Consider the following 60,948-nt stretch of genomic DNA (forward strand, 5'->3'; position numbering starts at 1 on the left):
GAAGCAGTAATTAAGTGAAGCTCTGAAAGTTGAGTAGGAGTTCCCAAGGTGAAGGTGGAGGGAGGGAAGGGGGGAGAGGAGAGGTTGTTCTAGGGCAAGGGAGCTGCAAAGTCTCAAAGGACTGAAGGTTTAGAGTAGAATTTGGGGAAGTCATTGGAGAAGTAGCCAGGACCAGATGAAAAGCTTTGTAAGCCCCTTTAGAGAATTTTGATTTTTTTTTTTAAAGAATTTTAATTTTTATCCTAAGGATAAAAAGAAGCTGTTGAAGGGTTTTTAACTGGAGAGTTTCATGATTAAATTTGTATCTTAAAAAGATGGCTTTTGCTGAAGTGGAGAGATGGGGTTGGACAAATAGCTGGGAGGTATTTCAGATGTCGCTTGACACACTGCTGAGATAAGATTCCAGGCAAAAAATGACCAAAGAGGGAATTTTGGGGTGATGGTTTGATTGGGAGGTTTCTACGGGGCGGGGGGGGGGAGCAGAGTGAAGGATGCCTCCCAGGCCCTGGCTTGGGCAGCTGGCAGATGGTGGCACTGTCACTGGGGGGCGGGGGGGGGGGTTGTAGGATTTGTGGGGAGGGGTTGGAGAGCTGTCACTTCCACACTCACTGAATTGAAGTGCCTGAGGGGCACCCAGGAGAGTTGTGTGGAAGGTGGTTGGACGTGTGGTTGGAGCCCAAGAAGCCTGTGGGCACCCGTGTGGCAGCTTCGGCCTGAGAGAGGAGCGCCAGTCAGTGAGAAGACAAGAGCAAGGACAGAGCCTGGGGACCACCGTCATGGTCAAAGGGAAAGAGGAGACAGCAAAAGAGCCTGAGAAGCTTCCCTCAAAGGAAGAAGAGCCAAGAGGGCTTGGTATCCCAGGTACGGAAGAAGGATGCTCCCAGGGGCCATGCTCCACGGCAAACTGGTTCGCAGGAATGGGAGAGATCTGAAACATGCTCCTTGGCTTGGGCAAGTAAGAGTCACGGAGGTTGCTTCCCTCCGGGAGTGAAGGTGTGTGAGTGAGGGTGCCTGGGGCAGGCACCAGGGTGTTGACTGGTCTAGGTCTGGGTGGAGCTGGGTCTGGGATTCCATGAAGGGCTAAGAGACCAACAGCCTAGGGAGGGCAGGTGTGCAGGGGGAGGGTAGGAAGGGTCTCCTTCCCCCTCCCTCCACCCCCACAGTTCCTTAGCACTTGTACCTCAGGCTGGGTGCCCTTCCCGGTTCTCTGTGGGAACCTGCGGTGGGCTCAGGGAAGGAGGGCAGGAGGGCGTCCTGGGATTATTGGTGGAGTGTGGAGAAGGGGTGAACTGAAGCAGAAGTGAGCTGGTCTGGGGCAGCCTTCTCTTCAGGCCTAAGGAGGAAGGAGCTCTATCCCCTCCTCCCCCTCTACAGGGGTGTGGGGCAGGGACCTGGGAGCTCAAGCCCAGCAAACAGGGGATCCAACAGAATCCTGCCCTGCAGGCCCTCTTGGGGTCCAGCCACTGCGGACCCCTCTCCACTTCTGAAGGTCTGTGGCTGGAGCTCGAGCCAGTCCCCAGAGAGAACAGGAAGGTGTCTCAAGGTGGTTGCTAGGAGGAAAAGCAGGGCACAGGGGAAGGGTTCCCCCACCCCCAAATCCTTCGGAATCCCACCCCACCCTCGGGCAGGGAGGGGTGGTCTTGGCACAGCTACCCAAGGTCGCAGCCCCCTGAACTCTGCCTTCTCCCATCTCCTTAGGCCCTGTTTGATATGCACATCAGATCCCGTGCCCTTTACAAAACTGTTATTTGTACAGAAGCCCGAGGGAGGGGGAGGGAGACCGCGTCCCCCCCACAGCCACTCCCACTTGCAGGGACCTGCCCCCAGTCGCGCTGGCTCACCAGCTCGGAGGCTGCAAGCCTGAGCGCTCCCCACTCGGCCTTGCTGGAAGTTTCTCCTCAGCTCTGCCGGAAACGCCTGCCTCAGAGCTTCCCCTCACCCCGACCAGCCTCTCCCCCTCAGCCCTTCCTCCCCGCTCCCCTAGCCCTGAGCTCAGCACTCCCCTGCGCCTCCCACTTCGCCTAGAGCTCTGCAGGCGGCTGGGCTGTGGCGCATTTGCCTCCAGTGTCCCCAGTCCTCTATCTCCAAGAGCAAAGCCAGAGCCTTGAACTGGTCTCCCAGGCCCTCCCATCCTGCCCACCCTGTCCCAAGAGTGCGGGACCGCTGGGCCGCTGGGCATGGGAAGTGGGGCCGTGAAAGGTAGCAGGCCAGGGACAAGGAGGGCAGTAGATGGCTTTGAAGGCCAGCTCGGGCTGCTACTTTCCAGCTTGGGTTGGGACCCTGACCTCAGTTTCCTGGCTGCGGATGGAGATGTACCCCACCTTGGGGGCTGTGGTGAGGCTGTAAGGGTCGAGGCCTGAGGTGCCCAGCACAGTGCCTGACACACAGTAGGTTCTTACCACAAGTCCCCTCCCCTCTCTTCACTGGGCTTGGGGAGGGGGCCTCTGAGGAAGACAGAAATTAGGCTGGATGGAGAGAGCTGTCTGGGAGCCAGTAAGGCATGCTGGGGGTGGGGTACAGATCTATTCTGTGTCAGCCCAGGGTGGAGAGGAGCGGAGAAAGTGCCAGAGCCCCAGCCCCTCCCAGGCTTCTGTTCTCTCTGCACTCCTTGGACTGGCCTTGGGGAGCCCTCTGGGAAAGGTGGTCCTCAAGACAAGGGGAGGGCTGGGGGGGGTGGGCCTGGTGTGGGGACACTGCCTCTGGGTCTTGAACGACCCCCTCCCCACTCCCCCAACTCATAATCCGATTTCTATTCCTACTCCCTCCTCTGGACCCGTCACCATGGCAACAGTTTTCTCAGTTGCACTTCATCAGTTTCTCAGCAAATCTTTTTTTTCTGCCCCCTCCTTCAGTCTCTCTTTTTCTCCTCCATCAGCCTGTATTTCTACATACTCATGGTGATCACTTTGCTCTTTATGGCAGCCCCCCACTCCTCTGTTCTTCTCTGGCTCTCCATTTGTCCCCACCCGCTTCTGTCCAGATCTCTCTTTCTACACCTCCCCTCCCATCTCTCCCTTTTCAAGCCCCTGATTGTAGCAACAAGCCAGAGTCCGTTGGCTAGACAGGCACTTGTGTCCTTCTGTTATCAGGGCCCAGGAACAGAGAGTCCTGGAGGGACAGGGTTTGGGTCCCAGTGGGTGCTGGGCTGAGGCCTGTGATGTCAAGGTGAACCTAAGTTCATGTTCATCTGTTCTGCTCTGACCAAGCGGCCTGGAGTGGTATGGAGGGAAAGCCCTCTTGGGCACTTTCTCTTCCAGTCCTAAGGCAAAATCAGGGTGGCTCTGGGGTGTCCTGGAGGGTATTAGGCTTGGGTGGCTTCCCACCTCATCCTCAGAGACCAGACCCAAGGCCTCTACAGCTACCCCCACCGGGGTGCTTCCCAAACACCTTACTGTCTCTCAGACTTCGGCTCCCCACAGTTCTACTCAGATCTGTCCACCTGCTCACCAGTCAGATCCGCTGGGACTTCTTACTGTCCCACCTACTTCTACCACTCTAAACATGAGCCTTCTTCCCTAACCCATCACCTCTCTGGGTGTTTCCTGGTTGCTGTCTCTTCTCTCTGTCATTCTCCACATCATCCAAGATGAATCAATTTCTCCTGAAATATCGTCCACCTCTGCTTCTAGCCCTCTACCATTTTGTAGATGTTGCCCTGGACCAAGCATCCAGCAAGTCAATCTGGGCCTCACTAGAGGCTCACTTCACACTTGGGCTTTTTCCTCAGGTCTCTCATAAATGTAGTCTCCCCTCAGAAATCAAGCCTGTCCTAAACACGACTTTCTTCTCTTCCCCTTCCTTCTCCTGCTGTTTCTTCTTAATTTACTGAAAGCCTATTAGATATGAGGTTTTTCATATATATCATCTCATTTAATTGCCACAATAATCTATAGAGTAGGTATTATCCTGTTCAACAGGAGAAGAAACTGACATCCTGAGTGATTAAATACTTTTTTTAAAAAAGATTTTATTTTATTTATTTGACAGAGATCACAAGCAGGCAGAGAGGCAGGCAGAGAGAGAGGAGGAAGCAGGCCCCCTGAGGAGCAGAGAGCCGGATGCGGGGCTCAATCCCAGGACCCTAGGATCATGACCTGAGCCAAAGGCAGAGGCTTTAACCCACTGAACCACCCAGGCACCCCTGGTTAAAGTAATTTGCTCAAAGTTCTGTAACTAGAAGGCAACAGAGCTAGGACTCAAAATTGGATCTGTAGAGTTCCAAAGTCAGTGTTTTGTTTTATTTTTTTGCTGTATCAGCCTGCTTCTAGAAGACTCTTGTACTCAAAAATCTTTTGAATTTTCTTATTCTTCCTTTAGGCTTTTGAGGTTCATGATGATATGATACTACCCCACCAATAAAACCAGGTGTCTTCTTGGCTCTCAATATGTATCAACCAGGAGAACATTTGTGTGTTTTAGGGTTTTGCCTTCATCTCTGTCTTGTTAATATTTTTATTATTATCTTATATGAAAATACAGTATCATGTTTCACACATATAAGCCTAGAGAGATAGTAAACACTTTAAAGAACAAGAAAAGGATCCCCAAGTCATCTCCACCCATAGAATGTCAGGCCAACTTAACAAGAGGAGATGATCTATGTAGAGTCAACGTAAGATCTCAGCAATGTATAATGGACCAGACATGGTTCAGAAGCCGTTCAGGTGGAGGGGAAAAAAAAAAGCAGCAGCAATTCAGGTAAAACAGAATCACAGAATCGAGGGGTTTAGTAAGTTCAGTCTAAGTCATCAGCATAATATGGTTGCCAAAGGTAAATTCAATTTTAGGCCATATTAATAGAGATATAGTATTTGGAATAAAGGAGAGGATTGATAGTCCTGCTTTACTCTGAGTTGCCAACGTTATCAGTCATCATGGCAGTGAGTGGCTGTTTAGTGAGCTGGGAACATTTAGGCTGGAGGGGAGGAGTCAGGACTCATTAAAGCTTAAATTGTGAAGGGGAGGAAGAATTAGACTCACATCATGTGACACATTGCTTACCAGGGGCGGTAATGGTAGGGCCTGAATGGGGATGGGGGCGGGGTGGGGTTGCAGCAAAAAGAACCTGAACCAGGTAGTGGGTCTTTGTTGAGGCCCCTTCCCACCAAGATCTGTGATTCCTCCTGCTTTTGTCCTTTTTGTACCCCTCACCAAACCTTCGTGCTCCCCTGGACCTGAGGTCAGTCTCCTCTTCCTCCACAGGGCTCCCTGAGAATGCCACCTGCACGGATTACATCAAGTCCACATCTTTTCATTATTTAGCATCTTTCACTGTGTTTAACTGTCACTACCTTATAAGCTCCTTGAGGGCAGTGAAGCATGATACTGTATTTTCATATAAGATAATAAAAATATTTAACAAGACGGAGATAAAGACAAAACCCTAAAACACACAAATGTTCTCCTGGTCGATACGCGTGATCAAAACTTACTCATCACTGACTGTTCTCAGCCTCCCTCATCTCCCTTCCCCTCACCCCCAAGATAATTTTATCCCTCACCTGTTGTGGGAAATCTTGTCTCGGCCTGCTCGGTTCCAGGGCTTTTGTGATGCAGAACTGGGAGACTAGCAGGTGAGAGACAGGAGGCAGGAGCCAGGCAGCTTTCTTGTGGGTTAGGGAGAATCTGGGTAATGGGTGAAGGAAAAGGAAAATAATGAAGCCTGACAGGCTAAGCCAGTCCATAGGATAAGAGGTTGAGAGCGGGCTAAGGGAGGCAGAGGAGCTGTGTGGACTACAGAGGATAGAACCTGGCGGAGAGTGAGTCAGCTGCCGCAAGCTGTAGCAGACAGAAGAGGGAAAGGGAATTTTAACAAGTGGAACCATAGGTTACGAATTGGATCATCAGGAGATATGAGTAAACTTTGGGATTCCTTTTTGAAATGATTTTTGGTGGTGGCAAATTATTTGGGTGGCGGGATCCTAGACTATATTCGGGTTTCATATTCTGCCTCTTTCCCGGGTTCCAGCATAGTGCCAGGGCGTGGGCAGCCCCATGACGCAGGACCCCAGTCCCAGCAGATGGAGTGGACATGGTCCCAAGGCCATGAGATTCTGCCAAGAAGACTGGAATGTTAGGCTTCTTCTCTTACCTCGGAGGTTTGTCTTGGAAAACCATCTCCTAATCTGGGGCTACAAGAAGTGCCAAATGCCCAGCAGTTAGAAGCAGTTATGGGTCTTGACAGACAGAGAACATGAGCCCCAGGCAAGTCCAGCGGCTTGCTCGAAGTCACAGAGCAGGTCTGAGGTCTGGCTGGGACTGGGACTACCCTGGGCCCAGGGATTTGTCCACAGTCCAGGGATGGCATTGTTCAACTGGGCCAGAGAGCCACCTGCCTATGAAGAGAGTCTTGATGAGAGAGAAAAGGGGGAGCCCCAGGAGCCTGGGGCAGCTGAGCCCCCCTCCCTGTGTTCAGAGCCCAAATAAGGAGGCCAAGCCTGCCTTCCCAGATCTCGTGGCCTCGCAGGAAAATGAGCCAGACACAGGAAGAAGTCCAATGGAAAGTTGGAAGCAGGCACTGCAGTGGTGTGGTGGGAAGGGTCTGGACTGGGAACCAGGAGGCCTGTGCACCACGGCCAGCCATCACCCACCAGCCACTGTCCTATCACCACACTGGGCCTCAGTTCCCTCACCTGTTAGGTCTATATTTTTAATTAATGAATTATTTTATTGGGGGGGGAGGGGCAGAGGGAGAGGAAGAGAGCATCTTAAGCAGAATCTGCACTGAGCAGGGAGCTGACACGGGGCTCCATCTCAGGACCCTGAGATCATGCCCTGAGCCCAAAACCAAGAGGGGGAGGCTTAACCGAATGAGTCACCCAGGTGGCCGGACCTGTGAATATTCTCTTAAAAACAAAAGCTCTCTAATGCAACGTATAAAAGCAAATTAATTCAGTAACTGAATGTTTCCTGTTGAGTGCTTCATGCTCGCCCCTCCCAGCACAATCTCAGAAAGGCTCTTGCCCCTCAGTTGGTGGCAGAAATTAAAATGTCCCCAGGACCCAGAACTGCCAGGCAAAGTGCACGGTAAAGGGTAGGTGACATGTGGCTCTCTCTGGGCTCCAGCTTCTGGTAGCCTCTCCACGACTTCTAAAAGCCACCCTCCTCTCCCCCTCCCCACGCCCACCAGAGCCCCCCGGAGTGTGTGTTTCTCGACCCACTAACCAAGCCTGCCTGTTTAATTGTTATCTTCCCGATAAAGAGCCCAGAAGATAAACTCATCCAGTCCTTTTGGTTTACATTTGAAAAAAATAAGGCCCGGAGACAGGGTGTGACTAGGCCAGGGTCACACGTGACTAGGCCAAGGTCACATACTCTTGACTCTCAGGTCTGTCCTCTTTCTTGTAGGTCTCAGGGAATTTCTTAGCAATGGATTATTGCTGTGGGTGGGGTGAGGGAGGTACCTGGCTGGCTCAGTCGGCAGAACACAGGACTCTTGATTTCGGGGTTGTGGGTTTGAGCCCCATGTTGGGTATAGAGATTACTTAAAAAATAAAATATTTTAAAAATAAAAAGAAAGAAAAGAAATCGGTTGTTTGGGAAGACAGCCTTAGAGATCCCTCCCTCCTCCCTCATAACATCTGGTGAGATTCCTTGCTGGGATCCTGGTCTATCTTTAGGCCTCCAGGGAGATGTACTGTCTGCCCAGACAGAACCTTAGGCGCACCTTAGGTGGCCATAAGTCTCAGCTCAGATGTTGCTCCCTGAGTTTGTAGGAAACTTTCCAGACTCCCAACTCCAGGATAAGGGTCTCTCTCAAGTGCTCCCCAAGGCTTCATGACACTGAATTGAGATCACTTATTCGCTTGTCTGTCCCCACCTAGACTGCAGGCTCTGAGGTCAAGGACCACATCTGTCTTATTCACCGACATATACCTACTGTCTGGTCAGTGCCCGGCGCATAGTAGGTCTTCAAAAATAGTTTTTGAATGAGTAAGTAGATGGGGTTGGTCAGAGAAGGATTCCAGGAGGAAAAGGCAAATATTGAGGCAGGTGTCACTGCCTGAATGGAGGACAGAATTGTCCTTGTTTGGGTGAACTGGCCAAAGAAGAAGGAAGTCTTAGATGATAACGGGAAATGGGGAGAGGGTGGGAAATAAGGCAACTGGAAGGAAAAACAAAGAAGGAAGGAAGGAAGTCTGCAAGCGCATGGCCTTCAGTAACCTGGGAGGGCTTCTGCGTGGAGGGGAGGAAGGGTCTCAGCTCTGAGGGGGAGAAAGGGAAGTGGTTGCAAGCACCTAAAATCCCTCAAGAGGGCAGCTCGGCTGGAGGAGAGGGAAGCTGGAGTGCAGCAGGCTAGCTGGTGGGAGCTTTGGATGTAGGTTTGAATTTGATGCTGGGGTCTGGAGGGAATAGGCATTCTGGGAAGGCTGGCGGCACAGAAAGAAACAGGTGAGGAGCAGCTTCCTTCGACTGACCCCCCTCTGTTAGGTTGAGACCCTGGGAGGACAGGGCCATGTCTTCTGTTACCCCTCTCCCCCACTTCTGGGTCCCTGGGCACCTGGGACCCACACGTAAGAGTCCCCTCAGGCAAAGATCTGGAAGTAGCTGAGGCAGCCTGCTGAGTGGGGGTGGCAGAGCAGGCGTTGTGGGAGCTCCCTCCTTCCACCAGTCTTCCCAGAGGATTCTCTTTACGTCCGGAAGTGCTCTTCCTTCGGGAGGAGGACTCCAGCTGTCTCCCAAGTCCTTCTTCACCCATACCCACCTGAACAGAGCTGGAGCCGTTAACTGCTAAGCCAGATCTAGCCACCAGGGGGCCCAAAACAGGCAGCCCTTAGGTCAGTGTCCCTCCACTCCCCCAACCCACCCCCCTACACCTGAAGGCCAGGATGGGCGGTGCCTCACCTGGCTCTCACACGGAGTCGGGTAGCCCCGTTAACCCCTTCCTGCCCAGCCTGGGTTACTTCCCTCAGGCGGAATCATTCAGAGTACTGGAAGGCGAATCGGATGGTGGAGGGGGTGCTGCCCGAGAAAGGGGCTGGGGTGAAGGCGGTATCAGCGTTTCCAGTTACTCGGGCGCTCGTCCTCGCCGGAGCTGGCGGAGGCTAGCATTCCCTGCCTCCGTTGGGGAGCTATCTCCGCGGAAAGGCGAAGGCAAAAGAGGCAAGGGTTGTGGTCACCTGCGCTGGGCCTCACAGGGGATACAGAGAATGCTGGGGCAGCCGCGGGAGCCAGACTTCCGGGTTCTCCGCCGCCTTCCGTCTGTCAGGGACCTTTGTAATGACTAGTGTTGGGGGGGAGGGTGGTCAGAGACTGGAGGGAGAGACACAGAGGGCTGGGGTTGGGGGAGTAAGGACAATTAAGATTTGGCAGCAGAATGGGCCAGATCACGCCGCTCTCAGGTGCCCGGTTTTGTGCGTATCCCCTCGAGTATCGGTCAGCCAGCCTTCCAGGGCTCTGATCAGCCCAAATCCCGAGACTGCATTCCGGGCCACAAGGTGTTAAATAGTGGTGGGAGTGGGGTCCGGAGTCCCTCCCTCCTTCCCTCCCTCCCAGCGTCACCACCTCGGAGGCCACCAGGCTGGCACACAAGGAGTTAAGTCTGCCCGCAATCTGCAAGACTGGAGCCGGGGAGGGGGAGGAGGGGGAGAGGAGGGGGGAGAGAGAAGAAGGGGGAAGCAGACTGCAGGGAGACAGCGCCAGGAACCCCCTCCCCAGGGACCTGGCCCCTGGGCCCCCAGCCCCAAAAGAGGCCCTGCCCTCCCCGGGGTCGCGCTCTCTTCCCCCGCCCAGCCTCCGCCCTCCAGCTTTGTGTCCCCAGGAGGGTGGGCTGCTGGATTTCCAGCCAAGCCTTGGCTGCCTGCTCAGTTTTTCCAAACCCTCCAGTCGGGGAAGGCGGGAGCCCTGTCAGGATAAGAGTCCCTCCCCCACTGCCCCTGCCGGCCCCCTCTCCCTGCCTCCTTTTTCCTGCCCCCGCACCTTTCCCAAACTTCTTTCCCTTTCCGATCCTGGCCCCTGCGCCCCCTATCCCCACCTCTATTGGCTCCCAAGTTCCAAGTTCAGGTTGGAGGGGCCAGGTGGGTCCCATATTCCTGGCGAGGCGCTGGTAGAGTCAAACTCCGCAGGCCGACACTGAGACCTGCTGGGCGCCCGCCCGACTGCCAGCTGGCGCCCGCCCCATCCCAAGACGTGGCCCCAGGTCCACCGGGGAAGGTGGCCCAGGGGTCTCCCGCCCCGGGACTGAGGTGGTGCTGGGGGCGCCGGCAGAGCTGGACAGCGGACTCTGGGCTGCTGGTGCCAGGCCTTGGGGCACGCTTCGAGGAGGGGGCAGAGTGTTCCGAGCGTTGGCACGGTTCTGTCCAGCAGGTCTATTACATAATAATCACCATCTATCAGGAAGCCAGGCAGCTGGAGTGAGTGGGGAAGCCAGGATGCCCGGATCCGCTCGTCCTCGAGGCCCAGGAAGGTGTCTCCACCAAGATGGGGGTGTGGGCGCAGCCCAGAAGTGAAACGATGTGGGGGTCGAGGGGCAAGTGAGGGGCCCTGGGCAGTCTGAAGGTGGCCCCGAAAACCCCGCCCCAGAACTCTGACTGACAGCGCTCTGAGCCAATGATTGAAGTCGCTGTAGGGCTCAAAGTTAACCCTTTCTTGGGTCCTTAGTTGCTTTAGGGGATTAGAGTCCCTTCCCAGGAACTGTTCCTTCAGTCCTGAATCCCTCCCACCTGCGAAGGGTTAGGTGAGGAGTCCCAGCTGGAGGATCCTTGCGTCCTAATCGCCTCACGAAGTAATCTCAGATAATCGGCAGCCCTAGCGCCGCGCCCCCTATCCCCTACCCCCGCCTCCAGTCCCAAAGTTAATTGTGTTACATGATGTGGTTGTGAGTGTACACTCCGATTCCAGAGCCAGGCCCGCTTGGCACCGGCACACCCACACTGCGCCACGAACAGGCACCCTCACACACCTATACCCATGCCGGCATTTCCACCGTCAGTCGCTGGCACACCTGTGACACTCCTCGCGACACAGTGACACACAGATGCATGGAAACACCCGGTGATTCCCCGAGTTGGCCAGTAGAGGGAGCCGCTCGATTCCAGCACTGGGCCGCCAGCCCCTCTTCTCCGCTCCTCGCTCACTCCAGGGTTCCACCCAGAACTCGTGGCTGCCCGGAGCTCAGCTCCGCATCCCAACCTGGATCCTACGCTGGGGGAATGAGTCACAGCCCCACCCAGGGGAGCGCGCTACATGGCTGCTCCACTGGACATGCCGCATACACTTGAACTTACTGTGTACCGCACACAGACCTTCTGAAACACAGCCATCACTCACTCCTGCAAACACTGTTTTCTGGATCTCCTGTGAACCGGGCATTGTGCCAAACAGATCATAACATGCCCATGTGGTTTGTCATGTATGTAATGAGAAACTGATCCACATAAATGGGGTGGACCCTTCCTCCTAACAAGCATTCTGTTGGAGAAATGGCCCCTTTCCCTTGTGGGTTATATTATATCCACTGGACCCTGGAAAGAGGAGAAGAAATTAAACCCTTCTTCCATGGGTCAGGAACTATCCTAGGCTCTAGGATCTTTCACACCAGAGCTCAGCTTTTCTGGGCTTCAGTTTTCCGTGGGAATACCTACCTCATGAGATTGTGATAATTCAACCCCTAACCCATCTTGGTGTTTGGTATAGCAGTTAGGAGGCATTTGAGGAAGTTTTGTTGAACAGATCAAAACATGATCTAAAGATAATGTGTATGAAGATGCTTTTTAAAACTGATGTTAGATACACAGGAGGGGGGAGTACTGTGATCTTTTTTTAGGGTTTGTCCCCCATCTCCACCTGTTCCTCCTCAGACTTTGCTCAGTGCCCAGCTGCTGGCACTTTCAACCCATCAAGTGAGTCCCCCGCCCCCATCCCCCCCAGCAAGTAAATGGAAGCACTACTATGAACCGAGTGCTTGAGTGCTGTGGGGAATACAGAGGCATAGGAAGCAGAGTTTGGGCTCTAAAGGATCTTTCGGGGCAATCAAATATATATATATATGGAACTATATATATATATATGGAACAAAACATATAAATAGGTTCTCTGTTGGGTGGTATAGATGTAATAGGTAGTCAGAAGGGAGGGTGGTCTATAAGGGTTAGGGCTCTCTGGGGACCCAGGAGGGGCAGGGGAAAGGGCAGTGGAACTGAATACCAGGAGCAAACAGGCTTGTTTGTTTTCTTCATTTCTGAAGCGGTCTTGTTACTTGTTGGTATTAATTTTGGGTGGGAGCAGTAGGATATAGGGAAAGCATCCTGGGATAAGGAGTCCCAAATTCTTCTCCTGGGCTTACCACTTTCTAGCTGTATAACCCTGAGGAGGTCCTTAACTACTGTAAGGCTCGGTTTCCCCATCAGTGTAATGGGGCCATAATCTCTTTCTCAAAGGTCTGTGGTAAACACTGAAATAACATTTGTGAAACACTTTTAAAAAGTGCTTTACAATTTCTTTTTCATTGCATCTACCTTCTTATAGGGTCTTGGATGTGTGTGTGTGTGTGTGTGTGTGTGTGCCCGCGCGCACAGCACTTTGAGGTTAGGAGTTCTTTGGAGAAGACAAAGATTTTACTTCCACATTTTCTTAGCATCCACTTTGTGCTAAGGACTGAGATGAAAAAAATTGTCTATGCCCTCAAGGACCTCATGGTCTACTAGGAAAGACAAATGAATAAAGAGATGCTCAGTTTATAATGAATGTGGGTGGGTACAGTGAAAAGGGACCCAGTAGTGTGTGTGTGTGTGTGTGTGTGTGTGTGTGTGTGTGTGTGTGTGTGTGTGTGTTGGGGGTTGAGGGGAGTCCAGGCAACTCCCACCCCTTCCAATCAGTGTAGACTGGAGGGTAGGTTTGTGAAACCTCTCTCCAGCCTGGGATGTTGTTGGCGCGTCTCTTCCCAAGTCCTCAGGAATGGGGAGAAGAGACGGGTAGAAGCCCCCTCCCCGCCCCTGGGCCAACCTGCCTCCCGCAGCCCGGCCGGGCGCCTTACCGAGTCAGACCACTGGGAGGCTGGGGGAGCCGGGTTGGGCGAGGAGGCGAGAGAGATGGGGGAGCTCTTATTTTGACAGGGGCCTCTCCGGGCTCTGGTATGAAGGCAGAAGGAGGCAGCCAGAGAGCCCCGATGCTTATTCAGGCTGGGGAGAGGAGCCGAGTGGAGGGGCGAGCGAGGCTCCGGCAGCGCAGGGGAACCCGGGGAGGCGGCGGCGCGCGGCGGAGCCAGTGGCCGGACATGCCCCGGACTCGGGGCCGCTGCACCACTGCCGCCGCCCGGAGCCAGCCGGCCGGACGCCCGCACGCCTGGGTCCCCCGGCGCCGCGCCGCCCGGGGGCTGCGACCCGGACCCTCGGCGTCCGACCAACAATAAGCGCCCAGACAGCCCCCTCCCCGCCCCGCGCCCGCCGTCCCCGCGGGCCTCGGGGAAAGTGAAAGGAGGAGGCGAAGGAAGGGAGGAAGGAAGGAAGGAAGCAAGGAAGGAAGGAAGGGAGGAGGAGCAGGAGCCGGAGCCGTGAGGTTCGGGGCCGAGACCCCAGCCCCGAGCCCCGGGCCGGGCGGGTGTGCACGCTCTCCCGCCGCTGTCCGGCGCCCACGACCATGCTCGGCGGTTGGGAGGCAGGAACCCAGGCGCCCAGCGACCCCCGGATACCCTCTCCCGGGCCGGGCTGGTATTGAGATCAAGGCGTCCAGGATCAAAAGATCACCGCCTGCCCGCCCCCCTCCGCACCTCCAACTGGCAAGCCGGAGGACCCCAATCCAGTCACCGACCCTGATCTGGTCATGGCGTCCAGCTCCGGCCTGGCGTGAGGACCCCCGACCCGCGCGAGGTGAGGGGTGGGCTGGGGCCGAGGGTGAAAGTCATGCCAGGCGGGCAGAGGCGCGAGGAGGGAGATCCAGTTTGAACTGGGGAGGGGGGACACAGTCTGATTGTCTGTTGCCCTCTGGCATGCACCCCCAGGCTGTCTAAGGGTTGGGGGACACCCCCAGGGTTAGTGGTGGCTACTCTTGGGCCCCCAGTCAGGTTGGCAGCCCCAGAGCTCAGGGGGGAGGGCTTAGGGACAGCCAGGGGACCCTGCCACCCTAGCGCAGAGAACAAGGCCGGCCTTGGGCCAGCTGGAGCAGCAACCCTGCCCTGGGGGCTTCTGGGAGATGTAGTCCCCCTCCCAGGCTCCCCAACCCCTTGGGTCTCAGCACCCCAGCACTCCTCCCCTGGCTGATGGGAGCCTCCAGAAGGAAGTGCATTAGGATTGGGGATTGCTGGGGTTACCCTCTGCCCCCAAGCACTGCCTAGGAGCAATAGGGGCTGTGACTCCTGGAGTCTCCCCTGCCAAGGATTCTCAGCAGTGTGGGCTTGGCTGGGGGGTGGGGCAGTCACACAGTTCCTTGGAGGTGTCCCTGCACTGCTTAAGGGGAGGCTCCCCCTGCCTTGGTCCTGGGAGTTCCTGGGGGAGGAATATGAGGAAGAGAAGTGAGACTTAAGGCTTCTTGCTTGTCTGGAGTATGCCCTACCCCTGGGCTGCTGGAATTTGGTTTCTGGAGACACTGAAGTCTACTCTCCCCTTCTCCCTCTGGGTTGCTGGGAAGGAGCGTGTCCCTCACAGTCTGGGAGTCTGGAGGGTGTCTCTCTGGAGCAGTGAAGCCAGGATCTGCTTCTGTCTGTCTGTCCAGCCTCCTTCCTTCCGGGTTTTTCTGACACCCCCGCCTCCCCCCTCCTTCAGTCTGTCTGCTGCTTGGGGTGTGTGTCTGTGTCTGGGGAGTGGTGGAGGGGGGCTCTGCTGCAGGGAGGAAGAGTGTTGCTTTGGGAGAGGTGAGCTGGGCATGTGACTGAGCCATGGGATAGGGGCTTGAGGCCCACTTGATCTTTGGGCTTGGTGTCCCGTTTTACCTAGGAAAGCTGTCTTCACACTGTGTCTGCGGGAACCCTACTGATGTCTCTGGGCAGCTCTCTGAGTGTGACCTCCAGACCTCCTCTTGTTCTGCCCACTCCTCAGCCTCTCTGGAGAGCAGACACTTTTGCTGGACCTGGCTTTTCTGCTGCTCCCAGCATGGGTCTTGCCTTCTCTGGTCAGGACCATGATTTTATGGCCCCAGGGGAAAGCATGATCAGGCCCTGTCTTTCGGGTGTCATCTGTGAGGCGACTGGTTTGAAGCCTCAGGATGCAGTGAGAATGGGTCAGGAAGGTGAGGGATAAGGGAGGTCTGGTAGAAAAGGAAGGTGTTGCCTCCCCAAGGTGATCAGGCTCCTTGGCCTTGGAGAACCAGGCCTGGAAGGCCAGGGTCCAGCCACCTCTCTCTAGAGGCTCCCTGCTTACCTGTGTTGCTCCTGATTAGGGGTGGGGCCTGGGGGAAGGGTTGATGTTTAAAAAGGGTGCTGGTTTGGGGGTAGAGTACCTATCATCTTCCATCCAGGGCAACTCTTGTGTTTGGGATAGCAGGGGCCCCATGGCTGGAGACAGGTCCTGGAGGTCCATGTGCGGGTTCGAGATGAGTCTCTAATTACCGGGCTTGAGGGTCAAGGTGGGACGACATTACAGAGTCCTGGAGAAGGTTTGGTGGTACAGAAACCTGGGACTAGCACAACAGTGGTAACTTGGGGCCTCGTGAACTTGCTTATTGACCCTGTGCATGGCGCCTGTGCCTCTGTCTGCGTAGTTCCTGGCCCCCAGCTTCTGGGTTCCTGGGTTAAGCAGAAGGCCTGGGCTGGAGACTCCGCTTCCCTGAACAAGCAGGACAGTAGCCTTCTGGGCAGAGGCCTAGTGGGTGGCAGTGTGGACTCAGCTGGAATGCCTGGCACCTGCTTTAGATTAAAGGAGATGCCTGCAAAGGGGGGATGCCTGCCTGTGGGGGAGTGGCTGGGATGGAGTTCCGTGTAGCCCAGGAGTGGGGTGGAGGAAGAAGAGGACCAGGGTTGCAGGTAGCAGCAGCTCTGGCAGGAGTGGAAGGAGCCGGAACTCACCCAGCTCTGCAGTCCCTCCTCCAGGGAGTATAAGACCGGAGCCGGGGGGCAACCCCACACTGCCTCTGGCGCCACAGGCTGAACTTCTGCCCCAGTGCCCAGGGGACGGGGCAGCTACTGGGAGCCAGAGTGTCTGAGTGTCCGTTCTTCCCGGGACTGGGAAAAGCTTGCAAGGAAGTGGGGGGACACTTCGGGGTTCTTGTTTACTCTTCCTGGGGCTCCTTGGTTGCTGGTGGTGAGGCACCCCAAGAGCCTGGGTACCCAGGGGTGTTGGGGAAATGACATCCCTTCCTTGTGCCAGGAGCCCTGGGCACTGCCCGGGTGCTGACCTGGGGGGAGGGGGCAGAGGGGGATGGCAGCGTGGGAAAGCGGGCAGCCGTGGGAGCCAAGCGGGTGCAGGCTGGGTGCCGCGGGCAGGGAGCCTCTGCCAGGCCCGCTCTCCCTGGGGTGGGGCTGGCTGTTCCAGGGACTGGCTCAACCTGTTGAGCGCCTGGCTGCTGTAGCTTGGCATGTGTGCCCCTGCCTGCCAGCCCTGGCAGCTGCCCACCGTAGCCACACTGGAGGGGCTGCCCCCAGGGATCTGGGGAAAGGCAGCTCAGAGTGGCCAAGGGGCCGGGATGGGTCTGGTAGAGGCTCATCCAGAGAGTGCTGTTTCCCCAGGTCCAGTCCTCTATCAGAGCTGGGCTGGGGCCAGTTGGAGGGCTGGGTAGCTGGAAGCCAGGAGCTGGGGGGCTAGGCGGAGAAGGCCCCCATTGCGCTCTCGCTCTCGAGGTGCTGCTTGTCCTTTGGATGGGCGGCCCTAAAGGCAGCCTGGAGTTACAGCCTGGAATTTCCTCTGCTGGGTGCCAGGGCCAGGCCTCCAGAGCCCCACCCCCAGCCTGGCCTGACCTCCCCTCCCCGGGAGAGAACTGCCTACTTTCCCTAGAGGCTGGGGGAGGGGCAGTAAGGGCATTCTGCTGCCCTGCGAGGGGAGGGGTGACTTCCTGGGTGTGGGGGTATGTTGCACTGCCTCAGTCTCCCCAAAAGCCCCCCTCCCCATGAAGAAGAGGGAAGCCCCTGGTTCCCCAGGAGCTGTCTCCCACCCTGCTCTGAGTATGGGGAGTCCTGGGTCCCACGGAGGATCTCTGAGCCCTGTGGGGCCCTTGCTGTCCCCCCACCCCCTCGAACCCCTTAGCTTTGGGCCCACCTTTGGGCTCTACTAGCTGGCAAAGGGGAGCCTGGTTGTTACTCTGTAGAGGAGAAGGTGTTGACCACCGCCCATAAATGGGGGAAGTGGGCACAGGCAGCTTCCCTCTTCCTCTCACTCCTGAGGCGAAGGGCAGCCTCCCCTGCCTTCTTACTTTTTCAGTCAGTGGCCAAAGCAGAGTCCTCTCCTTCTGTGCCTCCTTTCCACCCCAGGCCCTTCCTGCTGGTGCCTAGACCACCTGACCCTCCTAACCTTGGTGTCTCTTCTAGGCCCCCCCTCCCTGGGGGGCTGGGATTCCCTCTGCCCCACCCCCTCTCCAAAGGGCTGGTGGCCCTTCGCTGGCCTGTCTTCCCCTCCCCCCCACTCTCCACCCCCCAGCCTCAACTGGGAATGGCCCTGAATCCAGCATTTCCAGCATTTCGAAACCAAGATTGTTTTGAAATCCCTGAGTACTTCTCCACCCCCCTCGGGCTCCCCTCCTCCCCACTAGTCCAGAATTTAGTCCTCTAATCTGACCTCACGCTGTGCATTGCCAGGGTCTGTGTGTGTGTGTGTGTGTGTGTGAGTTCGAGTGCTAGCACTCAGCCACGTGCATACTACTGTGTGTGTGTGCACACAGGCGTGCACGGGCATGTGTGTGTGTGTGTGTGTGTGTGTGTGTGTGTATCCCAGTGTGGGTATATCTTCTGTCTGTCAGCAGGTCTGTGTGACTGGCCCCTGTCTTCTGTGATTCTGGCTCTCCTCATTCTCTGGGAGTCTGGCAGCCTCTGTGGGTCTCGAGGCATTCTTAGGGAGTTTGGGGTTATTTTTAGGAGATCGAGATCTTGGACGTGTATCTTTGGGAGTCGTGTCTGTGTCTCAGTTGCACGTCCCAGGGAGTGTCTCTGAGGAGTGTGTGTGTGTGCCTGGGGTTGTGTCTCTTTGATGAGTTTATGTGTCTGTATACATGTGTGTGTGTTCTGCTTCTGTGCCTGCTTCTCTCCTCCTGCCTTTGAACATGTCTGGTGTGTGTAGTCACAGGTCTCCCCGCAGCAACCTGGGACATGGAGTCCTCTGTCCCTTGATAGGGAGATTTCCTGGAGTGGGGCCAAGGCTTCTGGCAGGGCCAGGGTCCTTGGAGAGAAAGTGGTGGCATGGGGAGACTTTGGGATAAACTGCTCCCCTCTCCCTGACTGGGCTCTCTTCCTCTGTCCCTCACAGACACCCAGCACCTTTGGGGTCCCAACACCCTCTTCTTGACCTCGTGATACAGTGGTGGGTGATCATAGGGAGGCTAGTGCCCCAAAGGAAGGGCTAGGAGAGGGAGGTAAGCCTCCATCCCAGTCACTTGCTTCACTGGGGTTGAGGAAGGGGCCGGCCACCTCAGACCTGGGAGCTTGGTGGCTAATTTAAGATTCAGGAAAGTTGACTTCTCTAGCTAGGGAGAGACAGCAAAACAAGACAAGACACTCATATTTCCAGTCTTTACAGAAGACAGAGGAGGCTGGAATCCTAAGGGGGTGATATTCCACCCCAGAAATACAAGGCATTTGGGGTATTTGGGGTGGGGCCAGCTGCCATTGTAGCCTGGGAAGTCCTTCATGTTTAAGTTCATTCTGCAATTAGACAGTGTTCTACAGTGGGGGAGGAGGCCAGGGGGGGAGCTTTTTTTTTTTTTCTTTTTCTTTTTGCCAAAGCAAGGGTGGTGATAACAGAGTTATGTTAGCATGGGATTCGGGCCCTGGAACCCTTGATAATCTCCTATGACTCAGTATCCCATCCTGGGGTCTCAGGCTCTAACTGAATGCTTTCCTCTAGAAGCACTTAGGTCAGATCAGTGAGGAAGAAGAGGGCCCAGGCAGGGGCTGTTTGTAGGAGTCCAGGGCCTGTGCAGACAGCAGCAGGATGTAGGCAGAGGATAAGCTGTCCCTTCCCCCCACCCCTGTGGCCTCTGGTCCCAGGACACAGTGGGAGGAAGGGAGGCCTAGAGGCACAGGTTGGTACAGTGCTCAGTGACCCAGCAAGGGGAGGGCTTTGGCAAGGAATTTTCAGTTTGTTTCTCAATCTCTGTCTCTGAGACACGCACACACACGTCACTGCAGACACCTTCAGGAGATGAGCCTAGAAAAGTCACCTAGGGGGCGGTAGGGCAGGGCACTACCAGATGGGGCTGTGTGGAACCAGCTTCATTCTGGCGGAAGAGGCCCCGCACCTGCCCTCTTGAACTGGAAGTTGGGCCCAGCTGGAGGTCTCCTACCCAGCTCCCCCTTCCTGGGCCTGGGAGCAACACAGGCTGGACAGGGTTAAGTCTGGTTGGCAGGGACACCCCCCCTGCCCCCAGTGCAGAGAGAGAGAGAGAGAGGGAGGGGTGGTTCGCAGCTTGCTCTAGTTGGCGTCTCTCCCAGAATTCTTCGGAAAAGAACTCCCCTTTGACCCCCAGTACAAACTGAGCCCAGCCACCAGCCTCCCTCCCGCCTGCCTGTGGGAGCTTCACCCAGCCCCCCTCCTACGGAACTGCTAAGCCAGATCCTCTCACCCTAGGCCCTCCCAACCAGGCCGGTGGGGACTTTGCGTCTTCTGGGGACAAGGGGTGTAGCCAAAGGGACCACACATGGACAGGGGAGAGGCCCCATTCTTATCTCCGACATAGGATAATCCTGGGGCTGGCTGGCACTGAAAGCCAGGGTCCTCTGGTCTCCCCATCCATCCCTCCCCCAGGACCTCAGGCCAGGTCATGGGAGTCATTGGCCCCGCCTCTGTCAAAGGCATCTTCCAGTGCCTTCTCCTTTCCTGCTTCCAGGATAGGGAGGGGGAGCAGTGTGGTGCAGCAGCTGGGTCAGGCCTGGCTCCCAGCCAATCCACAGAAGTCCTGGAGTGGGGGGGGGTGTGGGGGTGTGGTGGTGTCCAAGTAGCTCAGAGACTTCCTGGAGCTGCAGGCTGTGTGTGTGTGTGTGTGTGTGTGTGTGTGTGTGAACTCGTTTCTGTGGTGTACATGTTGGGGGAGGGGCTGGGGTTATGGGAGGAGCAGGGGCCTAGATTGCTGGCTTGGGGCTTCTAGCTGTGAGTGACCCTCTCTCCACAGGGAGCCCCCTTCCCAGACCACACCCTTGAGCCTGAGCCCGGCACACACGTTACTCCTGAGGTGAGAGCTCCGTGTGCTTGTGTGTGCCCTCTGCAGCCTCCTTGCTGCTCTCTTGTCTGCTGGTCTCCTGCTTGGCTTTTTGTCTTGGGCGCCCTCCTCCTGGCTTTCTGCCCCCACTTCTCCTTTCATTCTCCTGCCCCCAGAGGAGGGGAGCTAGCAGCCTGACAACCTGGAACCTGGGGGGTGGGGGTGGGGCAGGGAGGGGTAAAGCCCCACCCCTGTGAAAGTCCCAGGTCGTCTCTGAGCTGGAATCTTTCCAGGCCGGGAGGTGGGGAGCTCCTGCCCAGTCACCCCTGGAGGGCAAGGTAGGGTTTCCTGGTCATCCCAAGTGCTTGCCCCGCTCTGTCCTGGCTTTGGCCTCCCCCTGCTGAGTCAAAGCCAGGGTGGCTATCAGCCACCGAAATGTGGTTTCTGCCCTGGCCTCCAGACACACACACACACAAACACACACATACACATACACGCGTACACGCACACACGGAGGCTCTCTCCCTACTGCTAACCCCCTCTCCTTCCCTCCCTCCCTCCCCTCCTTCCTTACTTAGCAACAACTCCCTGAATTCACAACAAACACGCCTGTAGGCTCCTGGGCTGACTAGGGAAGGCTGCAGAAGGCGGAGGTCTGGGAGGAGGCTTGTCTCTCAGACTGTCCTCCGGAGGGAGGGGCTTCTGATCCCCCCACTCTCCTTCCCGGGGCCCCGCTGGAGGCCACTGCCTCTCAGGGACCAGGAGGAAGTCATCCTGTTTCCAACTCAGGCAATGAAAAAAGTGGGGAGCAGTGACAGGTGTGGCTGAGCAGGTGTGGGGGCAGGGCTTGGACTCTACCCGTCACTAGTGAGTCCCACTTGACTTTTGACCCCCACCTGGGGAGTGAGAGGGGCAGCAGACTCCTCTCCAGCCCACCGGTCTCTCTCAGCAGGGGCCCTGTGTTGTCATGGTAACTTGCCTGGCTCCCTTCCGACTATTAGGGACCAGGATGGTTGAGGAGGACATAGCGGACTGGGGGTGGGTGGGACTGGGGGCCCCCCCCGGAGAACTTTGCTCTCAGGGCACCTGTGCCAAGGGGGTGGGGAGGGGTGCCCTCTCTCTGATCTCTTCCCTGGGCAGGAACTGTGGCCTCTAGCCAGGACCTGGGGCACATCGGGTGTGGAGGGAGTGTGTGTGGAATGGTGAGGGGCGCCCATTCTCTCGTTAGAGCACTGATACAGGGTGAACTGGTCTCGCAAAATGGTTAAGAACCCCGTTGCGGGCATGTCTGTGTTCAAATCCCTATTCTTCTCATTCTGGACCGTGTAACTTAGGCAAGTCACCTAACTTCCTTGTGCCTTAAAGTGGGGGATCATAAAAGTACTTTGCTGTAGAGCTGTTGTGAGGATTAAATTAGATCGTGTGTATGTGTAGCGTTCAGGACAGCCTGATGCGACGGCATAAAATGCCCAGTATGAGGTAGTGAGCCTCCTCTTTGCTCCTCGACATTGCTTTCTGCAGGAACTCCTAACCCCACCCCTGGGGGGCTTTGGGGGGAAGAACGGGTTGGCTGGGTTGGCCGTTGGCAGTGGAGGACTGGGGAGTGGGGATGGGGGAAGACAACTACTTTGGACTCCGAGATTCTAAGACCCTTCCAGACTCACTTTGTCACTGCCTCAGTCTCCCCACTGTTGAAGCCAGCTCACATCTTGGGTGCAGGTTCACCAAATGGCGGTAGACCCAGAGAGAGGCCTGGGGGACTTAGGACACGTCCCTCCCTATCTGCCAGTGCTTCTCAGGCTGAGCTCTCCCTCCCCCAGGCTGCTGGCTCAGATCAACTTTAGCACCCCTCCCACCCTTCCATCCCTGCTGCTCTGTTCTTTCACCAGGCTGAACGCAACATTCTGTCCTTAAATGGCTTAACTGGCTGCCTCCTCTCCTTCCTGGCCTCAGGGGTCAGGGACCTTCCTTGGGGAGAACAGTGGCAGTGTGGAGCTGTGACATGCGTGGCAGCTGTTAGGGCTGCCCCAGGGTCCCCCGGATTCCCTGTACCCTCTGCCTGGGCATTTTCCCCGAGTGTGGCAGAGCAGTGCCCAGGCCTGTGATATGTATAGAAGCCCAGATGGGCATGCCTGGCACCTGCCACGCACAGACGGGCAGGGAGGAGGCATCCTGAAGCTCAGAGCGGGGCTGGGGTCACATCAGCATCCACAGGGGCCAGAGGACTCTTTTCGTGGGCTGCGTGGTAAGTGTGGGCAGCGCTGGAAAGAGTTCTGCTTCAGCCCTGTGTGCCCTGGGGTAGGGCGAGTGCCAAGGAACACGGGGTGAGCAGGGCTTCTGAGGGGAGTGGCATGGAGCCGAGGCTTGGGAACCTCCGGAGGAGGACCCCAGGAGTGGACAGCAGATAGGTGGTTTGGCTCTTCCGGGGGAGTGAGTATCCAGATCTCAGGGGAAAGTGGATTGTAAGATGTGGCAGAAGTGCCTGCGATCCCAGGGCGCCTGGGTCTGAGACCTGGGCTTGGCTGCCAGGAACCTTCTCTGGCCTGGTACCGAGGTGGGTGGGCTGGAGCCCCTTGGCTCTACGCATCCTTCTGGAACCCTTAGCCCTTCTTCTGGAGCCAGAGAGGACACTTCCCTTCTGTGGGCCTGAAAGTGAGGGCTCTGGGTTGGCCTGGGCCGTGCTGCACTGCTGGGCTGGCCATGCCGCCTATGCCCGGCCCCTGGGGCCTGTTCCTTGGGCAGGCTGGGGCTATTTTTGGGATCGGGCTGGGGCTCTAGGGCTGGTTTCAGATGTTCCAATGTGAACAGGAGAAAATGGGAACAGATGGCTGGAGGGTCCTGCTGGGAGCAGGTTATTTTTAGGGCCTTATTAACCCTTTGGGGGCTTGTGGAGCCACCCTGAGAGGGGCAGCCCTCTCTAGTAGAGAAGAGGACAGGTCTTTTCCCTGGACCCCTGCTTTCCAGAACTTCCTGCACCAGTTGCTCCTCTGGCCCTCTCAGACCCTTCGCTCTTTAAAGACGTGCGTGCATGACAAGAAAGTGGGCTCCAGCTTCCTCCACCCCAAGTCCTGCAGGAGATGACCAAGTAGTCAGGGAGAGGGCTGCCTGGCGGGGGGCAGCTGGGCCACCGTTGACGGGAGATCCCCTCTCACTTGCCTCCTGAGGTTTTGAGACACACACCTGAAGCTAAGAGAGTGGATAACTGCTTTCTGGGTTCACACTCTGGTTTCGAGTGTATGTCGGTGAAGTTAGTGATGCCCAGGGAAGAGCTAGCTGAGGGAGCGGGCCTCTTCCAGGAGAGCAGAAGAGCCTCATCTTTGTACCTGGTCCCCCTTATGTGATGTCCGTGGGCCCCATTCCCTTGGATGCTCCAAGGGCAAATGCCTACCTCTATTTACCAAATGCCCACATATCTGGGGGCTATGAGAGGGTAAAGAAGGGGAGGGACATCGTGGCCAGAGGTGGTTTCTTGAGGGCCGAGTATGTCATAGGCATTCTGTGAGATGGCTTCACTAAGAAAGCCATCTCACCCTATACATGGACCCTCACTTTGAAGATGATGATACAGGTCAGAGGGACAAGTCCTCTAGCTCAGATGGGGCAGGATGTGATTGGCACCTTGTCTCCCTGACTGTGAACCCGGCCCTCATTGCACTCCCGGCCTGGCATCCCAACCCCAGGTGGTGAGGCTGCTGGGGACAGGATCTCTTCAGAGAGCAGGTTTCTGGAATGGGTGTGGGAAAGGAGGCCTGGGGGCAGGGGACCCTGCTGTCCCTGGTCTCACAATCCCCTAAGCCCTTCTACCCTGAGGGTGCCAGGACTGACACCAGAAACCCCGTTTGGCCTTCCTGTCTTCCCTGCGGGAGGATCACAGGCATACATCCTGTCTCTCAGTCCCCACCCCCACCCCGTCCTGGCCCACAGGCTCCCGCTTCCTGCAGGGTCACGGCCATCTGGATGTCAACGTGGGCAGAGCTGGAGGGCCCTCCAGGTGCTGCTGGGGCCAGGGGTTTGGGCCAGGCAGGCGAGGCGAGGGGGCAGGGAGGATGTGTCGGCCACTGGCGGTACCTGGGGGAGCAAGCCGAGCGGCGGGCGCTGGGTGAGGTCCCCGCCCCGTGGTGCGCTGCTGGCTGTGCCAGCAGTCTGCCCGCACTCTGGTCCTCCCACAATGGCCCCATTGTTCCCAGCCGCCAGGCAGTTTGGAGGAGGTTCCTAGGCCACCCCTACCCCCTCCCCAAACAGGGGCCAGATTAACCCCTTGGAGGACAGGCCAGGTGAGGGCCCACAGGGGGCTACCCTGCCCAGTCCTCCCTTCTGGGCCTCCGGGCTTTGGGAAGTCACTTTTCACCCACGTGTACAGGACCACTCCAGACACTGGGGTCTCCCCCTGGGAGGGAGGAGCACCTAGACCCTCTCCCACCCCCACTGTGGTGCAGGTGCCAGGGGCCAGGAAGTGCCAGTGGGGTGGCAGGCGGAGACCAGATATATTTGGGCCGGTGGGGCTAATTCCAGCCACCACTGCCTGCCCTACTGGCTCCTGAGCTCCTTTCCTTCCTGTGAAACCAGAGCTGGGTTGGGCCTAGCTCAGGATTTCGGTGGATTTAAAGAGGCAGCACCATCTCTGCCAGCCTGGCTTCCTCTCCCCCTCCCCAGGTAGGGTCTGGGGCAAAGAGAGGACTTAAAAGAACTTCTGGCTCTTGCCTTGCCCCGGGCTAACCCTGGGCCCTTACCCCGGTTGGGGGTACCAGGCTCTTGGCAGCTCCTCTCTCCCAGAGCTTTGGGCGGGTGGGGTGGGCGGGGGTGGGCTGTGGTTTCCTGTGTTGGCTGTTTGTGCCTGGCCCAGAGTGCCCGCCGCCTGCCTGGGCTTCCTGCCCTGTCTTGTTTCCTTGTGCCCCCCACCCTCCCTTCCCCCTCCGCCCTGAGGGAGGGAGCAGCCAGGGACTGGGCAGCAGCCTTTGGGGGCACCCCACTGCCAAGGCATGACTGCGTCCCAAGGCCTGGCCACCTTGGCACTGGCTGAGGGAGCCAAGAGAGGTGACTTCAAGCTTGTCTAGGCAATGCCACTCATCTTACAGACTCCAGAAGGGACAGTGGGCACCAGAATGGGCAGAACACCCCCTTCTCCCCAGAAGCACCTTGTTCAGAGACCCCGACTAGAGTAGTCTGGGACTAGGAGTTCCCAGAGAACTGCAGGACTGGGGTTGCCTGGCAACACCCTGGGGCTGCAGGTGGGGCGAGGTGGTTTGTCAACCAGACAAAAATGATTGATTTGCATGGTCTCCTTTGGCAAGAGGTGGGGTTGGGGGAAGTGGGGAGAGCTGCTAGGAGCCAGGGTGAGGGGAAGGCCTCTGAGGACACACATAGAGGGTCCCAGAGCAATCACCTTGGTCCTTGAGCAGATTTCCTGCTGGGCTGTGAATCCTTGACCTCCCCACTTGGGCTGAGTCACCACCTCAGGAAGAGGAAGTAATCTGGGTTGTAGAGGAGAGCTTCTAGGGACCAAGGAGTCCCGAAACCCAGGAGAAAAGGGACCCAGCCCTTGTCTTGGGAGCTCCGTCTCCTTGAGCCAGGGGACAATAGTTCCACCCCCATGGCTCCAGGAGGGCCTGAGCAGCCCATTTCTTCTCTAGAGGTGTCTGCCCACCGTACTGGGGAGCATGGAGCCTCCAGACCATTTTCTCGTTGTCTCTGTTGGGTGGTTTTGAGCTAGGCAATGAGGCCGGGGGTCCAGCTGGAGAACCAAGCAGGGGGTCCCAGCGCTGGGGCAGCTGAAAATAGTCAGGTTGCCACTGGTGTGTGAATGCCCATTATACTTGTGCTGGTTCTGTGTTGAGCATCCATTGACGGCATCTGTGGAAGCCTTCCTGATCTCCCTCCCCCCACCGGGGTCAGGTCCACTGGCTCCCCCTAACGCCCTAGGGAAGGCCATGGGGAAGCAGCTGACCTCAGGCTCTTTGTCTCAACAGCCTCCTGATCCGTGCTCCTGGCCGTTTGCTCCTGCTTGTGAGCACAAGTCACCACTCCAGAGTCCTATGCCTTTCCTTTCCCTCATCCCAGGCGCTCCTGCTCCTTTGCCGGGAAGCCCCCTTCACTCACAGCACCCACCAGGAGTTAGCCACCCCCCATCCCCAGGCCCTCCAGGTGTCTTGGGGGGAGCTGAGTGTGTAGAGGAGGAATGGTCTTTGGGAGCCCCTGCAAACTCCTGAGGGGTAGGGGGGAGGTGTGAGATGGGAAAGTCCTGACTCATCTGTGCTTGACTCAGCTCGCCCTGCGGTGGGGTGGGAGCGAGGGGGTGGAGTCGGAGAGGGGAGGGCCACTCCAAGATTCTGCTGAGGACTGACTGGGGACACCGGAGAGGACTAATTTTCTAACAGCCCCTTCCCAAAATATTCCAAGTCCCAACATTTGAAGCTGTAAACACAGGAGGTAGTGCAGGCAGGCCCAGTGGCTAGAAGTCCACCTTTCTGGTGCCGGCTCAGATGAGGAGTCCTGAATCCAAGGGAGGGGGGAGAAGACACTGAAGTTGGGGTGGAGGAGCCCCAGGAATGGGGTCTCGGAGCTGCCACTACTGGTCACATGACCCAGGGGCACGTGGATTCCTTTTGGCACACCTCAGTTTCTTTCTGGTGAAATGGAGATAATAATACTGTCTCTTTAGGTGATAGGTAGTTTTGAGGACTTTGGTGGTGAAGGTGAGAGCTTGAGTGAGACGCATCGGCCACAGGCCCGTCCCTAAGCCCAGGTCCCTCTCCAGCCCTCCTCTTAACTGCTTCTGCTCTAACCTGTTGCAGGAGATGGGGGCTGGCCGAGAGAGGCTTCCCAGCTGGCCCTGGACTTTGGAACTGTCCCCTGAGGAACCTCTCTTCCCGGAGGGAGACCTAGAGAAGGGAAGGCCAATACGCCTGGGGTTAATTTAGGGTTAGACTCCCACAGGGTTACGGGTGGGTGGGGGCCTCGCCTCCGCGTCCAGCCCAGCCTCCAGCAGCCCCGCTGGGAGCGGCGAGAGTGCGCACCGGTGTCACGCTGGCCGGATCACGAGGGCGAGGCTGGGCCCAAGTCTCCCCCCCTCCCCCACCCCGATCGGTGGGGCCGGGGAGCGCAGGGCAGGGGGCGGTTGGGTGAGGCTTCTGTGTTTGCGTGAGTCTATTTGTTGGTGTATCTATGGCCCCGCGTGTATGTGTGTACGCGCGCGTGTGTTCCTTTGTCACTACGGCTCAACTTTCTCTGGTTCCCTTCGGGCAGGGTCTCAGTCTTTTCATCCGTTCCATGAGTCGGCGCGCTCCCTCTCTGCCGTCGGGCAGCTTGGGCGGCTTCGGGTGCCCCAGGCTGATTCCGTGCTCCTGCTTGGGCCAGCGCCTCCCTCGCCCTCCAGTACACCTCCGCGGGTCGGCGTGGGCGCGCCTCTAGTTTCCTGGGCTCCGTGCGTGTCTTTGTCTCCCCGTCCACGTGTGAGCTGTGAGTGTGTGTGAGTCAGAGTTCGGGTGCTTGCGGGTCTCGGAGCCCCTGCCAGGCGGCGCCCAGCGCTAGGCCGAACCTCGGCCCGCCGCCGCCGCCGCCGCCCCGCCCAGCCCCCGGCCGCACTTGGCCGGGTGTCTGTCCGTGCGGTGCGTGCGGGGCCCGGCAAGGCACGCTGCAGTCCTGTCCGTCTCCCGCTCCCTCGCTCGCTCGCTCGCTGGCTCCCTCGCTCGCTCTGCCTCTCCGCTCGGGCTCTGCTGAAGGGGGCGGGGTGGGGTGCAGGGGCGGGGGGGGGAGGGGAGGCTCCTGCATTCTTGCGGTCGGGGAGGAATCTGAGCCAGCGTTACTGGTCTCCAGAAGAGCCCAGCTGCAGCCCCGGGGCCCCGCCAGGCCTCTCGCTGCCCGCCCGGGCCTGCTGGAATGGGCACGGGCTAGGCCTCGAGCTGGGGGCGGGGCGGGGCATTGCCCCTACCCAGGCCGCCTCGGCGCCGGGGGGCGCCCTGGGGGCGGGGCGAGAGGAGTTCCCCACCCCGGGTGAGGGGCGTGCCTGGGAGCGGGAGTCCCCCAAGGGGCCAGAGCAGACCTCACGGCCGCCCCACGCGGGCGCCTTTACAACCTATCCTTTTAGTGACTTCTGCCTCTGCGGCCCGGGGAAAGGGGGGCCCTGCTAGAGACTGCAAGCTCCCTGAGGGTCAGGTGCGGGAGGGATGGGGATACAATCGGCCTCTAGGATAGAGACCCCACCTGGTAGTCCTCCCTTTCCATTCCCACCTTACCCTGTCTAGTTCCCTAGTCCCAGGGCTGTTGGGTCCTCCCTTCTCCCCTCCCCTCCTACACCCCCTCCCCAAGTCACAAGTTTTCTCTTTGGGGCTTGTTGCTGCAGTCCGTGCTCCAGTACCGAGTACCTGGCTGGGCCCTGGGCACGCACAGGGGCCGTAGCCCCACTGTGTGTGGGAGCCATGAGGATCCTGGCTAACAAGACAAGGTGTGTGGGTGTCGTGGAGGGCGGGAAGTGTGTGTATGTGTGGAGTGCGGGGAAGGGAAGGGCCCAGTGATCATGGGGCTGAGATGTGCTGGCTTGGACAGTAAGCCCTATGGCCACTTGGCTTCTCAGGCCACCGGTGGGCTAAAGAGGGGTCAGAATGGGATGTCCTGCCCTGAGGCAGGAGCCCACAGCCTTCATGTCTGGGCCCAGGGGACAGAGGGCAGTGGCAATCAGCTAGGCCTGCTGCTCTAGTCCCTTTCAGCCCTTGCCTCCTAAAAAACGGTTTGAGCAGACCCGGGCCCACCCCACTGTCAGGTCCAGTGGCGCCCTCTGGCCTCAGTCTAGCTGGGGGTGGAAGCTGGAGGGAGGGGCGGTGCCTGCCTCCCTCCCCTTCCCCAGGAGAAGCCGGCAGACAGGGCCAGGCGGCAGCAGCAGGACAGCAGAGCTGAAATAAATCTGAGCTGGTGTGGAATGAGGGGGGATAAATATCCTCTCCCGTGATGTGATCTTTCCAGCGGCTATTAATAGGTCTCCGGGGAGGGGGAGGCGGTGGGGGGAGCGGGCTGGAGCTTAAAGGGCCCGCAGCCTAGGCTGCAGGAATCCTTGGCTTCCAGCTTTGCTCCAGTCTGCTCCGCACATCGCTCCCCTCCCCCTTTCCTCCTGCTCCTGCCTGCCTGCCAGCCCTGCTGGTGGACCCCGACCCCCTTCAGGCTTTCCCCTCCTGCTCTGAGGAGCTGTCTGGACCAGTGGGTACCACTCTCCAGTGTGCTTGTCCCCACGTCCCCAGGGGAATGGGGCTGAGGCATGAGCAGTGACCCTCAGGTCCTGTGCCCCTCACCTGCGGGTGCGGGTGCGGAGCACATCAAAGTTGAGGATTAGGACCTTGGAAGGAGTCTGGAGAGAGCAAACCCTGAAAGAGATGTTCAAGTGTTGGTCAGGTGCTAGTTGGGGGGAGTTGCTGGGAGGCTTGCTGTCCGATGGATGTTGGGGGTGGGGGTGGATGCTGCCTCCCAAGGCCCTGGTTTCTACTTGAATTGTGGGGTCTGAGAGGTGGAGAGGATTGCCCTATCTTCACTCCCCAAGGTGGAGAAAGGCATCAGCCCTTGTCTGAGGAACCACAGGAGGAGATAGGGAATAGCTGGTGGTCTTAACACGCTCCTTGGCCCCCACCTCCATTACCATTAGGTGAGGTGGGATGGGGACGGTTAAAATGCAGGCATGCTAGGCCCCTAGCAAGATTAACCTTTCGTGTTTCTCCCACCTTGTCCCAGGTTACCCCACCCCAGGAGGAGAGAAGCTCCAGGGAGCCCGCCGCTGTCCCCGCGCGGCCACTGCCCCCCAGCCCCAGCCAAGCCAATGCACCCAGAAAATAAGTTGACCAATCATGGCAAGACAGGGAATGGAGGGGCCCAATCCCAGCACCAGAATGTGAACCAAGGACCCACCTGCAACCTGGGCCCGAAGGGCGTGGGGGCGGGGAGCCATGGGGCCAAGGCCAACCAGATCTCACCCAGCAACTCAAGTCTGAAGAACCCCCAAGCAGGGGTGCCCCCTTTCAGCTCACTCAAGGGCAAGGTGAAGAGGGAGCGGAGCGTGTCTGTGGACTCTGGAGAGCAGCGAGAGGCTGGGACCCCATCCCTGGACTCAGAGGCCAAAGGTACCCCATTTCCTGATCCCTAAGACCCCAGCATGTTCCAGTCCAAGGCCCATGCTTGCTGCCCCCTTTGCCTAATCCCTTTCCCTTGCTTCTCTCCAGCATTTATTCGGGGTCCCCTTTCTCTTACCCCCGTTATACCCACTGGCTTGGCCATTCTCTCAGGAGCGGGGGTGGCCAGGGCGGGGCCTTGTCATCTTCAAGTGCCACCCATGGAGGGGCCACACAGCGTGATGGTCAGCCTCATTCCTCTCTGGAGGGGGAGAGGGAGGTGCTCTGGGGTGAGGAGCAGACCCACACACCTCCTAAGGAACCTCCTGGTATCCCATCTGGTGGGAGTCTTTGAGCAGGCTCTGGGGCCTGCAAGGGTAGCAGTGGCTCTCCCCTCCCTCACCACCCCCCCCATCCCTAATTAGAACCAGTTGTGGTTGGGGATTATGCTGTGCTTGGTGCTGGGTGGGGGAAGGGAGACAGGCAGCGGGGCTGGAGAGAGAAATCAGAAACAAATGGTGTGGTGGGGGCCAAGGGCTGGCAAAGTGCCCACCATGGCCTGGGCAGTGCCCTCTTAGGGTGGGACATCTGGGAGAATGGGCCCATGGAGACCCTGGCTGTGAGAGGACGGGGCCTCTGGGCACTTGGTCTGACCCCTGCCCACCTTATCCTGCCTGGGCAGAGGTGGCACCTCGGAGTAAGCGGCGGTGTGTGCTGGAGCGGAAGCAGCCATACAGCGGGGACGAATGGTGCTCAGGACCCGACAGCGAGGAGGACGACAAGCCCATTGGGGCCACCCACAGTGAGTGCCCATTGCTGTCAGGATCTTGTGGCCCACGGTGCCCCAGGGGCATGGCTGCCCTGAGGGAGCCTCCCTCTCCTCACCTTCAAAGGCCTGAGTCTGAGAGAGAGCAAGGGTCAGGAACCCAGACTACTTCTTTCCCATCTCACCTGTCACTCTGTCCCTCCCTGCGCTGTGACAGCTTAGCCCCTGCCTTCCAGGTGCTCAGTGAGCCCCTCTTCCTAGGGACAGAGGTGGGATGGGGTGGCCCCTCCTGGCCCTACCACCTCCACCTCCTCCCATGAATTCTTGGCCTCTGCTGCCACCTACTGGTCAGTAGAGGGAGGGTGGTGAGGGTCCTGCATTGCTGGGAGCCAGACAGTTGGGTTCAGAAGTCTGGCTGAGCCTGGGTGGGAGCTGACCTTGGCTCTGCCTCTGGCGCCCATCCCCAGCCTCTGATTGATGGCTGGCAAATGCCTAGCGTGCATCACCAGGACGAGGCGTGGGTGTGGGTGGATGCCCACTCCTCTCATTCTTTTATTGACCAGTGTGTATTTGGGCCTTGCTCAAGTAATGGGGAGAACCGGACATTCTCCCGCCCGTGGGAAGCTCGCATACATTTATTGGGTGATTTCCCTCAAAGGTGACATCTCTTTGAGGGGAGAAACAACTTAATGCAGGTGAACTAGCCAGAGAATGTTAAATTGTGACCTGCTCGGTGGGCTGGGACCCTAGAAAGAAGGAAGAAAAAAATGTGCTGGCTCCTTTGCTACTTTGTTTAATCCTTCCAATAGCCCTGGGAAGTAGGGGCAATTACAGTTAAGATGCCTGTTGCAGAGGAGGAAACAGACCGAGCAGATGTTTTTGGAAGGAGTGGACCATGTCCGTACAGGTGGGCTGTGTAGGCTGGGACTTTAAAGGTCCTCTGGTCCCAGGTGCCCCCCCAGGGGACTGGCCATCCATGAGCCCCTCTGAACCCGTCAGTGACAGATGGGGGTGGTCACTGCCTCCTGGGACCCACAGCCCCCATCAGTTCACTTTTATAACTTTAGACTGCCGGGATGTAGAAACGTTGGAAGAAACAGGGAAATACGGAGAAGGTGCTACCATCCCATCCCCAGCACTAAGGCAACCACTGATACTATTTTATTTGTAGTTTGCCATGACGTTCTCAGAGAGTTCTTAGCTTGGGGGCAGCCGATGTAGCGGCTGGTAGCACAGACGCTGCAGTCACAACTTTGGTTGGTATCCTGGATCTCCCATTTATTATTTGTGTGAATTTGGGAAAGGGTCCCGGTTTCCTCATCTATAGGAATGGATTTCTTCACAGATTTGGCGTGAGGAGTAAATGACTTACTACGCATGACACTTAGAACACTGCTCATTTTCATTATTGTTACTGTACTAGAAAGTTCCTTATCGGAATAAAGCCTGCCTCCCTCCTGTAACTTGTACCCAGGAGTCCTAGCTCTGTGTACGGAGTATTATGCACCTTCCTCTTCCCAGGACAGCCCTCACACACTGAGGCCAGCTCTCAGGCCCCCCAACCCCCAAGCTTTTGGCTCTGTTATTCTGTGCAAAATTTGTTTATCTTGGCATGGGAGTGGGTCCACTGACTTACCTAGTCTCGTTAATGACCACGTGTAGATCTTTTTGGGGCTTGGACTTAGGTCTACTTTGTGACCATGGAACAGACATCATTTGGTGCTCAGGGTGGCCAGTCTACGCCAGGAGGGCACCCATTATGCCAGTCTTTTCTTTTCTTTTTTTTTTTTTAAAGATTTTATTTATTTGACAGAGATCACAAGTAGGCAGAGAGGCAGGCAGAGAGAGAGAGGAAGGGAAGCAGGCTCCCCGCTGAGCAGAGAGCCCGATGCGGGGCTCGATCCCAGGACCCTGAGATCATGACCTGAGCCGAAGGCAGAGGCCTTAACCCACTGAGCCACCCAGGTGCCCCATGCCAGTCTTTTCTAACTCTGTTTTCTAAGTGATTTTTTTGTTGTTGTTGTTGGCGACATAGTTCTGAAGTTGCTGTAAAAAGAGATTTCTTTGACCTGCCCTGCTGTGCAGAGCAGGGAGTTAGTGTTCCCATTTTATAGGTGAAACAACAGAGGTTTAAAGGGATGAGCTGTCTTGTTCCTAAGGGCACAGAGTCCGTTAGTGGTGAGCTAGAATGCAAAACCAGTCATCATTTGACTCATCAATCTGTGCAGTCTCTTGGCCTTCTCCCCTCACCTGGTCAGAGCATTTGCAGGTGCACACCACACCCCCCCACACACACACCCACACACACACCCGTAGTCTGTGGGCTCAGAACAGGCCTTTGGAGTCCCGGCCCAGGTTCAGATCCCGGTTCGGCACTGATGGGCTGTGTCATGTTGGGTGAGTAATGTCATTCCTCCAGAGTTGTTTCCTCCTCTGTAAAGCAGAGCGTAGGACACCTGCCTTCCAGGGATGTTGTGGTCAGAGGGAATCACATCTGTTAAGTGTCCTTTGGGATGCCAGGCACCCAGGGGAGCCTGTTTGTAAGCATCCCATTTCCCCTTCCCCTCATCTCCATATGGTCCCCATGATTTCTGTCCTGGTTGAAGACATCTAGGGCAAGTAAGCGTGGGCACCAGACGCATACCACCAGAGTGTGGCAACAGATCACCTAGCTGGCCTGAGCTGAAAAGCAGTGAGCCTGCCTGGGATGGGGTGGGGGGCAGCGCCAGCGGGCTCTCCTTTCTGAGTCGAGGCTGCTTACCGGGCTTCTCTCCTCTCTCGTGCAGACTGTAATGTAGCAGACCCAGCCATGACGGCCCCACAGCTGGGTCCCGGCCAAGCCGCCCAACTTCCCCTCAGCGAGAGCAGCGCTCCAGGACCCCCACATGGGCCACCGCCTGGCCTCCGGCCCGACGCCCCCGGGGGTGGGGGTGGGGGTGTCGCCGGCAAGCCACCCTCACAGTACGTGTACGTCTTCACCACCCACCTGGCCAACACGTAAGTGCCTCGGGGTGGGCCCAGCCTGCTCTGTGCCCCCCTCAGCCTGCAGTCCTGAGTGTCCGCCTGCAGGGAGCCAGGGCTAGGCTGGACTAGGTCGGGGAAGGGCAAGGGCTCCCCCCCAACCTGCCTCCCTGACCTTTGTGCCTGACCCTTCTGTGCAGGGCCGCTGAGGCCGTGCTGCAGGGCCGGGCTGACTCCATCCTTGCCTACCACCAGCAGAACGTGCCCCGGGCCAAGCTGGACCAGGTGAGTGGGGCGCCTCTGAGAACAGTGGGATTGCTGGTGCCTCCCCTTGCCTGGCTCATGCTCCGCCTCTGTCCTCCCACAGGCCCCGAAAGTGCCACCTACCCCAGAGCCGCTACCCTTAAGCACGCCATCCGCGGGCACCCCGCAGTCCCAGCCCCCTCCACTGCCGCCGCCGCCCCCATCGGCCCCCAGCAGCGCTCCGCCCACTCTGCCTTCAGATGGGCCACCTGAAGACGCCAGTCAGGACCTGACGCCCAACTCGGTGGGAGCAGCCAGCACGGGCGGTGGCGCCGGCGGCACCCACCCTAACACCCCTACAGCCGCCACCGCCAGCAACCCGCTGCCTCCGGGAGGAGACCCCGGTGGTGCCCCTGGCCCTGCCCTGCTCGGGGAGGCTGCCCCCACAGGAAATGGGCAACGGAGCCTGGTGGGCTCTGAGGGCCTCTCCAAGGAGCAGCTGGAGCACCGGGAGCGTTCCCTCCAGACGCTGCGGGACATTGAGCGGCTGTTGCTCCGCAGCGGGGAGACGGAGCCCTTCCTCAAGGGACCCCCAGGAGGAGCCGGCGAGGGCGGACCACCAGCACAAGCCCCTCCTGCCCCCCAGCAGCCCCCCACGGCCCCTCCCAGTGGGCTGAAAAAGTATGAGGAGCCCTTGCAGTCTATGATTTCACAGACGCAGAGCCTGGGGGGACCCCCGCTGGAGCACGAGGTGCCTGGGCACCCCCCAGGCGGGGACATGGGGCAGCAGATGAACATGATGATGCAGAGGCTGGGCCAGGACAGCCTGACACCAGAGCAGGTGGCCTGGCGCAAGCTGCAGGAAGAGTACTACGAGGAGAAGCGGCGGAAGGAAGAGCAGATAGGGTTGCACGGGGGCCGCCCCCTGCAAGACATGATGGGCATGGGGGGCATGATGGTGAGGGGGCCACCGCCTCCCTACCACAGCAAGCCCGGGGATCAGTGGCCCCCCGGCATGGGTGCACCGCTGCGGGGCCCCATGGATGTCCAAGATCCCATGCAGCTCCGGGGCGGACCTCCCTTTCCTGGCCCCCGTTTCCCAGGCAACCAGATGCAACGGGTGCCTGGTTTTGGAGGCATGCAGGGGATGCCCATGGAGGTGCCAATGAATGCTATGCAGAGGCCTGTGAGGCCAGGTATGGGCTGGACCGAAGACTTGCCCCCCATGGGGGGGCCAAGTAATTTTGCCCAGAATGCTGTGCCCTACCCTGGCGGGCAGGGTGAAGCGGAGCGATTCATGACCCCCCGGGTCCGGGAGGAGCTGCTGCGGCACCAGCTGCTGGAGAAGCGGTCGATGGGCATGCAGCGCCCCCTGGGCATGGCGGGCGGTGCCATGGGGCAGGGCATGGAGATGGAGCGGATGATGCAGGCACACCGGCAGATGGAGCCGGCCATGTTTCCTGGGCAGATGGCCGGTGGCGAGGGCCTGGCAGGCACCCCCATGGGCATGGAGTTCGGCGGAGGCCGGGGCCTCCTGAGTCCCCCCATGGGGCAGTCTGGGCTGAGAGAGGTGGACCCTCCCATGGGGCCGGGCAACCTCAACATGAACATGAATGTGAACATGAACATGAACATGAACTTGAATGTCCAGATGACCCCACAGCAGCAGATGCTGATGTCACAGAAGATGCGGGGCCCTGGGGACATGATGGGGCCGCAGGGCCTCAGTCCTGAGGAGATGGCCCGGGTGCGGGCCCAGAACAGCGGCGGAGGCATGATGGGTGGCCCACAGAAGATGCTCATGCCCTCGCAGTTCCCCAACCAGGGCCAGCAGGGATTCTCTGGGGGCCAGGGGCCCTTCCAAGCCATGCCCCAGGACATGGGCAATACCCAAGACATGTTCAGTCCCGACCAGAGCTCAATGCCCATGGGTAACGTGGGTACCACCCGGCTTAGCCACATGCCCCTGCCCCCTGCGTCCAATCCTCCCGGGTCGGTGCATTCGGCCCCCAACCGGGGGCTGGGCAGACGGCCTTCAGACCTCACCATCAGTATTAATCAGATGGGCTCGCCGGGCATGGGGCACCTGAAGTCGCCCACCCTTAGCCAGGTGCACTCACCCCTGGTCACCTCGCCCTCCGCCAACCTCAAGTCACCCCAGACCCCCTCACAGATGGTGCCCTTGCCTTCGGCTAACCCGCCGGGACCTCTCAAGTCGCCACAGGTCCTCAGCTCCTCCCTCAGCGTCCGTTCGCCCACTGGCTCGCCCAGCAGGCTCAAGTCTCCTTCCGTGGCGGTGCCTTCTCCTGGCTGGGTCGCCTCACCCAAGACAGCCATGCCCAGCCCTGGGGTCCCCCAGAACAAGCAACCGCCTCTCAACATGAACTCTTCCTCCACCCTGGGCAGCATGGAACAGGGTGAGTCAGCTGAGCCAGGCCTTGGGGAGGGGGGTAGGGGAGTGGGGAGGGGACTCTGGCACTGGGAACCTGGGAGGGGAGGGGTGTGTTCTTAGCGGGGCAGGTGAGCGCACAAAGGCATCTGTGCTGGGCGCAGAGGCGGACACTGCTTGAGGGACACACGTCAGCAGCTGAGTGTGAGCTTCCACAAGGAGTGCCCTGGGCCTCTCCCAGGCATTTGGAGGGGTTCGCTCTTGGGCTCTCTGCATTGTCTGGGGGCCCCGAGGCTGCAGGAACTGCCTGAAGACAGGTGGGCAATGGTGATAACGGGTTGAGCAGAACACTGGAGTAGAGGTGTGCCTGGAGGAGTCAGGAGATTTGGGAGCTGGCCTCTTCCTAGCCCACCGTGTATGTGAGCCACCAAACTCGTCTTCCCCTCCCCGGTTACCCTCCGCTCTTTCTGTCTCCCTGCTTCTGTAGGTGCCCTCCCGCCTAGTGGCCCCCGGAGCAGCTCCTCAGCGCCTCCCGCCAACCCTCCCAGCGGCCTCATGAACCCCAGCCTGCCATTCACTTCCTCCCCAGACCCCACGCCTTCCCAGAACCCCCTGTCACTGATGATGTCCCAGATGTCCAAGTACGCCATGCCCAGCTCCACCCCACTCTACCACAACGCCATCAAGACCATCGCCACCTCCGACGACGAGCTGCTGCCTGACCGGCCCCTGCTCCCGCCTCCGCCACCTCCGCAGGGCTCTGGGCCAGGTGCGAGGCCAGAAGGGCGTTCAGGGAGAAGAGGACCTGGGGGTGGGCACTGGGCGTGGGAAGAGCTGTTGCCCCTGTGGTTATGCTGGCTCTCCTGTGCTCCCAGTGGGCCTTGGGAGTGGGAGGGTGATGTCCCGGGTCAGGTTTCCGCTTGTCATGGAGTAAAACCAAGCCCAGGGCAGCCGAGTGGAGTGGCGTTTCTGACATCCAGTGAGTGACAGGTCTATGGCAGACTGGGCCACAACTCCGGTTTCTTGGCTTCTAACCTGGATGCCTGAAGTCTGTGTCCCTGTGGCCAGCATAGGCCCATGGTAGAGGCCCTCACCCCTCCTGGCATGAGCCTGGCTGGGGAGGGGGGAAGAACTGAGTCCCGCAGCCTTCCCCAGCATGGTGCACACAGCTCCTGACCCCTTTTTCTCTCTCCCCACAGGGATCAGCAATAACCAGCCCAACCAGATGCACCTGAACTCAGCTGCTGCCCAGAGCCCCATGGGCATGAACCTGCCAGGCCAGCAGCCCCTGTCCCATGAACCCCCGCCTACTATGTTGCCCTCCCCTACCCCTCTGGGGTCCAACATTCCACTGCACCCCAATGCGCAGGGGACAGGAGGGCCCCCTCAAAACTCGATGATGCTGCCTCCAGGGGGCCCAGACTCCCTGAATGCCCCCTGTGGCCCAGTGCCCAGCTCCTCCCAGATGATGCCCTTCCCCCCTCGGCTGCAGCAGCCCCATGGTGCCATGGCCCCCAGTGGGGGTGGGGGCGGGGGGCCCGGCCTGCAGCAGCACTACCCTTCCAGCATGCCTCTGCCCCCAGAGGACCTGCCTAGCCAGCCGCCGGGCCCCATACCCCCTCAGCAGCACCTGATGGGCAAAGGCATGGCTGGGCGCATGGGCGACGCCTACCCCCCGGGCGTGCTCCCTGGGGTGGCATCAGTGCTGAGCGACCCCGAGCTGAGTGAGGTGATCCGGCCCACCCCGACGGGGATCCCTGAGTTCGACTTATCGAGGATCATCCCCTCTGAGAAGCCAAGCAGCACCCTCCAATACTTTCCCAAGAGTGAGAACCAGCCCCCCAAGGCCCAGCCCCCCAATCTGCATCTCATGAACCTGCAGAACATGATGGCGGAGCAGACCCCCTCACGGCCCCCCAACCTCCCGGGCCAGCAAGGCGTCCAGCGGGGTCTCAACATGTCCATGTGCCACCCTGGACAGATGTCCTTGCTGGGCAGGACAGGTGTGCCCCCCCAGCAGGGCGTGGTGCCCCATGGCCTGCACCAGGGAGTCATGTCCCCGCCACAAGGCCTCATGACCCAGCAGAATTTCATGCTGATGAAGCAGCGGGGGGTGGGGGGGGAGGTCTACAGCCAGCCTCCCCACATGCTGTCCCCGCAGGGCTCCCTCATGGGCCCCCCGCCCCAGCAGAACCTCATGGTGTCACACCCGCTGCGGCAGCGCAGTGTGTCTCTGGACAGTCAGATGGGCTACCTCCCAGCGCCGGGCAGCATGGCCAACCTGCCCTTCTAGCAGTCCCCTGGGCGGGGGTGGCTGGAGCTGGGGCGGTCCTGCAAATATGATACCCTTAAAGAAGTTCCTTCCCCTCCAGTGTTGGGATGGCCTGGGCCAAGGGGTGGGGTGGATGGGGTGGGAGGGGCTTGTGTGGGGAGTGGCATTTGTGGAAACCAGAAGTGCTGGCAGCTTGGGGGGAGGTGGCAGAGCGGGGTGGGGGGTTTTGGATTGGGGTTCCATTTTGGCCACTGGGACTGCCCCTTCCCCACCCCTCCCCAGTTGATGGAGCCTCTCTCTTCCCTCATTCTCTGCACCCCTCCCTTTCTTCAGCTGTGCTTTCAGAGTCCTATTAGGGAATCCTGGGAGGGAGGGGAGAATCCTGGGTTGGGGGAAGCCAGAGTAGAGGAGAGGTCTCCCCACTCTGTCTCCTTTCTGAGGTTTGTTTCCTAGGCTCTGCGTGCTCCTGGAGCTTCATTCTCCTCTCGGTTTCTCTGCTCCCACCGGTTTTTCCTTCTGTCTCTTCCTGCCTCGTTTCCTCTCCCTGCTGCTGTGGCTGAGCCCCTCTCCCACCCCTCCCTGCAGGCGGCTGGCCGGGTGGGCAGTGCCAGCCGCAGCTGTAAATAGAGCGCTGCGCTTTTGTGCTGGTTTGTGTGTGTGCTGTATTTCTGTGTTTTGGTAGAAGTCACAAAAAAGAGAAAAGGTTAAAAGCAACCCTTCCCTCCCCTCCTTCTTCAAAATTTTGCCCCTTTCCATTCCCCTGGACTCAGGACCACGCAGTCCAACATACTCTCCCACTGTTTGCCGGGTCTCTGGGTCCATAAGGATGCCATTCCGGTCCCTTCCTCAAATGGTGAAACGACAGATATCCCGAACCTAAGCTGAGGTCAGACCACCTGGGCTTCCACCTGGAGAGCCCCTTCTGGGCTGAGATCCGCCCTCCACTTCCCACCCCCAGAGCGGCAGTCTTGTCTGCTGCGGAATGAATTCAGGAGAACGTGTGCTCGGGCTGGCATGTTCGCCTGACACAGGAGACCCGGGGCCCTGGCTTCCCAGCTATGGATGTCTGGCGTCCCCTGCTGCTACACCTTAGTCAGAACTTGAAGTCCTTCGTCCCCAGTGTGGGATGAGGGAAAGGAGGAAGAGGTGGAGGCTCTGTGGCCCATTGCGCAGAGCCGGGGAGGCACAGCAAGGCGGCCCAGATGGCTTTGTGCCTCCTGCAGCAGCCCCCGGCCCGGGAACCCCCAGGCCCTGATTTTTCCAGGACCTGCCACCCACTTCTCACCAAAGGTGGAAAGAAAAGGGGTTGGCTGAGTAAATCTGTGTCCCTCCAGCCTCCACCCCTTGAGGATGGATTAGAGAAAGTGGTGGAGAATCAGGGGGCATCCTACCTGCCCATTCACCGGCAAGGTCCCTCTGCCCGGGGCTCCGGGCTCTGTGCCCAGGCCCAGGCGCAGCCACTGCCTCCCCCTTGCTCCCCTGCTCTTTCCCAAAACTCCCCACCTGCCTCCGGTCAGAGCTGAAGCCATACAGACTCAGTGTTTTGCCCCCTTGGTCCCAGGAGTAAAACACTTCTCCTTTTCTCACTTCCTTTCCTGCCTTGTGAGGTGGCAGGGCAGTTCCCTGGCCTCCGTGCCCTGCCTCCAGGGCCAAGGGCCGTTTCTACACAAGGTGTCTTCTGCCATGGCCCCGTCCCTAGCCTTCCTGATCTGCAGGGTCTGGCCTTGCATTGGCAGCTGTGATACAAAGGGAATTTGCCCCACTTTTCCCAGTCTGGTGCTGTCCTCAGTCCACCGTCAGCCAGGTCAAGCGCTTCCTCTGGGGCTGGCTGGCTGCAGGCTCCTGCCTCCCCCAGCACCTCCCTGGGGCCCCGGGGCCAGGGCCCTGGCACCTGTGTTTGGGGGCCACCTGCCTTCCATCCTGCCAGGCGCTTTGCCCACCCTGCCTCAACCTGGGCCCTGGGCCTGCCAGCCGTCCCCCCACCCCCCGCTGACCCAAGACTCCCCAAACTGACTCTTAAGTGTTTCCTGCCCAGAGGAGAGGGGTCAGACCGCAAAGGGCCCAGTGTCCTCCCCATTCTCCTCTTGCCCCATCTCCGCCACCAGACTAGCTTTCCAAGGTGAACTCCACAGGCCAGCCTATGTCCCTCCATCCATGGCCATACCCCCAGCCATTTTGTACCATTATATAAATATATATATATAAATATAAATATATAAATACAATATGTGAAGACATCTTCTTGGTTTTTATTTTGAAACAATTTTTAGGCTTGTTCCGGGGGTCTCTGTGCTGCCTGTACTGTATTGACCTGTTTTATAGGTGCCTTTTTATTAAAAAGAGAAAATTAAAAATCCAGCCTCTTGCCTTTTTTGCTTCCGTGTCTGGCTACTCCAACACCCAGCTTACTGTTGGATGCTGGGAGGAAAAAGGGGGGCCCTGGGGCTTTCCCAGTGTTCCACGGTGAAGAGACAGTCTCTCCCTCCTCCCCTGGGTCACAGCTCTGATTTCCACCATGGGGCCCTTCTAGGGGGCTTGGTTGGCTGCCCTGGAGTGGGACTGGGCCTCCTCCAGATGTGCCCTCAGCAAGGGCAGGGGTCCCCGACATCCCACCCTAGCCAGAGCAGGAGCTGCGGAGGAGGGCGGGAGAGCCCTCCCCAGAGAAGGCGGGCAGGCAGGCACGGAGTGGTTTCCTCTGGTTCCACCTGAGTAGTATCCTCTCAGGGGCAGGGCTCGGCTTCCTGGGGCTTGGGGACTTCCCTGCTTCTCACCCTGCCTGGCCCAAGGGGATGCCTTGTGGCTCTTGCGAGGCCCAGAGAGGTGGCAAACTCTGGGTCTGGCCCGCAGGTAGGGGGCTGGATGAGATGACCCCCAGAGGCCCTTTTCAGTCTGTCATTCTTCTCCGGGGGGTCTACATCTCTGTTCTGACCCTCCATGAAGCGCTCCCTCTATGTCATCGGGACCCCTCTGCTGCCCCAGTTTCTCCGGGTTGTCTGGCCTGTGGAGAGCTGGGGCAGGAAGGAGCAGTCTGTCTCCTTCCTCCTCAGTGGCCAGACCTACCAGGGCTCCAGACCTGACTGCCCCTGGCCCATACTGGGACCTCTCCACCCTGGGCAGAGAAGACAGCTGGCTTTGGTATCTACTTGTCCCTCCCTAAGGCTGAGGAAGGAGAATCTTTTCTTTCGGTGGCTTTTCTCTGCTGCCTTGGCCTCAGTTCTTCCCTAGGACGCCGGCTGATGTCTGAGGGTGCCTGGCGTCTGACCTCAGTCCGCAGACCTCCCCGGGCCCGGTGACATGGGGCTGGCCTGGTGCCACTTGGGTCAGAGCCGGGAGCAGCTTCCCGGATTGGGTCAGTCGGAGTTTCCTGCTCGGTCCAGATGCAGGGCTGGTAGCCGGGCAGGGTGTCTGTGTCTGTTAGGGCCCTAGGTGGTAAAGCCACATCCTCTGGCCAGCGGGCCTTCCCTCAGCCTCGCCCTCCATCTCTCCCCTGGTGCTCAGCCTCTAGCTTCTCTGGGCCGGAGGGCTGAGAGGAGAGGCGGGTCGTCGTGGAGACCCGTGGTCCCTCCGATGGCGGAGTGCATTCTGGGAGGCGACTGACTTTCCCAATTGGCAGGGCGGGAGCCAAAGTTGTTTCTTGAGCTTCCAACGGTTAAGATGAAAGAAGGAGAGACCGACGGGCACAGGCATCCTCCGCTTTGCCTCGCGGCTACTTCCGCTCCCTGGACGGCCGCGGGGCCCCGGGCGGGCGGAAGCGCGGGCAGGGACGTCCCGGAAGGAGGGCGTGGCTCTAGCTGCCCCGGATGAGGAGCCCGGGGGTCCCATCTCCTAGGGTCCCGGCTCCTGCTGGAAGGGGTTCCGGCAACACTGCACCCTCACGGAAGGCAGGACCAAGGGGGGCCAGGACCTAGAAGGTGGTGAGGGAGGTGGCATTCTCGGACTCCGACAGGCTGCTCTTGCGCCACGTGGGGAGTAACTGGCAAAGGGACGCGGGGCCGGCACAGCCCAGCTTGGTCAGAAGGCGCGACAGGTCGCTGCGGAACTTCACGCCCGCGAAAGTGTAGAGCATGGGATTGAGACAGCAGTGGGCCAGGCCCAGGAACTCGCTCATGGTGATGGCCACCGAGAGGTAGCCGTTGAGCTCACAGCTGTAGCCCACGGTCTTCAGCCTCGCCAGGGTGTCCAGGAAGATGACGACGTGGTAGGGTGACCAACAGAGAAAGAAGACGCTCGTCACCAGGATGGCCACCCTGACTGCTTTCTGTCTCTGAGGGCGCCGCTGGGCCTGGCACAGCCTGTGCACCACCCCGACGTAGCACCAGCCCATCACCAGCATGGGCAGCAGGAACCCTCCGACGTGGTAGAGAAAGCGGGAGGTGAACCAGGCGTTGGTTTCAGCCCGGTTCTCCTGAGAGAAGGTGCAGCGCGGCAGGGAGTCGTTGTGGTGGGGTTGGCTGACTTTGGCAAAGAGGATCTCCGGCAAGGCGAAGAAGCAGCCCGCCCCCCAGATGGTGGCACAGGTGATGTGGATGGAGAGGAGGCGGCGGTGGCGGTAGGCGTGGACCGCGTGGACGATGGCCAGGTAGCGGTCCACAGCGATGCAGGCCAGGAGCAGGCTGCTGCAGTAGAAGTTGATCTTGTGCAGGGCGATCACAGTCTTGCAGAGGGCAGTGCCCAGGCGCCAGCCCACAGAGCCCTCTACCACGGCGAAAGGCAGGATGAAGACCAGCAGGAGGTCAGCCACTGCCAGGTGGAACAGGAAGGTCTCGGTGGAGCTGCGTGTGTGCCGGTGCCGCTCCAGGATCACCAGCACCAGGATGTTGCCCATCATACCCAGGAGGAAGATAAAGCCATAGGCCACCGGCATGAACACAGCCTTGAAGGAGGTCAGGAGGGGCCCCTCGACCGTGGAGCAGAGGTGATTTTCCACTGTGGGACTCTCCGTGCTGTCGCTGTAGTTGCCTAGTTCTCTGTACTGCAGGGGCAGGGAGAGAGCAGGGCGGGGGGCTGAGGACCCGTCTCTCTCCACCACGCCGGGACCCGGACTCCCCTGTGGATTTCTCCTGTCCCCCCACACTGCCCCCCAGTGCCGCTTTTGTCCTTGTACTCCCAATATGTCCCACCGACCAATTCCCAATCTCCCCTTGTGTGTCCACGAACCAATCACTTTGCCTTTTCCAACTTCAGTTTTCGCCTGTAAAAGGGGCTAATGCCCTGCAAGGTCCTGACAAAGATGGAAGGAGATACATGGTGTATGCGGTGGGGAGAGGCTTCCCTGAAGGGCACCTGTAAGTTACTTTGTGTTTATGTGTCCTCAGATATAGAAGGCTGCCGGCTCCTGGGCTGGAATCTGGGGAATGGATCTGGTTGGGGCAAGGAGCCATCTGGTCCAGTTCTGAACAGAGCAGTGGGCACTAGAGCCTAAGATCCTGCTGAGGGGGTACTGCTGGGGTGGGCTCCTGGCTTCCTCTTGGGATGTCTCCCTATTCCTGAATGTCTTCATTATCGCCGAAATGGTAGTATTAGCCTCCTGTTTTGTTTAATCTGCGCAACGAGCTCGGATATGTGATATTCCTATCTTACCCATGTGCCTTGCTAACGGTCGGGTGAGAGGTTGGGTGTGTTTGAACCCACGCTGATCCACCTCCAGACCCCATTCTTGGACCCCTACGCAGTTTTGTCTGGGGTTCCCTCATGGCTACTTTCCGTCACCGGTCGCCTCCCTCCTCTGCTTCCCTCTGCCTCAGAAGCAAGTGAGGAAGGGGAGATGCTCTTCCAAGAGACGGTGCTATGCCCACTTTGTCTCCGGAAGCTCCTCCTCCCCAGCCTCCCCCTCCTCCCCACCCCGCCCCTGGCCACCAGCGCTCAGGTTGTTTACCCAGCTAACCGCAAAGGAAGACTGGTATCTGTTTTCATACCTTTCACTCACAGCTGTCCCTCTGCACCTGCTCCTCCTCACTTCCCAGCCCCATTCTCCCCCCTCCACCAGACCCCTCCCCATGGTTTCAAAACCAATTATAACCAACTTCTGTGGGTTGAAAAAGACACTTCTATAAAGGTTAACCCCGGGGAGGGAGAGGATGGGAAAGGATACTCTGCACAGAACCTCTAGCTGGTCTCGCATTGCCCTTCTTCCAGGAGAGCAAAGGGCTTGCTTTCATTTGAAAACCATGGACAGGCAGGATGAGGTCTGCCTTCCCCTACAGGGGTCTTGAAATGTCTACGAGATAGCCCCCTGACTTTTCAAAACTCATCTTCTCCTTTATCGCTTTAGGCACTGCGTCCTCCGTGTTCCTCATCCTACTGGCTGCCTGCCCCCAACACCCCAGTGACCCCTGTCTCCGAATCTTTGCTCCAACTCTGCCTTGTGCAGAGCACTCCTTTCTCGCCGTGATTGCCTGGCGAATGCCTAGGCTTCCTTCAAGGTCCCGCTCAGTTCCACCTCCCTACCTCCCTCCTAGCTTGGGATGAGATTCTCTTCTTACGGTCTGCATCTACTTGTTTTATTATGGCACAGGGCATTGCCATGTGCATTTCCTCACTAGATGGCGAGCTCCTGAAGCTGGCCCTCTGTGTCCCCCTGGCAAGGCCATGTGTTTCACACATGACAGACATGCAACAGATGTGTGCTGAAAGGCTCTGAGGGCAGGTTCCCTGAGACAGCCAGGCGCCCTTCTGTTCTGACCCCTTAGGCAAGTCCGTCTCTGGGCCACCATGGAGACTCAGACACTCCTTTTCCCCTTCCTCGGTTCCTGCCTCCTCCCAATGCCCTTGACAGCCTGGAGCCTGACTTGGGTTCTCTTGCCATATTGGGAGCTATGTCCAATACTGTCATTGACTACAACCATTTGGCTCATGTTAGAATTCAGCAGGAGGCAAATGGGGAAATAGTGAGGTGAGTAGTCTCCATGCAGAGCAAAGCAGATCAGACCCAGGGTGAAGAGATGTGGGGACTTGGGGCTGTCCATGGGGCTGGACTCTACCTGCCTTTGGGAGGGCTTAGGTATAGTCTGTCTGTCCGGCCCAGAAAGCCCTTTATGAGAGCCACTCAAGTCCTGACCCTCCAAACCATCCAGGCTGATTGCTCATTTATTTTTTATTTATTTTTTAAAGATTTTATTTATTTATTTGACAGACAGAGATCACAAGTAGGCAGAGAGGCAGGCAGAGAGAGAGGAGGAAGCAGGCTCCCTGTTGAGCAGAGAGCCTGACGCGGGACTCGATCCCAGGACCCTGGGATCATGACCCGAGCCGAAAGCAGAGGCTTTAACCCACTGAGCCACCCAGGTTCCCCTGATTGCATTTAAAGTCAGGACAGTGGGCTATGTCCCCAGATCCCTGAAGCCCCATCTCCTGAGAACCCAGGTTTAGAAGACCGTTGAGGGGAAACTATCCTTCCCTCCTTACCAAGAGCTATTTGTTTGGCAAAGTGCTCAGGCAGGGAGGACATGGGAGGAACATGGGAGGAAACTGGTTTCAGGGGTGCTGGGAGTTGTTAGTACATCTCAGCGGGAGGTGTCAAACAGACATTTTGGGGGCTTGGGGGTGGTACATGTCAAAGCCACTTCCCATACCGACGGCTTCAGTCACCTCCACCCCTTCCCAAACCGTGGAGGGAGGTAGTGAAGCAAAGTTGGCTCTGGTCTGGTGGGAAGTGGAGGGATCATGAATCCTATATGGTGTGGGGAGTGGGGCACAAAAGGGACCCCTCCAAGACGCCTACCCAGAGGGAGCTCAGTGTAGACGATCTGGCCAAGTGCTTACTCATTCCTTGACATCAAAAGCCACCGGGGCGTAAGGCCTTCACACACACACACATGCTCTGACGGCATCCGGTTTAGACACAGCCACGTGCCCAGGTCGGGCCACGACAGCATGTGGCCTAGGCGGGTACCCAGCAGATAAAAGCGTGCGTAGAAGCTAGGGACTCATACCCCAAAGACGGCAACCCAACACGAGGAGCGGGATGTAGCTGAGCGCCGAGCCAGGAATCTAGGTGGAAAATTGCTGTGAGCACTGGGGATAGGGCAGGAGAAGGAGCTAGCACATTCCAGGTCCCAGTATTGAGGCGGAGAGAGGATGATTGGGGGAAGGAGGAGGGTGCAGGGAGAGCAGTGCCTTAAGGCCCTGCACTGGTCAGGGAGAAGACCTTCGAACGCTTGCTGACCGGATTCTGTTCGAACACGTAGGGCAGGGGCTGACCGGGGCATTCCTTGGGAGTCTGTCCTGGACCGCCTTCTCTCTGAGCCTCTCTCCAGAGCCTGGAGAGGCCCAAAAATGACCAGATGGAATTGGTAAGGAACAACAGAGAGACCGAGACCCGCGTTTAAAATTTCAACCGTCCGGGGACAAGTTAGGGAAGACCTGGCTTACCGACAGTTGATGAGAAAAAGACCTGAGAATGTGTTGATTGCCAGCTTCAGATGAGTCACAGGGTGACGTGGCTCCCAGAAGGGCTACTGTCACCTTACCCGAGGTGAACAGAAACCTGTAGGTGGGCAGCTGACACCACCCCGGTTTGTTTGGTCTGGACAAGGGTGACCAGTTTGCTGAGGGGTCTGGAAGTCCCCGCCCTGGAAGGAAGTGTTCAGGTCCCGGCACTCAGAGTCTAGGCAGAAGAGCTGCCTTCTTTGAGGACTAGAAGAGCTGCCGTGGGCAAGAGGGCAGGACGGGCTTATCGTGGGAAGCTCTAGAGGGCAGACCGGGAGGAATGGGCAGAGGCTGGGGTCGGGGGTGTTCTGTCAAAGGAGAAAGAACCTTCTCCCAGGCAGAACTCTCCAACAGGGGTTTGGGCAGTGCCTGGGAGGACCAGGAATGTCTGAGCTCAGGACAGGAGACTGGGCCTTGCCCTCAAATGCCCCTCATGCACAGCTCCCAGACGCTCGGGTCCTCCTGCTGTCATGCTCTGCCCAGGGCTGAGTGGGCTCTGAGCATGACCTTCCTCGAGCTCAGCACCTGCATGGGAGCTTTGTTTCCCTAGCTCATCTGTCCTAGAGCCAGAGAATGCCCCAGACTGACCTTGCCACTCAGCCCCCAGGAGAAGGGAGGGCTGCCAAGTGTGGGGCTCATCTAGGCAGAGCCCCACCGTGGCAGGGGCCTGAGTCATTCTGGCCATGGGAGGCATCTGCACACACATGCAGGTCGTTGTTCTGGCCCTAGGGAGCACACGGAGGCTCTATCTCCTTTTAGGTCCCTGTCTGGATATTCCCAACCAAGAGTCAGGAGCTGTGCATGGGCCAGCCGGGGCAGCTCTCCTCCAGCCTTCAGCGGCTTCAGGGGGGAGGGCATCTGGGGGATTGAGACTGGGGTCTGTGTCCTAACCCCACTCTTCCTTTTGAAGGTCCACACTCCCAAAAGACCATCCGAGACTCTGGCTTATCACTTGTCACATCATCCCCTTGCTCCCTCTCCCCCTTCAGGAGCGAACTTGCCAGATCCCTCTTTCCTCTCTACCTATGGCCTGATTAGGAACATGGTACTGCTTCGATGTGGTTCTGGGGGAAGATTTTAAGCTATTCCTACCTTTGCACTGAGTCTTCAGTACAAAGGTTTAAGGGGGTCCTCTCCTGGCACCCCAAAGTCCGTTTGCGCTTTGGGGACAGTCACACAGTCTGAGGCGGACATGTATCCTAGGTGTGTAGAGCAAACCCTTGAAGCCATCTCCTGGGTCAGCACCCCCTTGAAATATTTTGTCCTGTCCTTCCTGAAAGACTTGATTCTCAGCGCCTAATTCATGGCCACTTTTTATGACATTCTGCCAGAGGGATGGGATCTGTGTCCTTAAGAAAAGCAAGAATTCCTGAGGGACACTGTAATCTGAATGCTCAAGCCCAGATTCACCCCAACACTGACCTCTCCCCAGGCTGGCCCTCAGTCTCTCCCACATCCCTCACCCCTCAGACACCCCCGCCCCTGAGTTGGGGCCTCCTCCCCTGGGATTCCTCTGGGACTTTTGACCTATTTTGAGGGAGTGCTCCTTCCCTCCCCCAGGCATAGCCCAGAAAGAGCGTGGTTTTGGTTCCTCTTCCTTACCTCTTTTTGATTAAATGAGATGGTACATGTGGACAGGATTTGTAGCCTGTGGTGCTCTGATCACAGTGAAATGGTTTTGGAGGATCATCACTGAGGAGTTAGGGGGAGGCAGGCCCTGGGACTGGACCAGATTTGCCCTCCTCTCTAGCGGCTTCCTCTCCTGGCTTGTGTATGGTGTAGGGCTGGAGGTGCAGTTTCTGCCCAACCCCCATAGGTACCCCAGTCCAGGCCCCAGTGCTGTCAAGAGGGGGTCTGCACTCCCCGATCAAGGTTCCTGCAGACAGAGACTTCTCTAGGTCTGCCTAGATCTGCCTTCCTAGCAGGATGGGTCCCTGGTGCCCACCCCAGGGACCTGGCTCCTTATTCCTTGTTCTCAGCCATCTAGATTTTTTGTTTGGGTCCTCCATTCATGGGAATAATAGCTTATCTTTGAAAAATGGACATTTTAAGTGGCTAGAGTTGATCTTGGAATTCAGGGGGTAGAAGGGAAGACAGGATGACCAACACTTGGTTATGGCCAAGGGCCCTCAGTTTTTAACCTAACATTAGAGTATAGAACCCTTCTTCTAGGAAAGTGAACGCGAGACTAACTTCAGAGAGAAACGACAGGCAAGGAGTTTTAATACATCACAGGCCAATAAATATATGTTGAGAAGCTACTATGGACAAGATTGTTCTGCTGCTCTCTCTGCCATCCCGGGGCCTCTGTGCCATGAGACACTGTCAGGCGTTATTAAAACTGCGTGGAGCTTCAGTGAGCGGGTGGGGTAGGGTGGAGGGAGAGGGTCTGTGCTCCTGAGGGGAAGCAGCCCGGAGAGTGATCGTGTCCAGGGAGTAAGGGAGGGCAGGATGAGGCCCTGGGAGCTGGTGGAAGAACTCCAGAGCCTGGTTCGCCCCGGACTCCTGGGCTCCTGACTGGACTCTGATCAAGGGAGGTTGGCGGTGCTGGGAAGCCTGGCCCAAGACCACTCAGGTGGGTTGCGACACGCAGCAAGTAGCCAGGTCTGTCTCCCTGGGCTTTCGGTTTTCTTTCTTATATGGGACATGCCCCATTGTCCCCTGCCCCTGCCACCACCTGTCCCTAGTAGGTCACGCAGTGGAGTGAGGCATGCAGTAAGGGGAAACTCTTGAGGTTTCTCAGAAGCCCGGACTGGCCAGGTCTGGGTTGGTTATGATGTTATCCAACTGGGTCAGGGTTCGTGGTCAGCTCGAAGCTGTGGGCAGAGGAAAACACCCACTAACCTAATCAGGTGAGGCCAGGGGCCAGGATGGGGAGCCAGGCTGGGAGTGAGGTGCCTTGTCAGGGCAGTGCAGTTTAAGTCTGGTCTAGGGTATTGCCCAGACTCTGTGATGACTCTCAGGGTCAACTTCATGGGCATGTGATCCTACTTAGAAGAGTTCCATGATTGGTTTAGTGCTCCGCTGTTGCTATCTTGAAATTCTTAATAATTTTTGAATGAGGGGCCCTGCGTTTTCATTTTGCGTTGGGTTCCACAAGTGAGGCAGCAGGTCTGATTAGACTCATGGTTCTGGCTCTGCTCTTATCTGGGGATTGGATCTGAGAGGCCGGACGTTGGGTAATTAGCTCTTCTCCCCCACCTTCTCCCCTTGTTCTACTTAGAGTTCTAAGCTCTGGGATCTGGGCAGGTGAGAGAAAGACTTTTCCAAGCAAGTCTGGAAACATGGTGGGTAGAGTTCTAGTGGAGACTCCAGCCGGTGGAACTAGAGGGTGTTGAAGAATATCTCAGGGTGAGTGTAGGGTCAGGGTATAGGAGAAAGGGTTTGGATCCCTTATGATCCAGCCCAGAGCACCGCTCAGAGAAGTCCTTTCCTCTGAAGTGCCATTGGCCATGGGGGGAAAGGAGGAAAGGAGGAGAGAAGTTCCCAGAAGATCCTCATAAACAGCCCCCACCTGCCTAGACACCAGAGCCCCAGGGCCTCCGTTGAGCTGTTCCTTACACATATCCTTTGAGAGCCCAGCCGACGGAAACCCTCTGGTTCACAGGAGGGACTTGGGTGGGTGGCCGAGTGTGACATAGGGGACCATTTTCTTAGCCCATCCCAGAATACCTCATCTCTAGAGATTCTAATTTTTTGGAGGGGGCTCACAACATGCTCTTTAAAACATTTCTAGGATTAGCACAAGAGTTCTCCCACCAACTTGGCATCCCCGTGCCCCTGGACTCTGACCCAGTGTGTGGTCCTCTCCCTTGCTGACCTCCTGGTCTCACACTTCCTTGGTTCAGCACATCATTATTATCTAAAGCTTCCAGTGAGTGGATTTTTTTTCTTCTGTGGATGGACTGTAAGCTCTTTAAGGATGAGGACCAAATCCTCAACTTCTCCATCCAACACAGAATGTAGTACCCTAATGATAGGATCGTAGAGCAGGAAATGAATAAATATACTGGAGCAATGCCAGGTTCCCGAGAGTAAGAAAACCTCCCAAGTACTTTCCCATCTGGGCCCTTATTCTACCCTGGAGAGGTAAGGAGAGGATCTTCTTTTGAAGAATGGAGAGGCAAAGCGACTTGTTCCAGGTCACACAGCATGTCAGGGAGGATACAGGCATCAGAACCCATACTTCCAGTCCCCCTGAAAGAATGTCTATTTCAAGCAACAGCTCTACGGATCAGCGTCCTCCAGGGAATGGGAAAATACAGTCTTAAAGGCAAGAACCATGGGGCCTGCCTCGATTCTGCCGACCCACAGCGGGAGGGGACTCCACAGCTAGCCCCTCTTCCCCGGTCCCAGGCACAAAATATCTAGAATTCCAGGGAGGGCCTGGGCAACCAGCTGTCTCTACTCACCACGTCCTCCAGGTTGTAGTTCATAAGGTCCATGTCCAGGGTTAGGGGGTAGTTCATGTTTGTAGCCGTATGTCAACCAGACTGGTCACTGACTGATGTTGAGAGGCTCTCTGGTGCCTATAGAGAGGTGGCAGCCGTCAGCTGCAAATTTAAACAAATGAGCAGCGCACTGTCTCCTCGAGCTGCGTAGGACCCGCTGTCTGCCTCACAGCTCATCACTTTTTTTTCCACTGGGTCTTTTCTGTTGTGTGTGTGTGTGTGTGTGTGTTTTTTTTTTTTTTAAAAAGGGAAAATCCCCAGAACATCAGTGCTAGTCAAGCATTTCAGCCTCTTTCCTGGCAATGGTTGTCTCAATGGGGCTTGTGACTGGTGTGAAGGCTGGCCCTGGCTTCTCGTCCCCATACCTCCCCATAAGGGAGTTGTACCTTGTAATGAAAACCACCACACCAGTCTGTGGGGCAACAAGGGGAACTCCACATAGAAAGGGAACAGAAGGACAGCCTTCCAGGATCTCTTTTCCAAGCCACCTTCAAATCTTCACCTTTCTCGCCACTTGGGAGAACAATCATCCGGTTCCCCCCCAGACTGAAAGTCCCATGTCCTGGGAAACCCCTCACTCCCGGGCAAATGGGGACACTTGGTCACCCTACTTGCTACCATCCTTTTGCCCAGGCAGGGGCAAAACCCCTTCCCTTTCCAGCTCAAGTTCAGGAGAGAAAGGTTAGAAATTTTCAAAGGGAACAACACTAAAACATTACTGGAAGTCAAAAATGAAATCACCCAAATTACCAGCAGAAAAATGTAAGTAGTCATAGAGTCATCTTCTGACTCAAAAAGAATGATGTTCTAGCTGCATATGAACTTGGTTGGCACCTAATTATTAACATCAGAGACTACCCAGCTGGAGTAGATTCTTACACAGGAGGACCCCAGGGTTCGGGATGGGAGAGGAACAGCCTTGGGCCCATAGCTAACCAGTGGCAGAGCTGGACCTTGAAGCCAGCTTTCCTGACCGCATGTTCAGTGTTTTCTCTACGCCAGCTGCCACTCCCACGGGCTCATGCAACCCTCTCCTTTCTCTCAACTCTGTTCTGTCTGAGGACCCCTTCCTTTAAGAAGCCCCTTTGTAGGCACTGATCAGTGTCCCCTCCATGTCTCCTCTTTGTGCCTTTTCTTCCAGGAGAGGGCATTGCCCCTTTTGAGACTCAATAATGTGAAAATAATGACAGCACCCAGGGGCACTCACAAGGTACATGTGGCTTCTTTGCTCTTGTCATCATCTTCCCTTCCAGCCAAATTACCATTCGCTGGGATTCTCCCCTTTAGAGTGTCTTCCTTCATCTTTTCCTCCACATTCATCCCCCATTTCTCTCCTATACACCTTGCTTATAAACACCACTGCGCCCCCAACAGATACAGCTTTCTTGGGTTTCAACAATTTGAGGCGTTCTTGGCCTCCGTTTGTGCTGTGGGGGCGCGTCTTTCCCCTCTTCATTCACTCACTGGCTTCAGCAATGGCTTTCCTCTTTCGTACTTCCGGCCCTGAAACGTTCAGAAGGAAGCTGCTCCGATGTTTCCTGTGTCCCATGCTTGCTAAGCCCTCCCCATTCTTCCAGCCCCATGCCTGAACACCCCTGCCCCTCCAAACCATTGATACATTCAACTTCATTTTTGCTACTCTAAGGACATGGATTAGGAAGGAATATAGGAGCACCTGGGGGCTCATTTGGTTAAGCATCCGACTCTTGATTTCAGCTTAAGTCATGATCTGAGGGTTGTAAGATTGAGCCCTGCGTCCACTGGGCTCTGCGCTGGGCATGGATCATGCTTAAGATTCTCTCTCTCCCTCTGCCCCTCCCTCCTCCAAGGAAGGAATATAGCATACAGAATCATATAGGAATTAGAAGGGAATTTGGAAGATATATCCGTCCCTCCTCATTCCCCCTCCTTTGCCCCCAACAAATGCAAGATTCTTGTCATTACATCCTCATCAGAGGGCCAGATGGAATTGGACAAACATCACTAGGGGTAAGAAACTTCTTCCTTTCAAAAGATCGTGTTTAAGGAGGGATGATTTAATCATTAGAAACATACTCCTCATGCTGAGACAAAGCGTGTCTCCCTGTAACTCATCCCAGAGGTCCTGGCACTGCCTTCTGTCCAGATTGTCTAATAAACACCTTCTGAAGACAGAACCCACCTCCCCATTAGTCTTCTCCTCTTCGAAATACTCATTCTGGGTGTCTTCAGTCCTTCTTCAAAGGACGTGATTTCTGGGTCCCTTGTCAGCCTCTGGGTGATTTCTGGTTAATGGTCCACATATAATCTGACTAGGACTTTCTATATCTTTCTATAAAGATAAGAATTTCCTTGTTCAGGACTCTGTACATACATAACTATAATTAAAATGGCCTTACCTGGGGTGCCTGGGTGGCTCAGTGGGTTAAGCCTCTGCCTTCGGCTCAGGTCATGATCCTGGGATCAAGCCCCACATCAGGCTCTTTGCTCAGTGGGGAGCCTGCTTTCCCCTCTCTCTGCCTGCCTCTCTGCCTACTTGTGACCTCGCTCTCTCTGTGTCAAATAAATTTGAAAAAAAAATTTTTTTAAATGGTCTTACCTGTGGGCTCCCACTCCCCTCAACAACATGCCTCAGAAACTTCCTTCTGAAGGTTCGAAGGCATCATCTCAGCCTACAAGGGGGAACTTCTGCAGTCCTGGCTCAGTCAGCCCTGCTGTGCTGATGACTTAGATAAGTGTGTTATTCTTCACTCTGTCCCGGCCTTGATGGGAAATATTGGTGGGACAACGCAAAACACAGAGCTCTGCTTCCTGCCATTAGAGACCTACTGCTCTCAAAGGCCAGGGAAGACTTCATGGGAGAAGCAGGACATGAGCTGGACATTGATGTACCTGGAGGGGAAGGTGCATGGTTAGCATGGTTAGTGGGAGATACTGAGAATTGCATGAAAAAATACAGGGAAAGAATTACCCAAGGTTCAGGGTATGATGATGGTAGTGATGGTGATGATGGTGTCATAGCAGGACGAGGCAGGACGAGGTTGCAGTGTGCACTGGACAAGATGGGAATGGCTTGCCCTTCTCTCACAGCTGCCCATTTCCCTTGATGCATTGTGGACTCAGAAGAGGAGTCTGGGAGGAGGCTCAGAACGACCTCTTAGGTGTGGCAGCAGGCTAAGGCAGGAGTGTCAGCTGTGAGGTTGTGGGGCAGGGAGGTATCTATGAGCTTCTCAATGGCTGACTTGGGTTTTACGGAGCAGAGGAACCTGTGACTGTCTGGGCCCTTGAGTTCCTCATGCTTCTGGCACCGTGGACCCATTCAAATGTTCCTTCCCATCTCTCCAGGTGCTGGGACATACTGTAGGTCCCCAGGGCCCACTTGTCCCAGCCACTGACCTCGATGGTCAACTCAATTTGCCTTAAATGAATAAATACTGCCTGACCATGAATTCTGATGTTGTCTTAGCAGGTTCAGAGAGTAACTGCCTCTGGTAGAAAAGATGATCCTGTGACTTTTAAACCCATAAAACCAGACTACCCCTCCCTCCCAGTAGAGAGAGCAATGCCTAAGCTACGATTCCTTGACTGTGAGGACGAGACAGCAGGCGTTCCACCTGTGTGTGATAATCAGATGGTTTTAGGGGGTGGGGGGGGAGAGCTTCCAGATCGTGCAGCCCAAATTTTATTTCAGCGTGCCACTTGTTTATATTTCTACTGCGTGGTTTTCCAATCCCCACACCACAGGCAGCCTACCCGAGGCTGAATTGTTTTCCAGGCTTCTCATCAAAATGACTGCTGGTGGTTCTGCCAAGAGTGGGCTTGTGTCTGCCTTCAGGAGTAGCTGCTTCGCATCAATTAGCTCAGGTGAATTTTCTCAGTAATTTTACTTCACAGTTCACGGATTAGATTAAATTTCTGTTTATTCCAGAGACCAGATATAATCGCTTGTCTCGGAGTTCATTTCCCACATCCCACAGAAAAATTAAGCTGTTCTGCAGAATGTTGGGTGCAGGGAATGGGTCGGGGTTTTCCCTCGGTTCTTCCACTAACCTGAGACGCTGACTTCCCATCTGGGCAGAGATCTTGTGTCTGCTTTCTCTGAGTTTTTCCCAACTGTTCAGAGCAGAGCTCTGTAGGTCCCCACCTAGTGAGTGGGCCTGCGGGAGTGTTGGACATCTCTTTAGGCACCAAAGGAGAACAACAATGGCATTCGGATAGCATTTACCGATGTACAGAGCTCTACAGTTTTGACATTTAATTTTACTTTGTATTTAACTTGATTTCACGTTTAATCCTATTTGATCCTCAAAACACCTTGTGTAGGAGATATCGGTATCATCCCTGACCTTGTTTCGGGGCATGGGTGGGGGAATGAAGAAACAGGGGCTCAGTTCTTTGCTCAGGATTACAGGGAGAGTAATTGACAGAGTGAGGGTCGGAAGGCAGGCCCGTGGACAGCAAACCTGAGGCTCTCTCCACCCGACCACACCACCTTCTCTCTGGGATTGTTTTTGCAAAGGACCAGCACTTAATCTGGTTATCCAAGGGGGAAAACTGCCTCCGCCCTTCATGGTCTGCTCACCGGTTTACTCACTATGTGCCATGAAGTGTGTGAAATCCACACACATTATTTCCTTCCTTCCTCTGAAGTCTTCTAAGTGTTAGGTATTTTTATCACATTATCACACATGTGGAAACTGAGCTTCAGGCGGTAGTAGGAAGTAGTTGTGAGTGTTAACAGCTCACTCAGGCACGGGGACCCAGAAGCACAATACAAATCAACACAGGAAGTTGGTGGGGGTGAAGGTTCTCAGTGCGGGGAACTAGCACCCACACACAGCTCCTCTCTCATTAGGAAATAGGTGGGAGACCTGCAGGGAGAGAATGGGCTGCAGGTGCTGGGAGGCACATCAAGGTCAGCTCAAGGTTACAGGGGCCATGAGTGCCCTTGGGAACAGGTTCCCAGGGGTGGGCTGTGTGGCCAGGGTGCTCCATCAGGTGTTTACATACTGAGTGGGAGCTGAACCTCCAGCAGAGGGGGAATGTGAAGATCAAGGGTGGCAGGATTCGGGCTCCATCCTGGGAGCACCTTGTCTAACAGAGGAGGCTGGAACAGGTATGTGTGCGCAAGCTTGCACACTCATAGGCACACGCACCTTGAGAACGCTTTTAAAGCAACATGTGTGAACGTACTGTATCAGTGAACCTGTGCGGGCCGAGTGCAGCAGTGTGGAAGGCACCTGAGTAAGGAGAAACCCCGCGTTCCCTCACACACGCGTGCAGGGCACGAAGGTGCTGCGGGAACTGTGGAAGGACGCTGGATTTACACCAGGAGGCGGCCCACATCGGAGACCCGGCACTTCTGTTTTCCACCAAGACTGCCTTTAGACGGGACACTGCCTAGCTCTTCAAAGACAACCCAAACCCAGAATGCCCTTTAGCGTCCCTAGGAGAATGGTTCTCAGATGTGATGCCGCAGAATCAGCTGGAGGGCTCATTAAACACGGGTGGTTGGGTGTTCCCTCAGAGTTTCTGATTCCCAAGGTCTGGGGTGGGACCTGAGAATCCTCGGTTCTCACAAGTGTCCAGGTGATGCCCATGGTCCCTGCCCGGGAACACTCTTTGAGAAGCCCTCCCTAGGCTACGGAGGATTGCTACACAGAGACGGCTCACCCCGACACTGCGGGTATCCCAGGCTGGAGCTCCCGACTCAGCCCTGCACCACTCTCGGCCTCTCCCTGCAAAGGCTACATAGCTGAGGCCTCTCTAGCACAACCGGTAACACCCCGTGCAGCCGGAGCCGGCGCCATGACCCGCAGCCGGCTTCTCCTGGAACACCCAGCCTCCCCGGGGCCGCGCCGCACTGCTGAGGTTTACAGCAGGCTGCTCGCCTCACTCCCACCCCTGGCGTCTCTCCTCTTGGTCTCGGCCTCGGCTCTAATCGGTGGTTCTTATGCTCTGCTAGGTAATCTCCAGCCTGCCCTGGCACCCAGTCACTTTGACGTGGCCGCAGAAAGAAATAAGTTTCACATCACAACCTTGTTGATGTGTGTGTACAAACACACACACATTTCACAAGTAATACCGAGCCCTGGTATGTGTGACATATTCATCTTGTGTACTCTTTGTTTACCTCTCTCTCTCACAATCTGTTTCTTTAATGGAGGTCGCTCAACCCAGTTGTTTTCGTGGATCCATAAATAAGTCACTATCCCAGGTGTGTAAATAACAAATAAAGCTTCTCTGAGGGGCGGTGCCTGGGTGGCTTAGCCGGCTCAGTGTCCAACACTTGATTTCGGCTCAGGCCATGATCTTGGGGCTGTGGGATTGAGCCCCGGGTGGGGAGGAGGCGTGGTCAGCGCTCAGTGGGGAGTCTGCTTCTTTCCCTCTCCCTCTGCCCCTCCCCTTCCAAAAAATAAAAAATAAAAAAACTTCTCTGAGCCTTAGTTTCCTAATATGTACACTTGCAAGATGCCTATGCTGTGAATCTTGCTCTTCTTTGTCTTGAATAATAGCGCGTATGCAAAAGTCTTTTCCAGAGAGAAATCTTCCCTGCCTACGAAGTGCTATTAGATACGCACATGCACTCACACATGTGCTTTTAATTTTTTTAAAGATTTTATTTATTTATTGACAGAGAGAGAGCTCACAAGCAGGGGGAGCGGCAGGCAGAGGCAGAGGGAGAAGCAGGCTCCCTCCCCAGGAGCCCGATGCAGTCACCACCCCAGCCGAAGGCAGATGAAGGCAGGTGCGTAACCAGCTGGGCCGCCCTGGCGTCCCCACACACATGCTTTTTATTTTTATTTATTTATTTTTTAAGATTTTGTTTATTTGACAGACAGAGATCCCAAGTAGGCAGAGAGGCAGGCAGCAGGCCCCACGCTGAGCAGAGAGCCCGATCCCAGGACTCTGGGATCATGACCTGAACTGAAGGCAGAGGCTTTAACCCACTGAGCTACACACATGCTTTTTAAAAGGGGCCTGGAAAGGAAGGACTTTAAGCAGAACTTTGAAGGAAGAGAGAGGGAATGGCCTCAGGCCCAGCAGAGGCCGACAGGTGGTATAAAGCATTTATATATGCTGGGGAGAGGGTGGCGGGCACTTTGTCTGGACGGGAGCAGAGGAGAATGTGGGAAGAGGACAAGAGGCAAGGACAGGCAAGGACAGCGAGGGCCGAGCAGCACAGAGAGCCTGTCTGGGCATTTGGATTGCAGACAGAGCTGCTGCAAAACACAGCGTAGTCTTCAGAAGCAACAGAACTTCACAATGAAATGGATTTAAGGAGGTTTGTCATTTCAAACTTCCAAAAAACATTGAACTGTTGCCTGTATGTGCCCGGGTTTAGCAGTGAACACGACAGGGTAGCCGAGTGGATGTCTCTAGTGAGGGTGGGCTCCTCGGATAACTTCGTGCATTATTCCTTAAGCCTCCACTGCATGCCAGGCACTGAACTAGGTGCTGGGAAAGCAACAAGAAGCAAAACTAAACAGGACTCCTGGCCTCTTGCAGTTTCCAGCCTGGAAGGGAGGCAGGTGTTAGATAAGCATACATGCCTAGTAATAATGGTAACTTGCAATTCTAAAAATCTGAAAGTGCTACGAAGAAAAAGAACAGGGTGCCCCGAGGGAGTATAATAATGTGAATTCGATCTTTACAAACTAATAACCACACTTGCAATACTCCGAGATTAATTTATAGTTTATGAAGGCCTTTCTCATTCTTTGTCTCACGAGGACCTCGTCTCGAGCCCGTGGAGAAAGCCGACCAGGATTTCTTAACTTCTCTTATGTATAAGGAAACCAAGTCTTGGCAGGTGTCACGAGCAACCCCTGTCTATCCAGTTGGAAAGGAAGCTCAGCCAGTTCTGACTCCAGACCCCGTGCTCTGCCCTCTGTGGACAAGAGATGAGCTGGCCCCCAGTGGCCCGCTTAGCCGGCTTGCTGTAGACGAGATGTCAGGTAAAATGGCAAAAAGTTCATCTCCTCCATGCCCATGTCCTCAGAGCCTCTTTGAGGGAAGAGCTGTGGTCAGCAGGGAGGGGGCTGAGTTGGACGCCCGGCACTGAATGACCGAGAGCGGGGCCCGCAGGATGGAACCGTCTTGACAGGCAAAGGCAGGAAACGGCTGAAGCAGGATGGTGACATGACATTTGTCAAAGGCATCCACACCCAACTCCAGCAGTGAAAGTGTACCAGGCCTTGGGTGGAGGTGATGGGCCAACGAAACTCACCACCGCATTCACCTCTGCGATTGGGGACGTGGTGAGGCTGGCCCACCTGCCATATCAGCACCTTGATCACGGAGCTCATCAGAGAGAGGTTTCCAAATGACTCGGCCCCGCTGCCCCAGGAAGGAAGCTTTCTGGGCTGCAGTGTGGGGGCTGCTGGGTGTGGGCCAGGCACTTGAAAGGGAGTAAATGATGACACAGCAGTGGGGGACAGGGTTGCTGACACTGTGGGACCAGCACTGGAGAGGAGGCCGGGAGAGGCTGATAAGGGGCTGCCCCTTGTCCTTACCTGCCCAATGAGGACATTGGAAAATCACAGCAGTGGCCCCTTGTAAGCCAGGCAACAGGTGCCAGACTCCAGAGCTTGGCATTTTAGGCCCCCGTGATCTGTCCCCGATGTATGGTTTTGGTTTTCCAGGTGGATAAATATTTATTGAATGTTCACTGTGTGTTTCCAAACTTAACTTCCTGCTATTTTCTTGCAGGAGCCCTTGTCTCCAGCCCCGGGGCCTCCTCTGCTCTTCCCTACTTCCCCCGACACCGTTCCTGAACCTCGGCAGCTCTGTCCCCGCATCGTGGCCGGATCCAAGCCTGAACATTCTCAAGGCCCATCTTGGTGCCTCTTCCTCCTCAAGACACCACTGAATCAAAGTAATTGTTTCTGCCCTTGACTGAATCTAGCACTTTCCCTGGATTGCTTACCTTTATTATTTTTTTTTAAGATTTTTATTTATTTATTTGACAGACAGAGATCACAAGTAGGCAGAGAAGCAGGCAGAGAGAGAGGAAGGGAAGCAGGCTCCCCGCTGAGCGGAGAACCCAACATGGGGCTCGATCCCAGGACCCTGAGACCATGACCCGAGCCGAAGGCAGAGGCTTTAACCCATTGAGCCACCCAGGCGCCCCTGCTTACCTTTACCTTGCACTGTAGTCACTCATG

The 60,948-nt window shown here is 56.8% G+C and overlaps 2 protein-coding genes across 6 annotated transcripts; one reads left to right on the forward strand and one right to left on the reverse strand.

Moving 5' to 3' along the window:
- Positions 1 to 13,128: 13,128 nt before the first annotated feature.
- On the forward strand, positions 13,129 to 41,269 carry BCL9L (BCL9 like). 4 transcript variants are annotated; one of them, XM_080815709.1, is made up of 10 exons: positions 13,129 to 13,805; positions 20,182 to 20,241; positions 28,547 to 28,648; positions 29,920 to 30,305; positions 30,976 to 31,095; positions 33,846 to 34,056; positions 34,221 to 34,305; positions 34,388 to 36,680; positions 37,140 to 37,421; positions 37,852 to 41,269. In XM_080815709.1, the coding sequence occupies exons 3-10, from the start codon at positions 28,623 to 28,625 to the stop codon at positions 38,943 to 38,945; spliced, it is 4,497 nt and encodes a 1,498-aa protein (XP_080671835.1). In that variant the 5' UTR covers positions 13,129 to 13,805; positions 20,182 to 20,241; positions 28,547 to 28,622; the 3' UTR covers positions 38,946 to 41,269. The 4 variants fall into 4 exon arrangements, with proteins under 4 accessions (XP_080671835.1, XP_080671836.1, XP_080671834.1 ...); XM_080815710.1 differs by lacking the exon at positions 28,547 to 28,648; XM_080815708.1 differs by lacking the exon at positions 20,182 to 20,241.
- A 1,559-nt stretch (positions 41,270 to 42,828) lies between these two features.
- CXCR5 (C-X-C motif chemokine receptor 5) lies at positions 42,829 to 51,820 on the reverse strand (the record flags this gene model as incomplete). 2 transcript variants are annotated; one of them, XM_080817651.1, is made up of 2 exons in its annotated part: positions 42,829 to 43,890; positions 51,764 to 51,820. In XM_080817651.1, the coding sequence occupies 2 exons, from the start codon at positions 51,818 to 51,820 to the stop codon at positions 42,829 to 42,831; spliced, it is 1,119 nt and encodes a 372-aa protein (XP_080673777.1). The 2 variants fall into 2 exon arrangements, with proteins under 2 accessions (XP_080673777.1, XP_080673776.1); XM_080817650.1 differs by having other exon boundaries at positions 42,829 to 43,896.
- Positions 51,821 to 60,948: the final 9,128 nt, after the last annotated feature.

This window comes from Martes martes (genome assembly GCF_963455335.1).
Source record: "Martes martes genome assembly, chromosome: 10".
In the NCBI taxonomy this organism is placed as follows: domain Eukaryota; kingdom Metazoa; phylum Chordata; class Mammalia; order Carnivora; family Mustelidae; genus Martes; species Martes martes.

Coding starts and splice junctions, on each gene's coding strand:
- BCL9L (XM_080815709.1), top strand. CDS start 28,623: ATGAGGATCCTGGCTAACAAGACAAG. Junction 30,306..30,975: donor CCTGGACTCAGAGGCCAAAG/GTACCCCATTTC, acceptor CTGCCTGGGCAG/AGGTGGCACCTCGGAGTAAG. Junction 37,422..37,851: donor TCCGCAGGGCTCTGGGCCAG/GTGCGAGGCCAG, acceptor CTCTCCCCACAG/GGATCAGCAATAACCAGCCC.